Below are 71912 nucleotides of genomic sequence, written 5' to 3' on the forward strand. Positions count from 1 at the left end.
GATTACAACGAAAATATCTCTAGCAATTGGTAAAAATGGAAGTGTTTATTAGATACCATTTATCGATGTTAAATTTCCTAAACTTGATAGCAACACGGTTGCTATGATGCTTAGATGATAAACATAAAAGTACTGTGGGGTGCTAGATGGGAGTGAGCATGTTACTAATGTGTAAACACTAGGTGATGGGTGTTCAAGGGCGTATTGGTGTTCACTGAAGTATTATTATGACATTTCTAGACGTCTGAAACTTTTCTAGAAGAAAATATAAGAACAGGGGTGCCTTGGTGGCTCAGTTGGTTAAGTGTCCAACTCTTGATTTCAGCTCAGGTAATGATCTCACAGTTCATGAGATCAAGCCCCACATTGGGCTCTGACAGCATGGAGCCTGCTTGTCTCAAAATAAATAAACATTAAAAAGTATATAAGAACAATGTTTCCTGCAAGAAAGTATTAAAATGCTTTAATCTTCTGCTTCTATTATCACTAGTTTCTTCAAGTATCTCAGTTTACTCCTCAGGATATTCTGGTATAAGTTCAATATGTTCCCTCATCTCTATGTAGGAATAAAGGAGTTTTTAGATTGGTGGGGAGATGGGAAGGGGTAGGGGTACATTTAGTAGGACCCAAGAATCTGTTCTGCCTTAATGGATATAAATATAATATCCTGTCATAATAACAAACCACAGAAAATACATGATTAGCCCTCGTTACATGTCTTGACTATTCTTGGCCATATGCTTATTTTTAATACTAGTTTCCAAGTAAGCTTTTCAACTCCCCTGGGGAAAAAAAAAATTTAAGAATTTTAACTGTAATTTCATTAACTCTATAGAGATTATTAAAATACCTATTGAAAGTAGTTCTGTGCCAGGTATAAAAGCATAATGTATAAGTGATGACATGAGAGGTCAATGCCACCGAAAGAAAACGTTCATGTCCCTCACAACTCCCCTAGAAGTGGGAGGCAGGGCATGCATTCACAGAAGGAACACCAGATTTGGGTCATAAAACAGAAGTAGGAGCACAGGGAGAGCCTAGGCCAGAAGACTCTACGGGGGGTTTCTGAAAAAAACATAAGGCACGGCAGGGTGAACACCTTAGGAATGACTAGTCTGCATAATTTTGGCGGGTTCTGAATCATAAGGGTGGTCTTTGAGTTGCCAGGCGGACTGGCCCTGGGATGACCGAGGCTGAGGAACATGGCCTCCTGGTGTTGACATACAAACAGAGGAGCCTGTGGGGTGGTGTTTCAATGACTCAAAACGCAACGGGCAACTGGGTGTGGAGGGTCACAAGCTCAGGGTCTATGTGAGCCTCCACTTCCAGAACGGCCCGGCACATAGTCAGTCACTTGTGGCTTCCCCCACCACCCCCGTTGTGGTTTTAATGGTGTACGGCACAAGGTGGAGAGGGGGTTTCTTGTGTCAGAAGCCCTCGAACAACTAATGCCCATCCAAAGTATTAGACCCCAGGAGGCGCGAGGCTGCCAAAGCCTCTAAGGAAACGAGTTTACGAGGGCGGCAGCAGGAATGCCTGCTGATCTGAATTTGGAAGTGAGATCTGTAACGAGGAGTATGTCAGCACTAGAACCCAAAGGACTAAACAACGCTGGACTTCCACGTCCTCAATAAGTGTGTCAAGTGAGTCTCCTTGGAGGACAGCATCAATGTAGTGTCACACCTGTGCTTTTGGAGAAAGGTGGATGTGTGCAGACTGATGGCAAAGCTGTCATTGTAGCCCGTGTGTGAACTGGGAAAAGAGTCTTGTGTCCCACTGCAAGTGGAAACAAACTGCGTTTGAGAGGCTTGGTTAAAATAGGCTGAAATAAACAGAACACGTCAGCTAAATCGACAAGCACAAAATACTGATCAGTTACTGATTGAACTGAATCAGTAATTTTAATAATATTGGGCGTGGGGCCTTCATGGATGGGACCACAGCATCCCGGCCGTAGAAATTAATCACGAGGAATCCGGTTATTTCCAGAATCCAGAAAAAGCAAAATTGGGCTGTCAAGTGGTGGAACAGTGGGGAAACCACGCCCTTATCAACTAGTCTTCACACAGTAAGTTTTAACCCTTGAAGGTCTTATTTTAACTTACATTGGGCCATGTTAATATTTCAAATAGGCATTACGGTGTCTCCTTTCATCAAGTCAATTTGGAACTGTTAAAGGCTTTAATTCATTATTTTGTCAGAGCGTCCATACCCGATTTTAAAGCAATGGGTCCTATGACTATGAGAAATTGAGGCAAGGCTACCAAGGCATACTCGCTTTTCCTCCAATTTTATGTTTATTTACTTTTTGTTTGTTTATTTACTTTCTAAGGCGACAAAGGGCACAATGTTTAAATTTAGTGGGATCCTCAGATGTAACCAGAATATTCTTAAGTAACAGTATCAATTAAGTCCATGAAGTTGTCATCTGGTGCATTTTAGCAAATGTTAAAGTACCTTCAGAACCTAGGTTTTATGGGGCGCCTGGGTGGTTCAGTGGGTTAAACGTCCGACTTCGGCTCAGGTCATGATCTCACGGTTCGTGGGTTTGAGCCCCGCATCGGGCTCTGTGCTGACAGCTTAGAGCCTGGAGCCTGCTTCGGATTCTGTGTCTCCCTCTCTCTCTGCCCTTCCCCTGTTCACACTCTTTTTGTCTCTCTCAAAAATAAAAAGCATTAAAAAAAAAAAAAAAAGAATCTAGGTTTTATAGGCACAAAACCCAATCAGTCTCTTTTTTTACCTTTTTGTTACAGAAATTTGTTGGTGTATACATTCTGGATTTTTAATTTTTTTTGAGGTTTTTAATTCTTAAATGGGGTCACATTGCAGCACTTTGCTATAACATATATGAACACACAACTTATTATATATGAATGTTAGAGTATTAAATGTATGTATACATTATTACTCTCTTTCCCCGTTATCTCGGGGTGTGTTTCTAAATTTTTTTTTTTTTAACGTTTATTTATTTTTGGGACAGAGAGAGACACAGCATGAACGGGGGAGGGGCAGAGAGAGAGGGAGACACAGAATCGGAAACAGGCTCCAGGCTCTGAGCCATCAGCCCAGAGCCTGACGCGGGGCTCGAACTCACGGAGCGCGAGATCGTGACCTGGCTGAAGTCGGACGCTTAACCGACTGAGCCACCCAGGCGCCCCGAGGGTGTGTTTCTTAAACAAGTCACTGAGGGCCGGCACCGTTTGCTACTAGTCCTGGCATCTGCTCAGCACGTAGGGTTGAGCCCCCCGAACTCGGGCTTGCAGCTGCCTCAGGAGCAATCTTTACTCCTCTTTCCTTTGTCTCTACCTCTGATTCACGCTTTGAGCTGCCTGAAGGTGACTTCTTTACTTTGTGTCTCGGGCTTACAAGAAAAAAGGGGGCATGGGGGTAAGCTAAGGGGCCTGGTGCTCCCAGGCCAACTCTCCCCTGGACAGCTCATCTCCCCATTTTCTTTTTAAGTAGGCTTCACACCCAGCACAGAACAAACACAAGGCGGGGCTTGAACTCACAACCCTGAGATCAAGCCCTGAGCTGAGAACAAGAGTCAGATGCTTAACGGACTGAGCCATCCTGTGCCCCCTCATTTTTTTCTCCTTAGGCAAAATCTTTTAGAATGACTTTGTCTCTAGGCAGCTGTCTATACTCCCCACCCCATTTCCCCTTTTGTCTCCTGTATGTCCCCCAGTGTTTTCCTTTTTTCCCTTTTGGGTGTCTATCGGCCCAGCTCCTGGTGGTCCCAGTCGCCCTCAGAGGGGCCGGGGGTCTACATGCAAAAGAGCAATGTGGGCAGCATCCTGACTCGGGGACCTCTGGCTTACGGAGACTCCTAGCTTGTTACCAGGCAGCGGCACCTACAAGGGCCCCAGTAGTGACAGGGACATCTGTCATCTCTAACGAGCAGAGAAGCCTCAGGTGCTTAAGGGGGAGTGCCGGTTTTTCTTTTTACCTTTTGAAAATTTAACAGGAGTCACAAGTGTCCAAGGATGGGATCCCTTATATCCTACTTGGTTGGGGGACGGATCGTGACAACAGTAAAGCAAGCAACAAGGGATGTGCCTTTGAAACATTTACTTCTGGCTTCCCATGAGGAGGACAGCCCTCGGTGCTAGGCAGCCCCAGCAGACCCCTGCAAATCCCAGGGACCCACGCCTGGTTGAAAGCAGATCTATAGCTCATGGGGACCAATACCCAGACTCCCCGCAAGGAATGCCCTTGAGAAGGGCAAGCCCAGGAGCCCTCTGCGGCCTCAGCACCGGTGGGCAGGCTGACCAGACTCAACCCCAACACAGCCCCATTGGAGGAGGCCTGTCCTCGCTTCCTTGTGGGAGCCTTTGCCAGACACCCAAATACCCCAGGTCACTGCCAGGAACTCAGGGTCAAATGAGGTTTGGCCCAGCGGACCATGATGTTCAAGGTAAGGCGCCAACCTAGGGAACTACAGCCACCGCCAACCTGGACCCAGCACCTAGGACACGAGCGGACCCCAGAGCCGCGCGCCTCCAAGGTTCTCTTACGGTTCAGGTTGGAACGTCACGGCGGCACACGGCAGGCACAGAAAACAGCAGTGGCGGCGGCTAGCTGCGCCCCCCCCCGAGGGAAGCATCTGCAGCCTGGGATGTCCGGGCGGGCAGCCACGGCCCTCACTGCACCTGTTCCGTGTACAAAGGTGCCCGAGTAGTGACAGAGGTCAGCACCACTGAAGGAAGAGCCAGGCAGAGCCACAGAAGGAAGACCAGGTTTGGGTCAAGAAGCACGAGCCAGGGGAGAACCTGGGCCAGAAGACTTTCCCGGGGTTTCCGAGAAGGCGAGGCAGGGCCAGGGGAGCAGGTTAGGACAGGCTGGCTGGAGTTACCTCAGCAGGCTTCAGGCCCAGGGATGGTCCCTACTTGCCTGGCACCTGGTCCTGGAGTGACCCAGGCCGAGGAATACTGCCTGGTGGGGTGCGTGGGCCACACGGAGGAGGCGTGGCTCTAGACTGGTCCGTTTGCACGGCAGAGACACGCTCCCGGCTGGGCCCTCTGGTATCACCAAGAGTTGGCCAGCCCCAGCCAAAAGGTTATTTAAGACATAAAAATATCAAAATGTACAGAAAATAATGATTAATACAACAGCGTCACTCCTCTTGGATAAACTTTATCACCGAAATTCACTCCTTTAGCCTTCACAGTGATGCTGAGTATGCATATCTCCAGAGAAACTTGGAAAACTCGGGTACAGAATGCTATCTGAGGGGAAGGAGAACAGTCCGCGTTAGTGAAATGCTCCTACACATTCCACTGCAAACCACACACGCAAAATACCACAAAACATGCACACAGAAACACAAGCTATAGGGACACTTAGTGCCCGCTGGGAAGCTGTGAGTACAAATCTCTGCACCCTTCACAGGGAGCAAAGCTCGAGTGGACATTGTCAAGTTCAGTGTGTTTGGTCAGCAAAGAGGGAGGACAATCCACCCAGCCTGCAGAGGGAACATGAGGAGACATCAAAGGTCCGCCGAATGCTGTGGCCCAAGCGGCAGGAATGGGCACTCTAGGATCCCAATGCTGGCCACCTCTCGTGGCCCCAGTGGGTGAGGAGTCCTCCTTCCTGGTGGAGGAAAAGTTCTCTCTCAAAATCAAAGAAGCCTAACAAGCCCTGGGCTTCTCTCCCCCTCTCCCCTTTTACAAGGATTCAAGAAACGTTAGAATGGCTAACGTTGTTAAAAAGACTAATTATACCAAATATTGATGAGGTTGTAGGGAAAAGACACTCACGCTACTGGTGGGGGCATGAAATTACATACCCGCTTTAGAACACAGTCGGCAGCTTCCTAAAAAAACCCCCAAATATCCAACTACCCTCTGACTTAGGCACGATACTCCTAGGTATGAACTCAAAAGAAATGAGACATATTTCCATGAAGACTTCACATAAATGTCTGTGGCAGCTTTATCTTAAGAGCCAGGGACTGAAAACAATCCAAATGCTAATGAACAGACGAATGCACAAATGGCGTGATATCCGCAGAGTACAAAATATCGACCTATACGCTACACGACTCAAAAGAAAAGCAATACCGGAGCGCCTGGGCGGCTCAGTCGATTGAGCATCCAACTTCGGCTCATGGCATGATCTCGCGGTTCGTGGGTTCGAGCCCTGCGTCGGGCTCTGTGCTGACAGCCGAGCCTGGAGCCTGCTTCAGATTGTGTCTCCCTCTCTCTCTGCCCCTCGCCCACTCACACTCTCCCTCCCTCTCGAAAATAAACATTAAAAATTTTTTTAAAAGAAAAGCAAAATCTGACTATTCTTGACACAGCAGAGATAAACATCAAAAAACAATTGTGCCGTATAAAAGAAACCACCTAAGAAAGGACTCGATTTATATGAAATTCTGAAAAAGGTAAACTCCTCTATACTGAATAAAATAAGCACATTTACCCAGACGCCAAGTATCGTCCACTCCCCAACATTTCCAAAAACATTTCCAACAGTCCTAAAGAATCCTGACCATCAAAGCCAGAGGACAGCTGCCACCAAGTAGGCAGGTCACCTACTGTGAGTGAGCTCAGCTTTGTGAGGCACTCCCTGCAGCGGGCACATTTTGCTTACTTTGTTGAGCAGCAGATATGGGGAGAAAAAACTGAGTGAGACATCCCAGGGCCTGGTACAGGACAGGCACATGGTCAGTGTTTAGGACATGTTAGCTCTGGCTGTTGTTTTATTTTGTTTTGTGTTTACTAATTTATCTCTTTAAAGTGACACATATTTTATTTTTCCTAAATTATTATATTCTTTCCAAAGCTCTGGTAAGTGGGAAAAAATTTTCCTTGCCATAAAGAATAAGTTGCCATGAAAACACAACAATAAAATCAAAATAATGCTACTACGTCCCAGCAAGCTCATGGGGCCTCCCCGGGACTGCTCCCGGCTTGCAGAAAGGGAAATTAGTAATGTGTAGAGGGGTACGCAGACTCAGCACTAAACCCAGACTTTCTCCTGAGGCCAATCGGGGGAACGAGAACGGAGAGGGCTGGCTGCAGGAGTGCCCACCCATGCCACGTGAAGACATGTCCGTGTGCCCTCTAAAATCACCCCCCGTACCCGTGGAGGACTGTGGCCCGGGCCTTAAGGAAACAGGGATGACTGTACAGGCACCTGCTGTGCTCCCATCAGCGCACTGTCAGACCTGCAGTGACAGAGGAGGGAGCTGTTCCTTCCAAACCGGGCTGCCGACTTCGGCTCAGGTCATGATCTCGCGGTCCGTGAGTTCGAGCCCTGCGTCGGGCTCTGTGCTGACCGCTCAGAGCCTGGAGCCTGTTTCAGATTCTGTGTCTCCCTCTCTCTCTGACCCCTCCCCCATTCATGCTCTCTCTCTGTCTCAAAAATAAATAAACGTTAAAAAAAAAAAATTAAAAAAAAAAAAAAGAGTCCAACTTCAGCTCAGGTCATGATGTCACGGTTTGTGAGTTTGAGCCCCATGTGGGGCTCTGTGCTGACAGCTCGGAGCCTGGAGCCCGCTTCGGATTCTGTGTCTCTCTCTCTGTCCCTCCCCTGCCCACAGTCTGCCCCTCTCTCTCTCGGAAATAAACAAACATTAAAAACAAACAAAACAAAAAACCCCACCATGATGTCTGGGTTTAGTGGGTAAAATAACTCACTGATATACATGAAGGGAGATGAAACAAGAATGACCCTAAATAATGACGGAAGACTAAGGGTCCATAATCTTTTCCATTCTGTGTATATTTGAAAGTAGCCATTAAAAAGCGTTGAATATGTCCTTGTATTAGTAATTCTATGTTGGGAAGATTATCTTTAATTAATTTATTTTATTTTAGAGAGAGAGGGAGAGAGAAAGAGCATGCACATGTGAGTTGGGGAGAGGGGCGGGGGGGCGGTGCGGAGAGAGAGAATCTTAAGCAGGCTTCAAGCTCAGCACAGAGCCCAATGAGGGGCTCGATCCCATGACCCTGGGATCACGACCTGAGCTGAAATCAAGAGTTGGCCACTCAACCAACTGAGCCACCCAGGTACCCCTGGTTTATCTTTTTTTTTCCTTTTTTTAGAGAGAGAGGAGGAGAATGAATTTTAAAAGCGCACAAGGAAGCTTTTGTTTTTATGAATCAAAACGTCCAAATACACATTTTAAACATGCGCATTTTAGTCAATTATACATCAGCCAAACTTGAAGTCACAAATACTCAAATAGTGTCACTCCCTGATCACTTTACTGTTTTCGTATCACATACGGTGTGGAGGCCATCTGTGGGTACTCTATCAATAGGGCAGAAATAGAATGGCGTGCTACTGCCAACTTTTCCCAACCCCGTTTGGGGACATCATGTCGGCAGTTTGAAATTGGTCATCATGGGAGAACTTATACCAATAAAGTCAGCAAATGCTAGAAACTAAGGCTTAATTTATCATATTATTGAATACAATATATGGAATGTCTACGCCTAGAAAAGTGATGGAAGGGCGCCTGGGTGGCTCAGTCAGTTAGGCATCCCACTTCGGCCCAGGTCATGATCTCGCGGTCCGTGAGTTTGAGCCTCCCACGGAGCGCTCTGCTGTCAGCCGGCCGTCAGCAGAGAGCCCGCTTCAGATCCTCTGTCCCCACTCTCTCTCTGCCCCTCCCCTGTACATGTGCATGAGCTCTCTCTCGAGAATATATAAAAATATAAAAATAAAATAAATATTTTAAAAAGTGATGGAAAGTATGCTAATAAATCATATAGGTGGCCACTACCTTGTGCATATCCCCCCAAAGAGAATACCCATAAAGAAAAAATGACAGAATATTCTTCGAGTACTCAAAAACAACTATTCCATGCAGCAAAGAAGTTGCCCACATTACTAAAGAACAAAGAATATTCCAACCTAAGTCTGTTTTGTTTCATCTTATTTGTTACTAAACGGAAAATAACCAAATTTCATAAGAGAGAAAATAGTCCACAGGTAAGAAGAGGCAGTTTACTAAAAAAGATAAACAGCAAACACATGAAATAATGCTCAACACCATAAATCCTTAGGGAAATACAATGAAAACAAATGAGATAACAGTACTTATTTTAAAAAGGTGAAATTAAAAAGTCATCTTACCAGGCACTGGCAAGGGTGTGAAGGAGTTGGAAGTCTCACACGCTGCTGGTGGAAATGCAAAAAGACACAACCATTTTAGATCACTGCTTGGCAATTTTTAAAAAGGAGTTAAGTATTTACCTACCCCATGACTCAGGCAGTGCACTAGGAGTCATTAAAATAGGAGAAATGAAACACATATCCATATAAAGAATTATAAACAAATGTTTACACCAGCTTTATCTGCAAAAACTCAACACTGGAAATAATCCAAATATCCATCAACAGATGAATGGATAAATGCAGCTGATGACACATCAAAGAGAAAGCTACTCAGAAATTAGAATAAATGATTCATACAGGAGCCATTTAGGATTCTCAACGCCGCATCAAGAAAACAGAAAAAAAGAGCAAACACTTTATGGTTAATCATAAAATTCTAGAAAATGCAATCAATTTTATTTTATTTTTTTAAACATTTATTTATTTTTGAGACAGAGAGAGACAGAGCATGAACAGGGGAGGGGCAGAGAGAGAGGGAGACACAGACTCCAAAGCAGGCTCCAGGCTCTGAGCGGTCAGCACAGAGCCCGACACGGGGCTCGAGCTCATGGAGCGTGAGATCATAACCTGAGCCGAAGTCGGACGCTTAACCGACCGAGCCACCCAGGCGCCCCCAAAAATGCAATCAATTTTAAAAGAACGCAAATCAATGGTTGCCTGGAGGGCCAGAGAGAGATTATAAAAGGGAGAAAGGAAAACATGCAGGTGACCGGCATGCTCATTATCACTGCTAACAGGGACAGTTTCCTAAGTGTACACAGGTCAAAACTTACCATGTTGTAATGCTTTAAATACGTTCAATTTAGTCTATGTTTATTATGCCTTAACTTAATACAGCTGTCAGAAGTGGTTCACAATAAAAATCCAAATCTCCCACTCTTCGGAACATCAGGTCTGGGAACTCTGTATTGACTCCACTGTCTCACTCATGCCTGACGGTCAGCCTTTCCTCAGTGGCAGTTAATACTGGCCAACAGTGAAAGCCATTTCCACCAGAGTAAGGGCATTGCTAGCTGGGTCACAATAGCCATATCCCCAGAGTACAGGATCTCCCTTCTCCCCTGCCTTCTTCTGTTGCCTGTACAGCAACGGCCTTGAGGTTAACAGCTCAGATTGGCTACAGGAACCCATGAAACCCCTGTCTGCCAGTGACTTCAGCTACACAAGATAAACCCACCTGGAGATCCTGAGATTTCTGTACACTCGCAGCCTGCAGTCGGTCACCCAAACGCCTGTGGGTGCACACCCGGGAGAGGCGCACTCCATGTACCCTGCGGCAGTCTCCCCCACGCTCTGTTGATGGTGTTTCTGTGCCAATTATGGGTTCCCTTGCCCCTGCAGTCTTACAGCCGGCGACACTGGCCTACTGAGCTCTGGGTATCAGGGTGCACAGCTCCTCTCCAGGACCTGGGGCTGATTTTCCTCAGCACTGCTGGGCACTGAGGTATCCCGTGAACAAGGAAAAATTCACGTTGTCTCCAAAAGCACGGGTGTTGTCACAACTGCCCCTTTCTCAGGGTGACCTCTGGCATCCAGGCAAAAACTCAGGACCACAGAGCAGTCTTTCCCAGGACTATCTGGCAGCAACGCAGACTATGATACAACTGGAGAGCACTACACTCCACCATCACACTGTCCCCTCTGAGGCACCCAACGTTTGCATCCCCTCACAACTTTCCACTTCAAGTTGGCAGTCCTTCAAGCTACCCTACACTGTGGACAGAGTTTCTAAGATTAAAGGTGCTTAAACAGAAAGGCCTTTATTATTGCACAAACCAGCCAAAGCTGTGCGAGTTTCCGGTTCAATGACTTGGAAGCTGGAAAACCTCATCAAGAGCACTCCCTGAGACCAGTTAGATCTCTCAAAAAGCTAGTTCTTCTGCGCAGGCCATCAGCAGAACCCAGATAGTGTTCTAGAGGCCAACAGAGGGTCAAGTCCATGTGCTAACTTGTCAAGAGAGAAGGGAATGAAGATCCCATAAGGCTCAGGATACTCTTGATTTCCTCTAGCACACGGGAGAGCAGAGGTCAGCTTTGACAAGCAGACCAAGGTGACTGACGCACACTGTGGGGACTGGTCACGTGGTAGAGCTGAAGTGGCTGCTGCCACCGAAACTGGCAGGGACATCAACCTGGCAAGGAGCCTGGACAGGTTGTACATGCTTCCCGCATAACTGAAACTTACAGGGAAATCTCCAGTCTGTAGATGTTTTCAGATCTATAAATTCAGTTCAGGCAGATGACTCAAGAGGCTTTCCTCCACCACAATTAAACTAAGTAAGGAAAGGGCACATTCTCTGCATCTGTTTCACTTTGTGTGAACTCTTTGGTGTTGACTGAGCTCAGTTTGCAGCTAAAGGATTTCTCATTCACTGCAGGTGAGCTCTCCTATGTCGAAGGAGGCCAGAGCTCTGGCTAAAGGATTTCCCACACTCATTGCACTCATAAGGCTTTGCTCCAGAGTGAACTGTCTGGTGTCGAACGAGGTGGGTTTTACGGCTGAAGGACTTCCCACATTCACTGCATTCATACGGCTTTTCTCCAGTGTGAACTCTTTGGTGTTGAATGAGGACAGATTTCTGGCTAAAGGATTTCCCACATTCATTGCACTCATAAGGCCTTTCTCCAGTGTGAACTCTTTGGTGTTGAATGAGGACAGATTTCTCACTAAAAGATTTCCCACATTCAATGCAATCATAAGGCCTTACTCCAGTGTGAACTCTCCAGTGTCTCATGAGGTGGGTTTTACAACTAAATGATTTCCCACATTCAGTGCATTCATAAGGCCTTGCTCTAGCGTGAGCTCTCTTGTGGCGAAGAAGGCCAGAACTTTGGGTAAATGATTTCCCACATTCAATGCATTTGTAAGGCCTTTCATTAGTATGAACTCTCAGGTGTTTAATAAGGATAGATTTTTGGATAAAGGACTTCCCACATTCACTGCACTCGTACGGCCTCTCTCCAGTATGAACTCTTTGGTGTTGAATGAGGTCAGATTTCTGGCTGAAAGATCTGCCACATTCTATGCACTCATAAGGCTTTGCTCCAGTGTGAACTCTCCAGTGTCGAATGAGATGGGTTTTGCGACTAAAGAACCTCCCACATTCACTACACTTGTAAGATCTTTCTTCGGTGTGAATTTTCTGGTGCTGAAAAGGTCTGTATTTACAGCGGACATCTTTTCCACATTTGCTACATTCGTCAAGACCTTCTCCATCGTGGAATCTCTGGTGGTCAAGAGTGTGAGTGTTGCTGAAAGCTCTCCTGCATTTGATCCACTTGTGACTTATTCCGCTGGTAAAGGGCTCCCCACACTCAATGCTGCTCTGGGGCTTCTCGCTGTTGGGCATATCCAGGTGCTGGAGAAGGCCTGAGGGAGCTAGAAAGTCCTTTCCACCTTCCCCACTGGCAAAGGGCCTCGCTGACACGTGGAATCTGCAGCTCGTCACTAACAAGGCACTGTCCATATCCATTTTGAACATTTTCTCTCCACTGTCATGCTTTTGATACTGGTGAAGGTTTGCACCAAACCAGAAGCCTCTGGTCGCCCCACCCAAGTATGATTTCTGCCCAGAATATGCCGCTCGGAGCTCAGAAGGTTGCAAATTATCTTTCAAGACTGGGACACAATTCTCACAGAGGTGAGTCTTCTGGATTGACGAACCTGTCTTAGAAGTCCTGACCTGTGACACTCTTTCTACAGAAACACTCTGCTCAGAAGGTACTTCCTCATTCTCTGCTCCACACCAACAATCTGAAAGCAGAGAAATGCTGATAAAGTATACTTTACCTCTGAGGAAGAGAGGGAAGTCCCATCAAAAATGTGCGTCAAAAATATACATTCAAACCAAAGACAGAATCCACGGGTATAATTTCAGAATGGGGCACCAATTTGAAGGGAGGGCTGCTTTGCAGTACTGGGCCTCTAAAGATGACAGAATGAGGGAGACCTTTTGGGACAAAGGGCACAAGTAGGGGGTGCCACACAGGGAGGGGAGGCAGCATCACTAATTCACTCCTATGCCAACAGCCTTCAGCAGGAACTTGTTGTCTGGGGACAAGTCCATGCTACTGAGAACGATGGTTCTGCCCAGGCCCAGGGAAATACCAGTGGAACTGAGTATCTGGTGTTCAAGGACAATTTAAGGATATGTGCACACGTCACAACACATTACGTACAGGAGAACTGCAGACCGCGTGGTGGAGAGGAACAAGTGATGGAGGTCAGAAAGCCGGGGACAGCCAGGAATGGAAGTCACAGATGAAATGTGACTCAGAGTCAGAAAAGCGTAGAGTATGCAGAAAAAAGGTGTAGAAATGATGTGTCCGGTGGCACCTGCACCGAAACGCTGGTGAACACAGGGCAGGTTCCTGGTATACTTTAAACACAGCCCTGATGTCAGGCCCCTTCCAGCTGCTGCCACTCACCAGGCCAGGCCTTCTCTGAGACCGCCGGGCCAAGTCCACCCTGCGAAGCAGCCAGCACCCTCCTCAGACTCCCAGTTGGAGAACTACGTAGGACCTGAGTGAGGCAAGTCCTTAGGGAAAGACAGGACAGGTGAGGGGTCAGCACCAGCCCAGAGCAACTAGGAAATATCGGACCACAGAAAGGAACACTGCAATTAAAATCTCAAAGGACGGTCTTTCAAGAAAGGTCTAAGGACCACATAAGTAGGGACCATGACGATGTTTACAATTCCTGATATAGGCAATCATAAGGAAATCTTTAAAAGTTCTCATCACAAGGAAAAAATATCTGCAACTCTGTATGGTGATGAACGTTCATTACACGTAATGTAGTAAGCATTCTACAACATATACAAGTATCAAATCATTACACTGTATGCCTAAAACCAATATGTCGCATGTCAATTATATCTCAATTAAAAAAAAAAAAAAAAAAGGAGGAGGCAGAACCTGGGGCACAAGATGCCACGAATCTGGACACAGTCATCCCACCAGGGAGAGGGTGAGCAATGTGAGATCCATTCGGGTGACTGTGGGACTCCCAGATTCCCAGACCCTTCCCTGCACACGGTGGGGTAGCAGGTATTAGGGCGGCTTGCTGAGGGCACCGCTTGGGGCAGTGAACATAGCTTAGCACTGGCACCCACAGCACACATGCCGAGGAAGTGGGGAAGTTAGCAGAGGCCAAGGTTTAGCTCTGGGAGAGGGAGAAAGAGCAGCTCACAACACTGAGAGGAAGATGAAGGCCTTACCCAGGGATGTTGTAAGTGCAAAGGTCTCCAGCATCACGTCGTGGTACAGGAACCTCTGAGCCTCATCAAGGAGCCCCCACTCCTCCTGGGAGAAGTACACAGCCACGTCCTCGAAAGTCACACAACTCTGCCAGAGTGGGGACAGTTCATTCCACAATCAGCTTCTCCCCTAGGATTCCCAAGTTCATCCACCCACTCATCCTTCCCCTGCTCACCCACCTCCCCACGTCCCCATCTCAGAGAAGATACCAGGCCCTGGGGCATCTGATGCACACTGTCTCCTTCTGGTCCCTTTGATCACCATGTCCACCCACAGCAACGACAGGCAGGTGGGCAGGTAGACCATACCAAAACTCTGATGTCAGGCCCCTTCCAGCAGCTGCCACTCACCAGGCCAGGCCTTCTCTGAGACCGCCCTGCCAAGTTCCCCAAGAGGGACACACTCTCTCGTTAAGCAATTCTCCAGATCAGATGTCCCAGACGTAACCAAGGGTGTGGGCTCCCATTTCTCTCTTATGTCCTCAAGGCCAGGGCCCTCGGGCCTTCACTTCCCACTCTCTCCTAGTTCTCCCTGCTCTGTACCACAGGCACTCCCCATCCTTCTTCCATGGCATAGAGTCTGGCAAATTCAAACACGTTCCAGAACTACAGCAGCACACCTCCAATGGCCCCCACAGCCAGAGGCAGCCCAGAGTCCTGCTCCGTAGGTCTCCCTGCCTGACGGCTCCTCGCTTCAACCGCAGCCACACGGAACCTCTTGTGGATCTCAGCACTCATGACCCTCCTCCACTCATGCTGCACTTGATCGGCTCTCACCGGTCAAGCCTTCTTCTCTCTGTCCAACCCTCATCCAGAGCCAGTCCCAGAGCCTTTCCACCCCAGGTCCAGAGATTCTCCTACATGAGCACTTGGCCCCCGAGCTAATCCAGCCGCCCGACCGAAAGTCCCCAGGCACACCAAGGTCACAACAAAGTCCTGGGGACCCCAGAGCAGTGAGTAAGCAGCAGTCCTGGCCTCACCACCATGTTGCCTCCATTACTCCCACACTCCTGCATCATCTCATGTGCACCCACCTCTCAGAAGCCTTGCTCCCATCAGGTCATCCACTCTCCCGCACTGTTCCCACCACTCCTCTCTTTCGCTGACCCACACGCAGACACTGGTCTGCACCCCCCCAACTAGGTGAGCAAGCACGAGACCCAGCCTCTGACCTCACTCACCCCTTCCGAGGCTACTATTAACATCGTCATGACTGGGGTTACCCCTCCTCAACGTGACCCACTGTGTTACGGACCGAATGTACACATTCTCCCAAAAGTGGTATGTTTGGAGCCCTAACCCCCAGTGTGATGGAATTTGGAGATTTGGAGGTGGGGCCTTTTGGGGTGGTGATCAGATTCTGATTAGGTCAGGAGGGTGAGACCCTCTTAAGAAACCCTTCTACTTTCTTCTCTCTCACCTTCAAAATCAGAAAATCACAGGTCTACTGAAAAAACCTGATTCAGAATCCAGCCATCTCTACCCCCTCCAAGGCCACCGCACTGGTCCACATCATCAGCGCTCACTGGACTACTGCAGTGCCCTCCTCCCTGGTCTTCCTGCCACTTCGCTCACTCGCCCAGTCTGTTCTCTGTGCTGCAGCGGCAGGAAGCATGAGAGCTTGAACAGATCCCTCCTCTGCTCCAAAGCTCCCACTGTTCCCACCATCTCCAGAGTAGACACCCAACTTCTCAGGGGGCCATCCCAGGTCTGACTCCTGCCCCTGTGCTCTCTGTTCCCATGAGAAAGGACACTGAGCTACACTTGTTCAGCTCAGTCTCCCCTCCAAAGGCCTGCAGACACTGGTACTATACTGGGGCAACCGTCCTCCACACCTCATTCTATTGGCTGCCAGCAACAGGAACCACTCCACAGAACCCCCAGCCTGGTCTGAGGACCCTGGGCTTGGAACCTGTTCCCAGTCCCCAGGCCTGGAAGAATGATAAATGAGTGTCAGGACACCACAATCACAGAGATAAAGAGAGGAATCAGGACCAGTGAGGTTCTGGAACACCATCCACTCACTCACCTCTGCAGGGTTCATAAGTGCTTCTGTACTGATAACGGTCTGTGTGAAGAGGAAAGTTCGGAGAGGCAGGTGACCATGGCAGGGCTCCATGGGCTCCGGGCTACCCTGCACCCCTGCCCTGCCCTGGAGCCAGGTGACCTGGGATAACTACAGTCTCTCTGATCCTCAGTCCCCAGAGCTGAGTCTTACAACTGTATGACCTTGGACAGGGACCAAATCCTCCCTGTGCTTCCTATTATCATCCTTCCTCCGGTCTGGTCCCCTTAGCACCTTGTAAAAACTTTTTAAAAAGGCTAATTCAGGTGAGGCCTTTCCTGTTCACAATTCTCAATGGCTCCCAGCCTCTGATGGCCACCTGCCAGTCCCCCGTGACCCCGCCGCACACCCTCTGTTCCCCTGAGGGCAGAGGGAGGACCCCACACCCTCCAATTCCTCCCCCTCGGCGCCCCCTGCAGCCCTGCACCAGCCGGCCCCTCCCCTGCAGCCCGCTCCCGCACCCTGTCGTGCCAGCGCTCAGACACAGGGTCCCCACACGCGAGCGCCTCCCCGGCCCGGACACCGGTACCTGGGCCGCAGGGACGCGAGCAGGCGCCCCGCGCTCGGGACTGGAGGGTCTGGGGCGGGGGGGAGGGCCCGGGGGGGCGCGCGTTTACCTGAGCCGGGTCCCTGCGCGCGGTCGCCGCCATCTGACTCTGGGCGGAGCAGACACCCGGGCCAGCGGTCCCCGTCCCGGCGCCGGCGCGGGGCAGCCCGGGCGGCGTTGAGGAGTCGCGGACGCCAGTCTGCGCGGCGGGGACAGCGCCTCCCCTCGCGCCTTCTCGGTCCCCTCAGTCTCCACCCGACCTCAGGAGTCCGTGACCCAGCACATACAGCTCAGAGCAGCCAAAACTACCGCCACGAGGAGGACGCCGGAAGTCCCGCCCCGACACGATGGGAACACACGGAATTGCCCTTCTCGTGAGCCTCTATTGGCTAAACGACGACGACGCCCGGCGCAGCGTCCTCTGGGTAGTGTAGTTCTCACAGCACGAAAAGCCCTGGCGCGGGGCGCCCCTCACTCGCAGACTAGGAGGGAGAGGTGCTGAGAGGTGGTGTCTCCGTCTCCCAAGGGCGGGGGAGGGGCCTCGCTCCTTTAAGGGGCTGCTCTTAGATTTCTGAGGAGTGTCGTGTGCAACTGATCACCTAGGTGTTTAGAGAAGTTATTTCGGACTCCTTGAAGCTTAGTATTTTCTCGGATTCTAGAAGTATTATTTCAGATGCTCGCAGTGACTCAGTCCATTCCACAGAGTCGTGCAGACACAAAACGTGGAGCCTAATAGTTTATCTTCTTTCTTTTCAAATGCCTCTAGCCCCAAACGTTAGAGTCAGCTTTGTGAGTTTCAGTACGCTGGGTCAGGAACAAAAGAAAAAGACTCCGCACAGGAACAGGACAGAGAGGAAACAAAGTGTTAGACTGCCGTAGAGCAGGAGGACAAAGGTGAACTCTGTTGTTGGTTCCCACAGAAAATCTCTCTGCTGGCCGTATAGGTAGTGATTGTGTCCAACTCACTGAGGAACACGGGTTTGTATCCATAATATCTGTTACTCCCTATCCTTAGCCACATTTAATTCCTTTTAGGAATCTGGCGAGTATTTAAAAGAAGAGACAACCGTGCTGACAGGGCGAAGCCTGCTTGGGATTCTCTCTCTCTCTCTCTCTCTCTCTCTCTCTCTCTCTCTCCCTTTCTCTGCGTCTCCCCTTCTCATGCTCTATCTCTCTCAAAATAAATAAACTTAAAAACAATAATAAAAGGAGAGCCACTTACCAAATGTCATTTTGGAAAAGGACAGTGTCTATAGTGTTCGCCAATATAGGAGCACGTGGGCAAAGAGGATACCAGACTATGAAGTAAAGGTTTGGGACACTAAGATCTCATCCATTTGACGGGAAGTTATTATCGTTCCTGCTGCTACTGCAGGGATGGTGTCTGTATGGGGAGTTGAGATGACCTCAGAAACAGTTGTGAAATGAAAATCACTGAAACCCATTAATAATGGTTATGTAGTCATTCAGGGATAGTGGTAGGATAGCGCTGGGAAAATATCAGTAAAAGGTAAAAAAAGAAAAAAAAAGTTAATACTCCTACCAACTTCTGTTAGCAAATTATGCCCGGAAAAGAAAAACATGTATATGCCAACAATGGCTATAGAGCAGCTGTGAGTTAAACACATTTTCTTACTGATCCTCACTTCATGCATAATGAAGGCTTCAGAGTGGATATTGTGAGGATCAGTCAGTTTGGACAGAGACAAAAGATGAACTCAGGCTATCAGAGAGAACGCAGAAAAGTAGGTAGCCCTAAAGCAAGTAGAAGAGGATGACATCTCTCTGGGTCCCTCAGACACCATCCACGTGCCTCTCCTTGTATTTATGTCCCAACTCAAGCAAGAAGTATTGATTTTCAAGACAGTATTTCTTTATTATTTTCATAATATGTTCTTTCTTAAATTTGACACTTATCTGGAAATCGTATTTACCACATCACCATTTGCTGCCAGGATGGTGGTGGTCATGGTGGTATCCACATACATGTAAAAATAAGTATATGAGCCTTGAAATAAAGGCCTGTGTATCTGTCATCTCATCTCTTTCTGGGAAGTTATTATCATTTCACCTCTAACTGATGTGACTGCATATCTCAATAATTAAAGATATGTATTCTCCCCGGTATTGAGATAAATATCAATAGCAGGTGACCAAAGGACCTTCCATTCTATGAAACAAGGTAAAATAGTGAGCAGATTGCATTCTGGGTTCCTGCCATCCTGAGGGCTTCTCCAAATGTGATGTTTCAAAATTCCCATGGACACTTAAAAATAGCAGATTTCAGGGGTGCCTGGGTGGCTCAGTCAGTTAAGCGTCCGACTTCAGCTCAGGTCATGATCTCATGGTTTGTGAGTTCAAGACCACATCAGGATCTGTGCTGACAACTCAGAGCCTGGAGCCTGCTTTGAATTCTGTGTCTCCCTGTCTCTCTCTGCTCCTCCCCTGCTTGTGCATTCTCTCTCTCTCTCTCTCTCTCTCTCTCTCTCTCTCTCTCTCTCTCTCTCTCATAAATAAACATTAAAAAAATACCAGATTTGAGGGATACACAGAGAAAGAGAATTAAGAAAACTTTTCCAGGGTAATAAAGATGAACAAGGAGACAGTGGTGTCTCATTTTGTTATTTCAATAAACATTTATTGTGGTGCGCCTGGGTGCCTCAGTCGGTTAAGCGTCCCACTCTTGATTTTGACTCAGGTCATGGTCTCATGCTTCGTGAGTTCAAGCCCTGCATCAGGCTCTGTGCTGACAGCACGGAGCCTGCTTGGGATTCTCTCTCTCCCTCAAAATAAATAAGTAAACATTAAAGAAACATTTACTGAGTATATGTGGTACATTAATCTTTTTATTGGGTGTGCATAATGTGTCAGGAAACAAATGAGATAACAAACCATATTTCATGTTGCTTATAATCATATTAAGGATATTAATAAAAATAAATATAAACAACATACTATCTTTTAAGTGAACAGGTGCTTTGAAACAGAAAAAAAAAGATAACAATGATGAGAAGTGCAAGAGAGTGACTGCAGATGGGTTGTGATATCGAAGAGGGTTTGTCAACTATTCCTCAATAAAGCTGGAGAAAAAGAGAATTGAGTGGGATATTCCACTAATAAAACCATATTTAAGGAATGCCTTGAAGACCGTGGAGTGAACTCTGTGTATAGCCTTGTGTTCCATAGAAGAAACAGCTAGAACAGATGCCTTGGGCCAGTGCTAACCTTTCATGTTCCAGCCAGAGTAAGAAAGATAATGCAACTGAAAGCATGTGAGTGAGGAACGGCTTGGTAAAAGCTACAGTTGGATCATGAAAGGCACTGTAGATCACTGGAAGAACTTTCCATTTTATCCTGGTTGATAGAGGAATCATGACAGGGACTGGAACATCATGCTAAGTGTCTGAATGAGAAATGAGGAGAAGGCAGGCTGAGAACCTAAAAAGAGGTAAGGTTAGCAGCAGATAGATGACTAGCCGGGTGACTTATCACAGACATCTAGGTGAGAGGTAATGAGGTCTGCAATCAAAGTTGGGGCAGTACTGGACACAGTATCGTTAGGTACTCGATGTGTTTTGAAGTTATTTCTTTTCATCCCTAAGGGATTTTCAATTGGGTTGCTCAATTGGCATGAGCAAAGGAAAGGTACAGAATATGACTCCCAAACTTCATACATGAACAGTAGTAGAATGAGGGAATTGCCATCAGCTGAGATCGTGGGAAAGCAGTAGAAACAGGTTAGGAGGGAAGATCGGGAATTCAGACACCAACATAGTAAGTACAAGATGCCTGTTGAGCATGTGAATATAGCTGTCAAGTCGGCAGGCAAATCTTGAGAATTTTCGAGAGCAGTGTTGTCAGGATTAACTCTGAACACTGTTACTTTGCAAGCTTCTAAGTATCGAAAAGACGAGACTGGATGAGATGACCAAGGGGGTAACTTCAGGTGGAGTAGGTGAAAGGAAAATAGACCGGTGTGCAGGGAAATCCCAACACTAATTTTGGGTGGAAAGGAGAAACAGAGAAAGAGATTTGAAAATTACCAACTATTTCTCAGTTGGACAGTCACAAGTCTCTTATGTCTGTCTCAGCCTATCAAAAGTGACTCTACTGCTATTAATGCCCGAGGTCCTTGCTTGGGCCATCGTACTGGTGGTGAGCCCCATGGAGCCAATGTTGGTAGGTGGACTGGCTGTTACAGTTCTTATTATGACTGCAAGTTGCGCTTCAGCAAAAACCATGAGGGAACTTCACAGGACAAGATTTCTTCCTCACAGGTCCCAGAGGGTACAAGTCATGCCAAGGGCCACACAGCGGGTCAAGGGTAGAGAGGGAGAGAGGAAGCTCCGACCCGGGGCTCTGCCTTTATTGGTGCCCAAGGGCGGGGTGCCCAGGTTTTGCAGGTGGATTTAAAGAAGAAGAATGGGCTGGACACTAGGGTTTCAAGAGAGAAAAGCGAGGTCCCAAAGGCAATCAGTTCTCCAGGTTATTCATGGCTTTCTAAAGGAGGAACTTAGTTGTTTTGTTAGTAGCTGTGTTGTACGGTCGGCAATATGTGTATTTCAGATGGATGTCTTTGCAATGGATGCCTTGGCAATCAAAAGCCTAACCTGCTTTATAATCCTCATGCTTACTGTCAGGCACTTATGCCACACAAGTCTTAAGACACGAGGGGATTTAGAAACCTGTTTGTGCCTTCGGTGCGCCTCGGTGGTTCAGTCAGTTAAGTCCGACTCGGGTCTTCCGGCCTCATCACCTTGGGCGGGACCCCACACTCCGCAGGCCGTGTGCGGGCGGACACCACGGTAGCGACGCCGGAAGCCCCGCCCCCAGCCTACGTCTAACACAGAAGCACTCCATCCGGAACGCTCATTGGCTTAGCGTCTCCGCTGGGCGGAAGGCTTTTTCGGATGGTGTAGGGCCACTGCTGGTCTCCGCGAGGGGCGCTCCGCACTTGTCACTGCGGAGCAAAGGTCACCGGCCCCGCGAGGGTCTCTGGGAAGTAGCGCTGCTTTGTCCGAGGGCAGAGGCTGAGCTCCGCTCCCCAAGTGGGCTGAAACCCAGTTTCTGCGAGTCTTGTGGGCAGGTGATCACCGAAGTGTTTAGACGTGTATTTCTCCAGACTCCACCGGGCTCGGATGCTCCCCGGGACTGCAGGTGCACACGGACCCAACGGCAAGCGACTGTCGTGTGATTGCGCGTCATGTGGCCGTAGTCCTATGCATCAGAGTCAGTCCCGGGCGCTTAGGGGCTGGGGTCAGGACGGGAGAGAACAGCCTCCAGGCCGGAAACGACCCCTGTGAGTCGAGCACGAAGGCTCGAAGAAGCCTGAGGCAAAGTGTACAGTCCCTTCCCGCCGACAGGGGCCGAGAACTCGCCGGATCCCAGCCAACAGGGCGCCTCCCGCGGGTCGCCCGCAAAGATCGGGATTTGGCCTCCGCGCACACAGGCCAGGTATGCGGCCCGAAGTGGGAGGGGCCTTCGCCCCTGGGATCCGCGGCGGAAACCCGGCGCCTGGATCCTGAGAGATCCGGGGGAGCCCTGCCGGGAGGACCCCGCAGCTCCCTGCTGTCCTTCGGGGCGCCCTCGGGGCAGCTCGCGGCCTGCGCCGCTCCCGGAACCCGGGCGGGCGCCCCCTGGAGGCCCCTTGGGTGGAAAGGGGGAACTCTGGCGGAGGGTGGGGGGGGGGGTGGGAGCCGGCGCTGTGGGGTCTGAAGTTCCACCCCCTCTGTGCCCAGCCCACGCTGTCCCCGGTCAGATGCGACCTCAGATCACACCTGATCCACTGACCGATGAGAATATCTGTCCGCGGAGGGAAAGAATAAATCAGGTTCCCTCAGGAAAGGGGGATCAGTGAGAGCCCAGCACTTTCTTCAGATTAAGGGATGATACATATTATATATGATAGATGATATGACATATATGATATAAATAAATAAATAAATAAATAAATAAATAAATAAATAAATAAATATTAGGGCACCCTGTTACACCTAAAGTGCGGCCTTTCTAGGGTCTCCACTGACCATCTAGAGTGTTTCAGGGGGGTGTCTCCCCTCTGGCTGGTCAGGATTCTAATATTACCCGCACTGTGAGGCCTGTGCATCCTCCAGCCTGTTCTCAGCACCCTGCCAGCTGTTTTCTATCCTTTCCCAGCCTTGCGCTGCACCTTAGTCTTCTGCCAAATTCTCTGTGACCTCATGCAGGTTTCTAAGGCTTCTTCTCTGCCCATACGCCACTTTGTCAGGACCACACAGGAATTCCAAAGTGTACTTAACTCTTGAATGAGGAGGGGTTAGCGCTGACACCCCCAACTCCCATTTCCCCAGCCCCTCAACTTTCTCCACCTCTCCAATCACGGCAGTTGAAATCCCTATAACTTTTGATTCCCTCAAAACTTAACTACTAATAGCCTACTGTTGACCAGAATCCTTACCAATAACATAAACAGTTGATTACATTTTTTGTTTGTATTATATAGTGTATTCTTCCAATTAAGTAAGGTAGAGAAAAAAATGTTAGTAATAAACAAGAAACAAATATACATATACACTTACAGCACTGTACTGTATGTATTGAAAAAAATTCACATAGGGGCGCCTGGGTGGCGCAGTCGGTTAAGCGTCCGACTTCAGCCAGGTCACGATCTCGCGGTCCGTGAGTTCGAGCCCCGCGTCGGGCTCTGGGCTGATGGCTCGGAGCCTGGAGCCTGTTTCCGATTCTGTGTCTCCCTCTCTCTCTGCCCCTCGCCCATTCATGCTCTGTCTCTCTCTGTCCCAAAAATAAATAAACGTTGAAAAAAAAAATTTAAAAAAAAAAAAAAAAAAAAGAAAAAAATTCACATATAACTGGACCCATGCAATTCAAACCTGTGTTGTTCAAGGGTCAACCATATAGCATGAAATCTCAGTCCTGATTTAAACCAGAAGGAAAATCCTATGTAAAGCAGGAGGAACCCCTTCTATAACAGGACTCACTTGAGTTAGGGAAGTTATTTTGTGAGCTGAAAGCGAGGGAAGAAAAATCCCCAAATGACAGCCTCCACTCATTTTATAGATTACCTCTATTTCCAATAGAGGGCGTCAGCTTTCTGCTGGATATCTGTTTTACCGCGTGGAGTTTACTCACTGGAAGAAAGATGGGTTTCCCTGACTTCATTTGGAGAACAGAAGAGAGAGTGGGGAAAGGAATTTAACGTGTGTGCTGCAAACCTGACTGGGAGGGACATTTTGAGAAATGGGATAGAGCTTTCAGGAAGTGAAAGGAGGCAGAGTTTCATCTGAGCGGAGTAGGTATCAGTACATGTTTATACAGTTTATACAGTTACACAGAAGAGAGGGAAAACAAATGAGGAAAAGGACAATGGAAACAGCAGGATTAAATTACTTCAGATGTCAACACCATAGGTCATTAAGGAAATACAAATGAAACCACCATGAGATACCAATCTACATCTACCAAGATGACTATTTTCAAAAGCGTAAAATAACAAGTTGTTGCCCAGGCTGTGGAGAAACGTGAACCCTTGTACACTTCTTATGAGAATATAAAATGTTGCAAAGTGAGAAGGCAGAATACGGCTTCTCATTAAGCTTAATAGAGATAGGTCATCTGACCAAAAAAAATTCCATTCCTGGGCATCTACTGCAACAAGTGGAAAGCAGGGACTCAAATCTATACTTGTACACCCATGTTCATAGCAGCATTAATCACAACAGCCAGAAAGTGGAAACAACCCAGCGTCCGTCAATAGATGAATGGATAAAATGTGGCATGCCCAAACAATGGAATATTTTTCAGTGGTAAGAAGCAATAAAATGCTGAAACATGCCATAAGATGAATGAACCTTGAAAACATTATGCTAAGTGATATAAGCCAGGCACAGAAGGATAAAGATATGGTTCCATGAATACTAATATCTAGAATAAACAAGCTTATAAAAACAGAATGATGAGAGATTCCTAGGGGCTGGAGTGAGGGGTGAATGGGGAGTTATTGCCTAATGGATACACAATTTATGTTTGAAATTATAAAAAAAACTTTGGAAATAGTGGCAGTAGATACACAGCATTACAAATTTACCTGATGCTACTGAATTATATACTTGAAAATTATTTACATGGCAAAGTTAATATTACATAAAATTTACGACTCTCCCACCCCTCTCAAAAATACCCAAACTGAGTGATTTTATCCACTTCCCAAGTTCAAAATTTTACTTCTGTTATACTATTTCAGAATGTCATCAACTTTTCCACTGATGAAGCTAAAACAGTATACTCTTTGTGTAAGCACATAAATAACGTTCGTGTTAGGACTCATATAGGATTGTGGTTTCCAGGATTTAACTGCCCCACTCTACACAGAATAATAAATTTATATCAAGAATCTGAAAATTTTTAGTCCCTTAAATACTAACAGCTGGTGGAAGAAATGATTAACTTCATGTAGAGAACAGAGTCATACAGTCACAATCAGATTAGAAAATATGTTTTCCTTGCCAAGAAATGAAACAAAACCGAGAGATGCGAGTATCGCTGAAAATGAGCACAAAAGGGCTGAATGTTGGGAAACATGAAGACAAAAACATAGAGGCATCCACCAGCCACTGGCCTGGAATACCAAATAGAGTCATCCAAACAAACAAAAGAGAAGACAGTGAGTAAAAGAAGAAAAAAGCACTCACAAGGATCAAGATGGTACAAGAGGCCCTGGCCTCGGGAGAAGGTCTGGGAGCAAGGCTGTGGCTGTGAATGTGTTGGACTCGCTGTTTGTGCCTGAACAGGAAAAGGACCACTGAGCCACTGGCCCAGGCCATGAGACTCAAACACATAAAATCAGTTATGAAGAATATTGCTACAACCACAAATTGGAGAAATCTGTCTGGATTGAGTGAGGAACAGTATCCATAACTTACTCTCACACTAAAATTTTTGCCACTCATAGGACTAATCATTTTGGTAGGAACAAAAATATTTACCAACAGATGCAGGATCCAGCAAAGGAGACAGCAGAAACCAATGAACATTGGGGATCTTATTCTGAGCTCCATCCACCTAGAGAAATTGGAACATAGTTTAATGGTCTGAAAGACACCGAGAAGTGTGGTAGTGCTGAGGGAAACCCCTCTGGCCACTCTATGGAAATAGAAAAGAAGTTTACATACGGTCTCATTCAGGAAATATTTTGATCTAAAGGCTGCCATGGCCTGAGGGATCCCTCTCAATAAAAGCACCAAGGAGTTGGCTAAGACCAGTTGATTGAGAATCAAGTCTGTGGGTCTCACCTTGTGTCCAGTGAGAAGTGTGAAGTTATAAAGACACAGGAGAGAGGCGTTTGCAAGGATTCCCACTCCCAGCTGAGTGAGGAAGAGGATTCCTATTTCCCACTTGGTGGCAGCCATCGCATCAATATCTACGAGACATTGATTTTAGTTGAAGCCAGATGAATGGCAGTACAAGAAAAACAAAAAAAAATTGTGATAAACTGTGGTGCATCTAGACAATGGAACATTATTCAGTACTAAAATGAATTGAACTATCAAGCCATGAAAAGACATGCAGAAAACTCAAATGCATATTACTAAGTGAAAGAAGCCATTCCGAAAAAAAACTACACACTGTAGGATTCCAACTATGTGACACTCTGGAAAAGCAAAACTATGCAGACAATTAAAAGATCCGTGGTCGACCAGGATTGGAGAGGAAGGGGAGGGGATAATAAATAGGCATGCATAGAGGATTTGGGGGGCAGTGAAAATATGCTGTGTGATATTATAATAATAGATATTACTGTAGGATATTATAGTAATGGATCATCCACCCACAGAATTTACAAAACTAAGAATGAATTCTAAAGTAAACTCTGGACTTTGGGTGATTATAATGTATCAAGGTAGTGTCATCCTTGGTAAAAAAAAAAAAGTACCATCCTGGTAAGTGATGCTAATAATGGAAGAGGCTATACATGTAGGGAGGCAGGAGATACAAAGGAAATATCTGTGCTTTCCTCAATTTTGTTGTGAACCTAAAACTCCTAAAAAAAAAAAAGAAAGAAAAAAAAAGAAAGAAAGTCTTAAAACAATGAAGTATGTGACCGTCACCATCACTTGAAAACACTTTGGAGGTCTACCTACAGGAGCCAAGTAAACACATCAAGGCTCACCTGCACAATAGAGTTTTCTATGCCTGCAAATTGAGTGAGGAGGATCTCTACAGTCTGACCTACGGTTATAAACTGTATGTATTCTGAAATGAAAAGCTAGATGGAGAGCTCTGTGTAGAGAATGCTAAAGGTTTTTTTCCCATGTATATGGAGGAATGAAAATGTAGCCACAGAACATACATAGGAATGGGGCAGATTTTAAAGCTAGTTTTTAGAGAAAAATCTTGTTATACTGTTTTATTTGTACAAATGTACACATATCATATAATTATTAAACAATTTTAAGGCAAACTAATGTTTTAAAATGCAAAATTTAAAGGTTAAGAAGTAACTGAATACCCCATTGGCTTTCTTTCTATGTCAAAGAGACATTTTGAGTGACTCGAAAATATGGGATTGGCTTTGTTTTCCTAGGAAGTTCTATTAAGGTAAAACTACCTGCAAGGAAATCTTAAAGTCTGTGTATGTATTTTACTAAAAAGTATTGGGATGCTATTTTGGAAACAAATATATTACTATGAATGGAAAATAAAGCTTTCTATGTCAGGAAAAAATAAATATATAACCTAAGAACTTGAACAAAACTAAAACACGTATTTGGTAGGAACAATTGATATTAACTCATATAGTATTTGATTTTAAACATATATGCATTTTTTCCGCAAACTGAAAAAAAATTAGAAATTACGGACAATGCTGTAACAATGCCTACTTCTAGCACCCAGTTTATGGTCTCTTAATCCATTTTCTCGTGTACGTAAAGAGTGTCTTGAGGGAAGTGGGGGGCTTATTTGCGGACTAGGGCAGGAACTTTCCAAGATACAACTGAAACTTCTTGTCATAAAAGGGAAGCAAGGAAAGAACACTGAGGTCACTTTTTAGAGGTCACAGGATTCCACCTGACGAAGGTGCCCTTGCAAAGTTTTGGTACAACAGTGTAACTCCAAATGATTGATTTATGTAAACCAAATCCATATAAATGACATAAAAATAAGTGCAAAACTGCTGGAAGATGTTGAGGAAGCAGTTAATTCCTGGAAAATGGATAAAGGGGAATATCAACTATTTCTCCTGCAATAGCAGTACGGACTATGTTTCACAGTAAGAAATCTCTGGGCAGTCCCCCCAAACTTGTCTGTTTTAAATGATACTTATTAATGTCAATGAAAACATTTTCCATCATGGTAAAAATAGATACAAAACAAAATAATAGAAAACTCAACAATAGTTTAGGGGAAACTTCCTCACAAGAACAATTCCTTCTTCCAGATGCAATGTTTCAATATTGGATGACAAAGTAGAAGAATGTGTCCATGTTCATGAAAATATGTTCATGATGTAGAGCACCTTACTGAGTCACCATCTTCCTGGCATGGTTGTTTCAACAAGGCAGGAATAACAGCTGTGAGATGTATTTCAGTTTCCATGATCGAGAACTGAAATGGTTACACACTTGAGAAACACTCTGGAAACACAGAAATTGTTATTAGGATCAATAATATAATTTAGAATAGTCACACATCAAGACAGCCATTTTTTCCCCTTAAGATAGGCAACGGTCTTCTTAAATGTATAAGCAAAAATGCATTAGTGAAAGACAAATGGAATTTTGAAAACAATATTAAAAACTAAGTATCTGAGGAAAACACTGAATGAAAACCAGACACTGTATTTTAAATCAATCATAGTATTCATTTAGTATCAGAAGACTGTTGTCCTAGATGAAAATTTTTCCAGTCTTACTAATTCAATTCATACTATTAAGTATGTTGTCTCATAAGATTCCAAAGAAATATTAACATTTCTAAATTTCCTCCACAAATGTCAAAAATACACACAATTTAATGACACAACTTGCCTTAGTATATAAAGTATAACCAGAGGTTTCTATTGATGAAAACCAAACATGGCATAGAACAAGGAACCTGCAAATTATGTTTGCAAATATTTTTATAGGATAAGTTTATAGGGGCTTATGTATGATAACACTAAATGATGAATTAGCTGGGAGAAGTGGTATTTTATATGCAGTATTAAAATATTTGGAGATTTGGTGAAGTCTTAAAAGATATTTCTAGCTTTCAATCTTAGAGAAAATAAATACTACATCTAAACATAAAGAATGTAAATCTCTTAGAAAAAATATAGTATGTTTGCATTAATTTTGCCTGAATAAATTACCAAGCATGTATCCAAACTTAAGAACTGAAAACATTTTTATCACACTTTTTTTAAGTTTATTTATTTTGAGAGAGAGCAAGCCGGGGAGGGGCAGAGAGAGAGGGAAAGAGAGAGAATCCCAAGCAGTCTCAAACTCACAAACTGTAAGATCATGACCTGAGCCGAAGTCAAGAATCAGATGCTTAACTGACTGAGCCACCCAGGAGCCCCTTATCACGCTTCTTAATAAAAAATGGAAGCCTTTTCATTTTTGTAGTATCTTTTGCTGAAAGACTCCTAAAACCAATAGAAAATAAAACTTAAAAAATTAAACATGTAGAACATAAAAAAGGGAATTATAATAATCTCCGTGCTTCTTTTGGCAACGTAAAAGAACAGGCAACTCTGAGAAAAGAACACATATATTAAAAAATGTATTTTTCTCATAAGTATCAGAAAAGGCCAAATTACAGTGCAGATGACACTGACATTTTCAAATATACATATACTCTTGCTGAAATCTCATTTTAAGTTTCCTCTGATAGAAAAATTGCATCATTTTTCATATCAAAAAAGATTCACAAATGGATCTTTTAAAATCGGTCTGCTATACTGTAAATTTTAAAAGTTAATATTTTGCTGCTGCTTCAACATCTCCACAACCAGGGTCCGAACACCCCACCCAGGTGACTGGGTGCATCAGTTGAAGGCTGGGCCCTGCCACAACTTCCTCGTCTTGCCTTTCCTGACTGTGACCTCGGGATATTCAGATGCGCCAGTGGAATCCCCTTTCACTGTCTCCTGTGTACTCCACCCTGACCCTCAATAAAGGCGCTTGCCTAGAGGTCCTCCTCCATTTCCTCTTCCATCCCCCACCTTCTCCACCTGCTTGGTTGAGTCAACCCCCTTGGCTCTTCCACCAATGACCCCCTGGTGGTGTGCCCGGACTCTGTCTCTGTAGGACCCGTGACTATAATAAACGGTTTTTCTGGCCCTCTCTTGTGTCTGGCTGAACCTGACACACCATGTCATGACAGATACAAAACAGCTGCAAATTTAAAATGTTCTGAAAATCATTTAGAATACTGAATACATAAAATTTTACCTGATATATTTTTTTCTCTTGTTTTCTGGAATGATTGTGCAATTTGAGATTAAAGTAAATGCTGTGTAAACTTTTAATTCTATTTTAGTAACTGAAATAGAGCAGTTTGTATTTAAGTGTGGGGGAGACACCTCACGCTTGGTAAACAACTTAATGGACTAGTGATAAGAGAGTCCGTGGGGTGAATAGGAGGAAAACACCTCACTAGTAAGTATCAATCATATTCCTTGGACATTGATTAATATGTTTCATAAAAGAATGCAGAAGGTGAATTCACTCAGCCGTAAATCAGCAGATGTGACTTAAGAGAGATCTTCGTGACTGAATATAAATTGGTCTAGAAGGATCCTCCACAAGTGAAGCAGGGTTAACTGTCTGGGCTGGGAAGGAGGAAGGGGGCAGGGGAGGGGGTGTCAGAGTGGAAATCCACCTGAAATTTATGCGTGAATTGATTTCCTAAAAATTTCATGGTGAAATTCGTAGTTTTTAAATTTAAAATTTTATAATTAAAAAAAGTTTGTTTATTTTAAGAGAGAGAGAGAGAGAGAGAGAGAACAAGGCAAGGGAGAGAGAGAATTCCAAGCAGGCTTGGTGCTGTTAGTGCAGAGCCTGACATGGGGCTCGATCTCATGAACCATGAGCTCATGACCTGAGCCCAAATCAAGACTTGGGGGCAGGGGAGGGGGGGATGCCTGGGCGGCTCAGTCTGTTAAGCATCCGACTCTTGATGTTCCCTCTCTCTCTCTGAGTCTCAAAATAAATAAACATTTTTTTAAAAGCCCACATGAGAGTCCTAAAATCTGAAATTGCCGTGGTTACTGATCATTCCAGCCCTTAAAGACTTCAGAAGTACAAAGGCAATAAAGGATCGTGACATTCCCATAATCACAGGGTGTTGGGCAACAAAGGGAGGATCCAAATTAAGTGACTCCTGGTCTTAGCGAGGGGGCGTGAACTTCCCCGTCAAACAAGTTCTCCAGTCAGAATTTTATTTTATTGTTTTATTCTTATCTTTTTAGTTTGATAAACACACATCTTGGAGGGTAGAGAGAGCAATAGGTTAACAGCAGAAGGATGGGTTAACAGCAAGAAGCAATACGTTAACTAGCAAGGCACTTTTACCATCCGCTGGATTACACAGCAGGTTAATACTACTATCGGAAGACTACTGAAGTCTCTGATTATTCCTCCCTCCCTGCTCCAGCCCCAAATCCTACAACCATTAGGCACAGTGTTCTTCAAATAATAATTTAATTTCTTATTTTATTTTTTATTTTTTAAATTTAAATTCTAGTTAGTTAACATACAGTGTAGTCTTGACTTCAGGAGTAGAACCCAGTGATTCACCTCTTACGTTTGACACCCAGTGCTCATCCCGAAAAGTGCCCTCCTTAATGCCCATCACCCTTGTTTGTTTGTTTTAATGTTTTATTTTATTCTTGAGAGACAGAGCATGAACAGGGGAGGGGCAGAGAGAGAGGGAGACACAGAATCCGAAGCAGGATCCAGGCTCTGAGCTGTCAGCACAGAGCCCGGACATGTGGCTGGAACCCATGAACCTCGAGATCATGACCTGAGCCGAAGTCAGATGCCCAACGGACTGAACCACCCAAGTGTCCCTGCCCATCACCCTTTTAACCCATCCCCCACCTAGCTCCCCTCCAGAAATCTTCAGTTTCTTTTAGTTCTGTAAATGGAAGATAAATGTGGGGCACTTGCGTAGCTCAGTCGGTTAAGCATCAGACCAGCTCAGGTCATGATCCCATGGTTCATGAGTTAGAGCCCTACATCGGGCTCTGTTCTTGGCAGCTCAGAGCCTGGAGCCTACTTCAGATGCTGTCTTTCTCTCTCTCTGCCCCTTCCCTGCTCACACTCTGTCTCTCAAGAATAAAAATAAACATTAAAAAAATAACTTGAATTTAAAAAAAAGAAGATAAATGTTTACTCTCTTTTACCGATGTCAGAAAGTTTAGACCTATGTTACTATGCATCCACTTAGCACAACAGGCTCACAACAAAATATAACAAAATTAAATGTGCTAGCTCCTGGCACACAGACTGCAGTTAACAACTCAGGGCAGGGAGCTCAGCCTTATCATCTCTTCTCTGGTCATAGGTCTGCACTGGGAAATAGTAGAGTGAACACAGTGAGGTTTAGTCTCTTTGGGCAGGGACGAACAAAAGATTTCACAAAAGCTGTAACTGTGAGGAGAGAGGAAAGATGCCAGGCAGCCCTACGGAAGGCGAGCAAAAGGATGGTGTGTAGATGTTCTCAGAAAGAATCATTGCTCGCTCTATACAAAACTGTTTCAATCCCAGAAAACATACATACATGTACACATACACATTATTCTCTGGTTTTCCCTCTACTTTGTAGAATTCTCCTATGAATCTGACATTCTTCTAAAAAAGAAAAAAATAGACACTTACCAGATGACATTTGCAATTAGGACGATGGGTGCTGCAGCAAGATGCGTGCCAGTGTGGAGAGCAGCGTCTGAACCTGATCTAAATGCTTGAGGTGCCGTGATCTCATCTCCTTGACCTCCTTGGTGGATAATTATTATCCTTTCACCTGTAATTTCAGTGACAACACCTACACAGGGAGTTGAGATTATCTTTCAAAAACATCTGCGGATTGTACAAATTATCGAAGGAGATCATGTTTAATTAGAAGGTTTTCTATTGAAGGTTGCAGAGATATCTAAGGAACAATTTGCCTCTGAAATGTTAAAAAAAAATCTTAAGGAACACTGAGAATGCCAGAAAACATTAGGATCTGACAAGTTAGAGAATGAAACTGAGCACGTTCTTATCCAGGATTATTCTACATTTTGAAAATTTATCTCAAAATATAATTCCCTTCCATTCTTGAGCTCACTGCAGGTACTGAAATTGAAGGGAGAGCAGCAAATGAGTAGAGAGAAAAAGGATAGCTGGGTGCTTCAAATTAGCAGAAACCTGTGATGTTCTATCCATTAAGCATTCTCCAAGATATTTACTGAGGTTCTTATGTCTGTTGGGCACTTTGGTGGCTACGCTGGAGCGTCAGTGCACAAACATGGAACCCATCTTCTAGTGGAGGGAAAGAAAGCATTAAAAAAATTAAGCTGTTAAATTCTTTAGTTTATTAGAAGGTGTTATGTTCTACAGAAATGAAAACAATAACGCAGAGCCTGAATGATGAAAACTTTGGTGGTCGAGGAAGGGTTGCAACATTAAATCTGATGTTCATAGAAGAATCGTAGGGAAGACGATACTGAAGCAAATATTTTAAAGAGGTGAGGGGCCACCCTCTTGAACCTTTATGTGTTCATTTTTAAATTCCATTAGTTCAGTAGATGTCACCACAACTGATAGGAATACTATGGTGGTTCTCTAGACACGAAGGGGGTGGGGAGGTGGGCGGAAAGCACTTGTACGCTTTCTGGTATCATTTCCTATAAGGACAGGAATCTTATCATACCAGTGTCCCACCCTTATGACCTCACTTAACGTTTATGAAGAGGCCCTCTCTCTGTACAGCCACATTGGTGGTTAGATATTAAACTATTAAATTACTAATTCGGGGGCAGGAACAATCAGTCCGGAGCAGATTACCACAAGTGTGTGCTCCATATGGGAATCACTTCAATAGGATATGTTTCCATTGCCCTTCTGCCTGGTCAGGCCAGGCCAGCGGATCATGCCATTGGTCACACCCATGAATTGGTAAAAACCCAAGTATAGAAGCACAAAGCATGCAATTTAGCCTAGTGCACCGATTTTTCTGTCTTTGATCAGAGCGGCCACCTTCTAAGAAGGATGCTGTTTACTTTGGAACTGCCATCCATAGACCAAGCAGCTAGTTTGGGTTAATCAAGAGCAGTTGATAAGGCACAACAGGCCATTGGATCTGGCACCTCCTTAGGAAGTTACTTTGCTGGCTGACAATTCTCTGACACCAGCTGGGTGTCCTACAAGTCGATCCTATTCTGATACTACTTGGAGTCAGCGTGACTTCCCAGGTTTAAAGACTCAGTCTCACAAAACTGTTCTCACCGTGGACGCTAGTCAAGAGGCCTGAGTCCCCAGGCTGCCCACACATTTTTCCAACCCAGCTACAAATTTGAGGGTTCTTATGACCTGCCTCTCAATTTTGGTAATTTTTGAGACTGGGTCATGGAACTCAGGAAAACATTTTTCTTATATTTACTGGCTTATTGTAAAGGCTACAACTCAACAACAGCCAGATGGAAGCAATGCATTAGGCAAATTATGGGGGGATGGCCCTCCCTGGGCACACCACCCTCCCAGAAAGTCAATCGTGTTCACCAGCTCAGGTCTCTAAATCTTGTTATTCAAGAGTTTTCAGAGATACGTCTTTAGATTCTCCCTCACCACCCAGTCCTCTGTTCTTTTCTGAGAACAGCCCATCACTCGCAGCCTTGCTAACTGGGTCCTGGGACGCCTGCCCCAACCAGGCTGGGCCAGTCAGCTTCCCTCCCGTGTAATCTAGAATATGGACTGTAGACTGAGGCCTGAGCATGCTGGGCACTGGGGTGAGGGTTGGTGTTTAGAAGGACATTGTTTCTATCCCAATGATCCCTGATGAAGATACAGGAAGACCAGGTAGGAAGAGAAGGAGCCAGAAAACTGCAGGGTCTTTGGAGAGGAGGGAGGGTGGCTCCTGTGACATTTATCAGCCAGGAATCAAGAAGGCTGGGGTCCCCCCACCCAGGGGTAGAGAGGTGAGCCCTTCCCCAGTGAGACCAGAAACCCGCAGGTATTCAACATCACTTCCTGGTACAGGGCCCTTTGGTCCAGGTCCAGCTGTCCCCACTCTTCCTGGGTGAAGGTTATGGCCACATATTTGGAGGTATCCAAAACCTGGGAAGTCAAACAGATGTAGTGGCATTGGCCTTGTGCTGTTGGATGGGGATCAGAGCCTGTCAGTCTCGGGTGAAGGGGTAGAGAGACCCAGCCTCAGATCACCAAGGCCTATGCTGGGCTCAAGAGTTGGGGAAGGACACAGACTTCAGACCTAATGCAGTTGTGGCTGAGAGAAAACCCTCCCCCGGGGAATCCACTGGAGAGGACAGTGGCATTCCTATGAGGATTGTGGGGGCAGACAATAAGTGATCTGGGACATCAGAGGAACAGGGAATATGATTATGATAATTCCAACAAGGAGAACCACAGCAATGGTAGCTGAGCCTCCCTGGTCCTCACCAAGCCTCACAGACTAAAGACTTCACATGCTGTAGTAAAGGGATCAGATGTGTTCAGCTCTGGAGCCTGACTCCTGCAGTTTGAATCTGTTCTAAACACTCAGCTACTGTGTCACCTTAAGTCACTTGATTTTCTTGAGCCATGATTCCTCATGAATATAACAATAGTTCTCACTTTATCAGGGTGTTATGAGAATTTTTAAATGTTGAAAATTCAGGGGCGCCTGGGTGGCATAGTTCATTAGGCATCTGACTTCAGCTCACGTCGTCATCTCACGGTTCATGAGTTCTACACCCACGTCTGGCTCTGCGCCAACAACTCAGAGCCTGGAGCCTGCCTTGGATTCTGTGTCTTCCTCTCTCTCTCTCTGCCCCTCCCCTGCTTGCACTCTGTGTGTGTGTCTCTCTCTCAAAAAGTAAATAAGCATTTAAAAAAATTTAAATGTTGAAAAAGCAAATGCTGGAGTGCCTGGCCAAGACAAATGCTCAGTGTGATAATCTTTATTAATCCACCCACAGCCCCCACAGTAAACACCAATGTAATTTCCATGTCACAGTCATGCGAGGCCAGAGGCTCAGGCAGACTATCAAGTCACACAGAGTGCCCAGTCTAAGAAGCGGATGTGGGATTTAAACTCAGATCCCTCTGGTTAAATCCGGCTTCCCCTGGCTGTGGACAGGGAGGGCTGCAGTGGTGCACAAGTATCTCATCTCATGGTCCTCCATCATCCCAGTGAATCCCCAGAAACCAGGATGTGAAGTATATCTGATAATCGTCACTGCTAGCTCCATTTTAGCAACTGCAGACTATAGTTCTGGGAACACGGGCAGAGGATTGGAACTGTCCTCACCCACCTCACAAGAGAGGCACTGAGATGCTTGTCACTGGGGATACACATCGTAACTGAGCTCTCTCCAATTCCCTCAGTACAGGGGAGATAATGATAATGTTCCCACTTCAGACTGGAGGTAGTGGAAGCCAAGGGCAGTGAGGAGACTTCCTCAAGCCATGGAAGAGGTCCAGTTGGAATCCACAGAGGCCTCTGCAGCCCTGCCCCATCATTCAGAGATATCCCTATTGTGTGCGATGCAGTCAGTATCCATGTTTACTTTATTCACAAGCCAAAACGACACACGTAGCGACAGAGTCAGGGCTTCCTTTTCTTTCTTCGGGCTGTCCAGGACATCCAGGAGAGGCAACTGCATGTGTTATCACTGATGCGGTGGATTACAGCAAGTCTTAAGTACCTGATCGTGCAGCCTGCTGTGTCTTCTGAAGCTCATCTGGCTCAATCCCACCTGTACATTTTTTTTTAATTTAACGTTTATTTATTTTTGAGACAGAGAAGGACAGAGCATCAACGGGGGAGGGTCAGAGAGAGGGAGACACAGAATCCGAAACAGGCTCCAGGCTCCGAGCTGTCAGCACAGAGCCCGACGCGGGGCTCGAACTCACGGACCGCGAGATCATGCCCTGAGCCGAAGTCGGCCGCCCAACTGACCGAGCCACCCAGGCGCCCCCGACCTGTACATTTTAAATTTACAGTGGAATACAGCAAGGGCCTTTGGGCTTTATGATTTTGTTGAAGAGAATCCTGTTTGCAACGGGCAATTCCATGTGCATGATGACCGGATGCACCATAGTGAAGCATTCATTCCCTTCCGTGGCACAGGGGCACAATAGGAGTTGTTTCAAAATGACTTACAAATCTATACTACAGATGGATTGGACTTCCTGTAGACCCCCAGGAACCCACACTCACACAAATGACAAGAATGAATCTCAAATAATTATGTGGTATGAAATAAACCACAAAAGAGAAGTAATTATGATTTGTAAAAAAAAATCTACAAAAGGCAAACTAATTTATACTGAAATAAAGCAAATGATTGTCCAGGGAAAGGTGGTCATGGAAGGCACGGTGAGACGGATTATCTAGGAGCCAGGTGAAACTCTGGGAGTGACAGATGTTCATAATGATCATGGGGATAGTTTCACCATTGTATGTATATAAAATTGCACAATAAAATATATGAAGTTTATTGCCTGTCGATCTCACCTCAATAAACCTCTGAAATAATTAGTTGCACATAAAATTCTGGATTTCCCATACCTCTTAGGAACCCAGAAGATCTGAAAGTGCTACATTTTTTTAAATTTAATTTATTTTTGAGAGACAGAGACAGAGTGTGAGCAGGGCAGGGGCAGAGAGAGAGAGAGAGTCTGAAGCAGGCTCCAGGCTCTGAGCTGTCAGCACAGAGCCCGACGCCAGGCTTGAACTCATGAACTGTGAGATAATGACCTGAGCTGAAGTCAGATGCTTAATCGACTGAGCCACCCAGGCGCCCCTGAAATTGCTACAGTTATTTCACCATCCCTCTCTTCAGGTCTTGGAAGAAGCCCTGGCTTAGTGGCAATAACATAACATAACATAACATAACATAACATAACATAACATAATAAAATAAATAAAATAATAAAACAAATAAAATTTAATTTAAATAAATAAATAAATAAATAAATAAATAAATAAATAAAAGATCATATTCTCCAGTCACCAGGAAGGAAAGCTGGGTCATAAAGGGCATATCCCTGAAATACTTGATCTCTCTCCTCTCAATCCGTTTGCTTGTACCAGCATCAAGGGTCTTCAGATAAGTGTATAGGCATTCCGAAAATCTCGACAGTATTTGCTCTGGCGGTGGGCGGAGTCATAAGGGACACAAAGCTGGACCTTCTGAAACTCTGTCCCCTGTCAAGGTGCACACCCATATACTTGGGAATACTTATGGATGCAAACTTTAGAAGAGCTATGTCCTCGGTCATTGGCTGCCGTCTTCCCCACTCACTCTGAATTACCTCTTCGGGGACTGGCAGGGAGTGAGCCTCCCGGGCCGTTGTTAGGAGCTCCGCGCTGCGTACCAACACCATCCAAGCTTCTCCTCCGGTCTGTGTATCTCCCCTGGTTGCTTGTTGCGGTCCGTGCTGTGGCACCTGGCCTCTGGAATCCCTGCTGTGGTGGTCCGTACTCCCAAACTCTCCTCATGCCGCCGACCTGACTCTGCCCCTTCCTCTGCGGTCGCCTCCAACGTGCAACCTCGGATCCCACGTGGCTGCGGGGACCTGAAGCAGAGGCCGTCTGTGCAGAAGACCTCACGAGCTTCTCTCTAGGAGGGCCCACACGGACCGCGGCTCCTGGGCCCCGACCTGGGGAGCGAGGCCCTCCCGGGGACGTGGACCTGTGCCCTGTGAGTCTTCCTGGAGTCAGGGCTTCCTCCAGGGAAGGAGCGTGAGGGTGGGGGGCACCGGGTCACTCTCAAGGAGTGGGACCTCTGGCCTTGCAAAGAGTTGAGGACCTGCGGACGGGCGCACTGCACATCCTAATTTTACCTTGCCGCCAAACACCCAGGGGACTTTCTCTGAACACAGAAATTCCAGACACAGGCTAACCCGGAGCTCAGACCGGGACGCCCCACCCTCGGGGCGGAGATTCCCAGCCACAGCCACCACGTGCCTGCGCCTGCGCAGAGCTCACCGGAGACCACAGTACCTAATGCGCAGCGCGCGGCTGGACGTCAGGACTACAAGTCCCAGAAGTCTTCGGAGAACCTGGTGCTGCCTCGGCTTTCACTGGCCAGTTCTTCCCCCAGATTCCACGGGGCCTCCAGCCGCCGCCTCCAACCCCGCCCCTGCTCGCTGCCACCTGGGGAATCACTTTGAGTGCCCTTTCCTCCGCAACCCAAAGAGGTCCCATCCCTGCGCAGGTTTTGCTACCGAGGAGGGAGCTTCCCAGAGAGCACCGTGGGCCGCAGGCTAGACAACTCCCATAATTCTTCGTTTTGACCTTTTCACGCTGGGAATTTAACCTTCGGTGCCAAATTTACAAAGACTTGGGTAGAAACAGATTCCCTGAAAGCCTTAACCGCGAGCTCTGGCTAGAAACGCTGGGTGGACACCTGAGGATCATTGTCGATCTGTCCGTGTTTGTACAAATAAAGTTGACCGTGTGTGGCAACTCCACCGTGTGTACTCTCTAAGTCACCATGGAGTGGACCCACTTTGGGTACCAAACTCCCAATTTCCAGGAGGACGATAGCTCACAAAAGTATCCTAAATAACGTGGCACCATGTGCACTTTTGCTTCAGTGTTGCACAAAAAGCTTTCTTATTACCCAAACCACACTTTCAAACCTGTTCTGAAAATAACTCCCACCCTATCCCCCCATACCTGCTATCTTTGGAAGAAATGAAGGGGAAAACATTCTACCTTTCTGGTTTCTATCACTAAAATAGCATTCTGCAACTTTTAGTCTTATGCAGGTCCATTTAGCCATTAACATTTCCAGTAAATTAACTGATTATATAACTTAAATATAAAAGTTCACTTTCACACTGGAAAGTGTCTTTAGGTGCATGCAGCCCACAAGAGATAAAGAGTGTGGACAGAGGACGGGAGCAGGAGGGAAAGCCTCACTTGCCCAATGGGACCCGCCGGGGCTGAACATTCTTGGATTTTAAGGAATAAACACCAATATTGCACATTCATTCAATAGATGGTCATTGGTCATTTGAAATTTGGCAGCCATTTTTCTAGGTACCAGAAATACTTCAGTGAACAAACAAATTCCCTGACCTCCTTAAAGTTATATTTTAATGGAGTAAGACAGGAAATGGAGAATACGATCAGGAAATTAGAAATTATCTTCCAAACAGAGAAGTACGATGGAAATATACATACTTGCATATACATTTGTGTACATTACATTGGGGCTGCAGCTGAGGAAGCTTCTGGTGTGGAAGGAGCACTTCTGAAGGCCATTTTCTGGTGAGTCCTCAGGTGGCGGTGATAGGTGGATGACTGGCGGTAGCTTCTCCGGCAAAGGGAACACGCGTAGGGCTTCTCTCCCGTGTGGATTCTCTCATGAGCCTGGAGGTTGGTTTTGTGGCTGAAGGACTTTTCACATATGCTGCACATGAAAGGCTTCTTTTTTACATGAATCATCTGGTGCACGTGTAGGTCTGATGCTTGGAAGAAGCCTTTGTTACACTCAGCACAAATAAATGTCCTCTCATTATTGTGTCTTCTCTGATGGGCTTTTAGCTGAGAGAAATACCTAAAGATCTTGGGACACTTTTCACATCTATGTGGTTTGGGGGCTTCATGGGATCTTTCTTGGAGTCCCTCACATGTGGAGATTCTCTCATTCTGGTGGGTAGGAACAGGCTCAGGGGTGACCTTGACTGGCTGAGAGAGAAACCCTGGTCCCACCTCCATAAGGATATCTTGATAAGGGGGTCCTTTTGGGCACCCCTCCTGGGACCCGGAGATAGCTAGACCTGCTCTTCCAGAGCTGACTGGATTCTTCAAAGAAACACTGTCGTCTTCAGGCCTAGGACAGCCCTCTTCCTGGATAATGAGTAGGGAAGGGATTTCATTGCCTTGACTAGTAATACCGTCATTTACTTGGTCAATGTTGCCACCATTTTCTTTATTTTCATCTCCTGTGAGGGGAAAAATGTGACTCAGTGAAGTTGTAGCCAGGAGGAAGTCCACATAGAATATCCCTCCGGTACCTTGGCCTGCCCCACTCACCTCGTCCCGTTGCCAGGGAAGTATCCTGGGGAGTACAGGACGGTGTCCCCATGTTCTCTCCTGTTGGGGTTCCTGCTGACAACTGTTTGGCGAGATGAACAATGACTTCTCTTAAGGGCATATTCTCAGAAAAGAGGGCTTCCTGTCCCTGCATGTGGACGTGGACCTGTTACAAAAACAAAAACAAAAACAAAACAATGATCACTGTTATATATTCTTCATTAGCATGTCTTCCCTAATGAAAAAGATGAATACTAAGGCTTTCTGTGGGAAGAGGCAGCTCTTGTCAAGGCATTTCTCCTCACTTTTGAGGTTTTTTCCCAACTGATAACTTCTCAGTGAGTTCCTACCACCTCATCAATAAAATGCAATTAAATAAATTAATATAATGGTTCCTCTATGTCCCATAAGGAATGACTGTAACACTTTTTATTTTTGCTCACATAGGTTGGTAAAGATTCCCCTTGGTGAGGAAGAGTGTGATCTGACTAATAACTGGGTCTACAATAACTTCCTTCCCTACTTCCAGCTGTCGCCTACCACTTATTCCTTACTCTTTTTGGACCCTCACTCCACGGGGAAGAACTTTGTACTCACTAAGCCAGGTGGCTTCATGCAACCATCACTCAGACCTTCCATGAATTTCTCCAGGTTTCTGCCACCTGATTCCCACTTCTCCTTCAATGTAGACCGATCACTGCAGTGTCGATTGATCATAAACTGTTCCAGGACCACTTGAAAAATAATTTCATCTTTGCTGTGTTTTTCTGGCTGCAGCCACAAGTAAAATGATTTATAGAGTCTTTGCAGTTCCTGCTTTGCAAACGAGTTGTTGCCATTTTGAAGTAAGTTGTGCTGGGTGTCCTGGAGCTCAGAGATCTCCTCTGCCTTTTGGAGAGCAGGTCCTTGGCTGGGTTTAAAGTCTTTATTTCCTGATCCAAGGTTATCCATGGATGGGTCACACAGAAATGAGGTTCTGAAATCTAAATCCATTCTTAGTAATATTTATCAGAGACTCAACTTTCTGGATTCAGTTTGTGAAGTCCTGTGTTTCTGGAGATCTGTTTCAAGACAAAATCGGGACATCTATAATATTTGATACATTTTCTCATCTTATTTTGCTAGTTAGCTAACAGCCAAATGTTACATAGTGGCGGATGTTTAAAAACCGCAAGCTACAAATACAAGAGATATATATTTAATCATATCACTGGCATAATTTTAACAAAAAAAGTATAAATTTCAGGCCCATATTACTTCATAGGTGAATTTTGAGACATTTAAGAAAGAAATAATGTTAGTCTTACCAAAATCATAGAAAAAGACACTTCTCTTTTAGTTAATGAAGTTAATTAACCTTGCTGATAATAAAACCTTACAAGTACATTAAAGAAAGAAACACTACCGGCCAATAATTCTCTTGAGCATAGATGCAAAAATCCTTAATATCTGCAAATCAAACTCAGTCATATATAAGGAAAATAATATATCACGAATTGGTGGATTTTAGCTTCTATGTACAATTTGGGTTAAATCTCAAAAAGGAATGTAATTTATCACACTATTGAATTTACAGAATATGCTATCATCTTAGCAGTAGATACATTAAACAAGTAATAAAAGTCAGCACTCAATCCTGAGAAAGATATTTAGTACACTAGGAGTAGAAGAGAACTTCCATTGTGTGATAAACCATTTACAACATAACTGCAGCAAAAATTATTCTTAAAAGTTTTGCCTTTGAGATTGAGAAATAGAAGCCCATTATTAACTCTTTGTAACATTTGACTGGTACCTAATCAGTGAAATAAGATCAGAAACAACATCAACTATTATAGATGGCCTGATTTTATTTGAAGAAAAATCCAAAATATTCTAGGAATATTAGACTAGGTGAATTTAGCAAGGTTCCCAATACAAGGCCGATATTCCAAAAATAAATTTCTATTAATAAGACAGCAGATAAAATTAAAGTAAAAATTTTATCACTTCAATGACCAACATCAAACACCTATGAACATATGTAATGAAAGATATTTAAAACCTCTACACACATACTACAAAATAATATGGATTGGTTGAAGGACTCATTATAAAAAATGTCAGTTCTCTCCAAATTGATTCATATATTCAATACAATTTCAAGGAAAATCCAAAATGTGTGTGTGTGTGCATGTGAAAGAGAGAGAGAGAGAGAGAGAGAGAGAGAGAGAGAGAGAGAAATTGACAAAGCAATTCTAAAATGACATGGACACCAACAGGCAAAAATTTAATATATCAGCAACTTATTCCTGAAGGATAAATTTGGAGGATTTACACAACCAAATAACATTTTATTATGAGACTATAATAGTTAAGATGGTGGCATAGTGGCACAAAGATAGACAGATAAAAAGTAACAGAACAGGGGCGCCTGGGTGGCTCAGTTGGTTAAGCTTCTGACTTCGGCTCAGGTCATGATCTCACAGTTCGTGGGTTTGAGCCCCGCATTGGGTTCTGGGCTGACAGCTCAGAGCCTGGAGCCCGATTCAGATTCTGTGTCTCCCTCTCTCTCTGTCCCTTCCCCTGCTCGCACTCTGTCTCTTTCAAAAAAAATGAAAAAAATGCTAAAAAAAAATTTTTTTTTTAATTTTTTTTTTCAACGTTTATTTTTTATTTTTGGGACAGAGAGAGACAGAGCATGAACGGGGGAGGGGCAGAGAGAGAGGGAGACACAGCATCGGAAACAGGCTCCAGGCTCTGAGCCATCAGCCCAGAGCCCGACGCGGGGCTCGAACTCACGGACCGCGAGATCGTGACCTGGCTGAAGTCGGACGCTTAACCGACTGCGCCACCCAGGCGCCCCCAAAAAAAATTTTTTTTTAAAGTAACAGAATAGTGTCCAATACTGAGATGTATTCAGTTACTTGATTTGTGAAAAATGACACTGACGTGATAATAATTACGTGAGGGCCATGATCTAGTATAAAGCATGTTCTTTCAATTATTGTTAGACAATAAGGTATGAGAAAAAGTAAAGAAGGTGAATAAAATGAGATGGGTTGAGGAGTGGGGGAGCCAAGATGGCAAGGTAGGAGGAGGATCTTACGAAATCATTCTGAATACCCAAGAGGTTGACCTGAGGACTGCAAGAACAAACTGCACAACTAGAGGGAGAGAGGAGGCCACATCAGGAAGTAGGAAGTACAGAGAGGTGGTTTCCCCGGTCACGGAGAGAGAGGAGAAGAAAGAGTGGAGCGCACATGCACAAGGACAACACTTCCCCAAAGCTGTTTTGGCTGGGAAAGTGGGAGGGGCTGATTTTTGTGTTTTTGCAACCAGCGGGGCTCGAAGGCTGGAGTTTTAGAGGTCTGTGGGCTTGGCTGGGATAGAGATCTGAGGGCGCTGCCCTACTCCTGGAGAGAAGGCAGGCATCCTGGGGCCCATCCATGAGAGATGGCATTCCCAGAGATGCCTCTCTGGGGACAAAAGAGCTGGCAGGCACCATTTCCCTCCCCTGCCCCTCAGCATAGGCGCAGAGACACCTGCTGAGGGTGACTAACCCGGACACTGGCTGTCTAGCCTGCTTTGCTCCAAATTCTACATAGCAGCACTCTGCTGTGCCTGTCCTCCATCAAGCCTCCCTCAGTCCCCACATGGCAAGACCCTCCCCTCAAAGACCAGCACAGGACCCCGCCATACCAGGTCGCTAAAGTCTGGAGTTTTAAAAGTCAGCAGGCTTGGCTGGGATAGAGCCCGAAGTGCACCGCGCGGCCCCAGGCAGGCGAGCAACCCTGAGACTGACGGTATGAAAACAGCAATCTGAAAAATGACTGGGATGCATGAAGGGAAATTATTCACCCTTCTGGGAGTGCTTCCTAAAAAGAGCAGCAAACGCGGAGACCCCTCTCCAGGGACAAAGGAACTGGCCCATTTCCCTCCCCTGCCCCTCAGCATAAGCCAACTTCAGTAACCCAGACAATGCTGACACTGGCTGCCTAACATACTTCCATCACGTCCTGCCCCACTGTGCTCTGCCTGCATTGGCCTTCTCAGGCAAGTGGGCCTCAGGGCCAGCCAAGTGGGCCCCTTCCCCAGAAGACCAGCAGAAACCCCTGCCCACACCATGATTCCCAACCAGAAAGTTCTGCAAGGCTTCAGTTCTAGTGGAAGTAGCCTCAGGTCTCATTTAACAATCAGACCAGAACACACCTAGTTAAAACTCCCCCACACTCTGGCCAAGGCCCAAACACTGCCCGCCGCAGGCAAGGAGAGCATCTGCAGATGACTGGACTGAAGGACGGAGCAGCCAAAACACAGCAGCAGAGTGCACACACACACCAGGGACACTCTTTGAAGCGTCAGCCCCTGGACACCAAACAGCCTCTTTATCATAAAGCTATTACTCTCAGGACCAGAAAACAAAACAGGCTTTTCTAACACACAGAGACAGAGACATAGACAAAATGTCCAACATGAAGTAATTCATCCCAAATGAAATAAGAAAAGTTCATGGCCAGACATCTAATTGAAACAGATATAAGTAATATGCCTGATGGAGAATTTAAAGCAGCAAACACAAGGATACTTGCTAGGCATGAGAAAAGAATAGAAGACTTCAGGGAAGCCCTTACCACAGTGATAAAAGTTAAAAACCAGAAATTAAAGGGGTGCCTGGGTGGCTCAGTCGGTTAAGCGTCCGACTTCGGCTCAGGTCATGATCTCACAGTTTGTGGTTCAAGCCCCAAGTCAGGCTGTGTGCTGACAGCTCAGAGCCTGGAGCCTGCTTCAGATTCTGTGTCTCTCCATCTCTTGGCCGGTCCCCTGCTCATGCTCTGTGTCTGTCTCTCAATAATAAATAAACGTTTTAAAAAAACAAAAACAAATGAAAAACACAGTAACAGATTTGAAACAATCTAGATGTAATGACCACAAGAATGGAAGAACCAGAGGGAAAAGTAATATAGAAGATAGAATAATGAAAAATAATGAAACAGTACAAAAGAGAAGAACCACAGATCACTAGAGTAGACTTAGGGAACTCAGTGATTCCATCAAACGTAATAACATTCATATCATAGGAGTCCCAAAGAAGAGAGAGAAAAGGAGGCAAGAGGTTTGTGTGAGGAAATAATAGCTTAAAAATTCCCTAATCTGGGAAAGGAAACAGACATCCAGATCCATGAGGCGCAGAGAACTTGCATCAAAATCAACAAAAGCAGGCCAACAGCAACACATGTTGTAATTAAATTTGCAAAATACGGCGATAAAGAAAAAAATCCTTAAAGCAGCAAGACAAAAGGAGTCTAACTCACAAGGGAAGACCTATAAGGCCACCTGCAGATCTCTCCATAGAAACTTGGCAAACCAGAAGGCAGTGGTAGTGTATATTCAATGTACTGAATGGGAAAATTATGCAGCCAAGAATACTCCATTCAGCAAGGCTATCATTCAAAATAGAAGGAGAGATAAACAGTTTCCCAGACAAACAAAAACTAAAGGAGTTCATGACCACTAAACCAGTCCTGCAAGAAATATTAAAGGGGACTCCTTGAGTGGGAAAGATCAAAAGTGACAAAGACTAGAAAGGAACAGGGAAAATCTCCAGAAACTGAGAAAAAGTAATAAAATGGCACTAAATACATATCAACAATTATTTGGAATGTAAATGGACTAAATGCTTCAAATCAAATGACAAAAGGTATCAGAATGGATTAAAATATGAGACCCATTGATATGCTGCCTACAAGAGACTCACTTTCAACCTAAAGATACCTCCACATTGAAAGTGAGGGGATGAAGAAACATTTATCATGCAAACGGATATCAAAAGAAACCTAGAGTAACAATATATCCTCAACATGAAAGCCCCCAAATATATAAAACAACTAAAAACAAACATAAAGGAATGAAATAATAAAATAGTAAGGGACTTTAATATCCCATTTAGACCACTTAAGCTAAAAATCAGCAAGGAAACAATGGCTTTGAATTACACATTGGACCAGATGTACTTAACAGATATATTCAGAACATTCCATCCTAAAGCAGTAGAATATACATTCTTTTTTTTTTTTTTTTTAAAGATTATTTGACCATGGGAGGGGCAGAGAGAGAGAGAGAGAGAGAGAGAATTCCAAGCAGGCTCTGCACTTTCAGTGCAGGAGCCTGACACAGAGCTCAAACCCATGAACCATGAGATCATGACCCAAGCTAAAATCAAGAGTTGGATGCTTAACTGACTGAGCCACCCAGGTGCCCCTACACATTCCTTTCAAGTGCACATGGGACCTTCTCCAGAATAGGTCACATATTAGGTCACTAATCAGGCTTAAGAAGTACAAAACAATTGAGATCATACCATGCATGTTTTCCCACCACAAAACTATGAAACTTTAAGTCAACCACAAGAAAAAGTGGAAAAACCACAAATATATGGAGGTTAAACAACATGCTACCAAACAACGAATGGATCAACCAGGAAATCAAAGAAGAAATTAAAAAATACATGGAAACAAATGAAAATGAAATACAATGGTCCAAAACCTTTGGGATGCATTAAAAGTGGTATTAAGAGGGAAGTATATAGCCATACACTCCTACCTCAAGAAGCAAGAAAAACCTCAAATAAACAACCTAACCTTACACCTAAGGGAATTAGAAAAAGAACAAACGAAGCCTAAAGCCAGCAGAAGGAAAATAATAAAGGTTAGATCAAAAATAAATGATATAGAAACTAAAAAAAAAAAATCAGAACAGATCAATGAAACTAGGAACTGATTTCTTTGAAAAAATTAATAAAATTGATAAACTCCTACCCAGATTTATCAAAAAAAGAGGAAGGGCCCCAATAAATAAAATCACAAATGATAGGAGAAATAACAACCAACATCACAGAAATACAAGCAATTATAAGAGAATATTGTGAAAAATTATATGCCTACAAATTGGACAACTTGGAAGAAATAGATAAATTCCTAGAAATGTACAAACTACCAAAACTGAAACAGGAAGAAATAGAAAACTTGAACAGACCAATAACACAAAGCAATTGAAACAGTAATCAAAAATCTCCCAACAAACAGAAGTCAGGGTCAGACGGCTTCCCAGGGGAATTCTACTGAACATTTAAAGAGTTAACACCCATTCCTTTCAATCTATTCCAAAAAATAGAAATGGAAGGAAAAAATTCAAACTCTTCTATGAGGCAAGCATTACTGATTCTAAATCCAGATAAAAACTCCACTAAAACAGAGAACTATAGGCCAATATCCCTAATGAACATGGATGCAAAAATTTTCAAATAGCAAATTGAATCCAACAACACATTAAAAGAATCGTTCACCATGATCAAGTGGGATTTATTCCTGGGTTGCAAGGTGTTTTAATATTCACAAATCAACATGATACACCACATTAATAAAAGAAAGGATAAGAACCATAGAGATAACAGACCTGTACTCTGAAAACTATAAAACTCTGGTGAAAGAAATGGAAGAAGACACATAGAAATGGAAAAATATTCCATGCTCATGGATTGGAAGAACAAATATTGTGAAAATGTCTTTCCCACCCAAAGTAACCTATACATTTAATGCAATCCCTATCAAAATAGCACCAGCACTTTTCATAGAGCTAGGAAAACAATCCTAAAATTTTTACAGAACCACAAAAGACCCTGAATAGCCAAAGCAATCTTGAAAAAGAAAAGCAAAGTTGGAAGCATCACAATTCCAGACTTCAAGTTCCATTACAAAGCTGTAGTAATCAAGACAGTACGGTACTGACACAAAAACAGATACATAGATCAATAGAACAGAAAGGCCAGAAATGAACTCACAACTAAATGGTTAATTAATCTTCAACAAAGCAGGAAAGAATATCTAGTGGATAAAAGACAGTCTCTTCAATAAATGGTGTTGGGAAAACTAGACAGCAACATGTCAAAGAATAAAACTGGACTACTTTCTTACACCACACACAAAAATAAATTCAAACTGGATGAAAGACCTAAATGTGAGACAGGAAACCATCAAAATCCTAGAGGAGAACACAGGCAGTAAAGTCTTTGACATCAGCCATAGCAATTTCTTACTAGATATGTCTCCTGAGGCCAGGGAAACAGAAGCAAAAATAAACTATTGGGACTTCATCAAAATAAAAAGCTTCTGCACAGCATAGGAAACAATCAACAAAACTAAAAGGCAACCTACAGAATGGGTGAAGATATTTGTAAATAGACATATCTGACAGTATCCAAAATATATTTAAAAAACATGTAAAAGTGACACCCAAAAAACCATATAATCCAGTTAAAAAATGGGCAGAAGACACAGACATTTTTCAAAGAAGACATAGAGGGCTAAGAGACACATGAAAAGACACTCAACATCATGACAAATCAAAACTACAATGACATATCACCTCATGCCTGTCAGAATGGCTAAAATTAACAGCACAGGCAAGGATGTGGAGAAAGGGGGAACCCTCTAACTGTGGTTGGTGGCAGTACAAACTGGTGCAGCCACTCTGAAAAACAGTATGGAGTTTCCTCAAAAAAAGTTAAAATAGAACTACCTTCAATACAACAATTGCACTACTAGGTATTTATCCAAAGGCCCAAAGGATACAAAAATGCTAATTCAAAGGGTTACATGCAGGGGCGCCTGGGTGGCGCAGTCGGTTAAGCGTCCGGCTTCAGCCAGGTCACGATCTCGCGGTCCGTGAGTTCGAGCCCCGCGTCGGGCTCTGGGCTGATGGCTCAGAGCCTGGAGCCTGTTTCCGATTCTGTGTCTCCCTCTCTCTCTGCCCCTCCCCCGTTCATGCTCTGTCTCTCTCTGTCCCAAAAATAAATAAAGGTTGAAAAAAAAATTAAAAAAAAAAAAAGGGTTACATGCACCCCGGTGTTTATAGCAGCACTATCTACAATAGCCAAAATATGAAAAGAGCCCAAATGTCCACTGACTGATGAATGGATAAAGAAGATGTGGTGTGTGTGTGTGTGTGTGTGTGTGTGTGTGTGTGTGTATGTATGTATATATATATATATATATATATAATGGAATGCTACTCAGCCATAAAGAACGAAACCTTGCCATTTGCAATGATGTGGATGGAGCTAGAGAGTTCTATGCTAAGTGAAATAAGTCAGTCAGGGAAAGCCAAATACCATATGATTTCACTCCTATGTGGAATTTCAGAAACAAAACAGATGAACACAGAGGTGGGGGGAGAGAGGCAAACCAGGAAACAGACTCTTAACTGTAGAGAACAAACTGATGGTTACCAGAGGGGAGGTGGGTGGGGGAGATGGGTTATATAGGTGATGGGTGTTAAGGAGGGCACTTGTGATGAGCACTGGGTGTTATATGAGTCACTACATTCTACACCTGAAACTAACTAACTGTATGTTAAATAACTGGAATTTAAAATTTTGAAAGAGGGGCACCTGGGTGACTTAGTCAGTTGGGCCGCCGACTTTGGCTCAGGTCATGATCTCACGGTCTGTGAGTTCGAGCCCCACAGAGGGCTCTGTGCTGATAGCTCGGAGCCTGAAGCCTATTTCGGAGTCCGTGTCTCCCTCTCTCTCTGCTCCTCCCCCACTCGTGCTCTGTCTCTCTCCCTCTCAAAAATAAACAAACATAAAATTTAAAAAATTTTAAATAAAATTTTGAAGAAAAAAAAGAGATAGGCTAAAATTCATAGAAATGACTCCTCCCGTGCTGAAAATTCCTACATCATGCACAGACGGTCTGTCTGGCCACCCCTAGCTACACCATCATGTCAGTCCAATGATACATCCCTTAGGAAACTTTCCCTTATTACATTTGCTGGGGTTTTTTTCTTTATAAAGTTACTGTTCCTTGTGAACATTTATCTCTGCTTCACCGCTTTTTACCAAAGCTACAAATTTATGTTTATCTGTGTTTCTAATCCCTGCCCTTTCCCAATGGAATGTGGAAGCCAGTACAGATGAAATTGAGTTTGCCATCACTTGACATTTATTTCTATTTGCAAACCACATTTTATGGGCAACTATAGGCACGATGCTTGGAAGATCGAGTCAAGAAGACGAGGAAAAAAGGTGCACTGTTGGTAGGAATGTAAAGTGGTGCAGCCGCTGCAGAAAACAGTATAGAGGTCCCTAAAAAAATTAAACAGAACTACTATATGATCCTGCAATTCCGCTTCCGGGTATTTACACCAAGAAAACGAAGACACTAACTCAAAAGGGTATCTGCACTGCCAGGTTCATTGCAGCACTGTTTACAACAGCCACGATGTGAAAGCAACCTACGTGTCAAAGGAGGGGTGGACAAACATGTGATACATACATTTATATTTTTATTTTACATTTACTTATAACATTTATATATAAATATACATAATCAGAATACTATTCAACCATAACAAAGAATGAAATCTTGTGATTTGCGACAAAACGCATGGGACTTGGGGAATTATGCTAAATGAAACATGTCAGACTGAGACAGAAAGACAAATAACCATGCGATCTCACTGTATGTGGCATTTTAAAACAAAAACCCAAGCTCATAAAGATCAGATGGGTAATTGCCAGAAGGAAGGGGTGAGGGGTGGCAAAATGGATGAAAGGGATCAAAAAGTACAAGCTGCCTCAGGGCGCCTGGGTGGCTCACTTGTCTGAGGTCATGATCTCACAGTCTGTGAGTTCCAGCCCCTCATCGGGCTCTGTGCTGACAGCTCAGAGCCTGGAGCCTGCTTCAGATTCTGTGTCTCCCTCTCTCTCTAAAATAAATAAACGTAAAAAAAAAAATAAAAAAAAAAAGTACAAGCTGCCAGCTATAAATAAGTCATGGGGATATAACATACAGCACGGTGACTATAGTTAATAATATAGGGCACATTTTGAAGTTGCTGAGAGAGTAAATCTTCAATTATACCCCATTAAAAAAAATAAACCTATTTTCCATGTAATTTGTTTATTTTTCTGTCCTTTTCAATTTTATGTATAGTAAGTAATTCAAAGATCTGTATCTTAAAAAAAAATTCATACTGCGGCGCCTGGGTGGTTCAGTCAGTTAAGCCTTCAACTCCTGATTTAGGCTCAAGTCATGATCTCATGGTCGTGAGACGGAACCACTGGGTGTAGAGCCTGCTGAGAACTCTCTCTTTCCCTCCCTCTCTCTCTGCCCCTCCGTGACTCGGGGGTGGGGGGGGCATGCACACATGCACTCTCTGAAAATAAATAAACATTAAACAAATTCTCTTAGCGTTGTCACTGGAGCTCAATGAGTCGATATATGGAGAACACGTGAACAGCCCCCGGCAAGAGGGAAGTACTCGGTAAGGTAAGCTAAACAGCTGACAGCGGCCCTTCACATTTTAGCCCCACCCCCATGTGCTGCAGACCAACACTTTGACAAGATGCCATGAAAACGACTTACTAGACACAAAATTAACAAGACAACAGCCATACAAAAAGACTTTCTCGAGGAAGACCTCTCTTTCAGTCACACCAGGCTTTCATAGACTCACAATAGCAAGCCCTTATTGAGCCAGAGCAACTGTCAAAACAGACCATGCCCAATGCCTGAAGAAGCCCTGCATTTTTGTACCTAGGAATTTTTCCCCAGTGATTATGCCCACACACACATGCACGAAACAAAAGCACACAACTGGAAATTTCCCTTTCATTCTGGAAACTCACCTCCTGAGGAAGACTGAACTTCAAATCGGGCGAGCCTGGGCTAAATGCCAAGGACGGTGTGACTCACACTCCGCACAGGGCTCTTCTGACGGGCCTTCCGGAGGCTCCTCCCTCTTATAGGGTCTGGGGTCAGTGATGCATTTACAGATGTGATTGGATAAAATCCGTCCGGTTGAGGGGATTTTCATTCGACCTAAGCTCCACCTCTCCAATACCTTATTACACAACACCCCTGGGGGTGGGGCAATTGGCCACCACCAAACACACTAATATTTCTGCAGTGAAATGTAACAATACTCACAATTGAGTGGGCGCACAAAGATGAGCATTCACAGGGCGCCCGGGTGGCTCAGTCCCTTAATCTGACTCAGCTCAGGCCGCGGTCTTGAGGCAGGGGCATGGGGCAAGCTGAGGGCAAATTTCAGGCTACCAGCAAACCCCGCCCCCACCAGGTGGGACATGTATGATATTCCCCGGACACTCCCGGCTATGCCAAAACAGGTAAGGACAAAAAACAAACAAAAATAAGAGTCTCCACCAGTTCACAAGAAAAAGGCAATCCCATCAATTGGCCTTAAAGTCCAGGAACTCCCTACTGTCTTAATGTTAATGCTTTGCTAGAGGGAAAAACAACCTTAGCTTGACAACAGCTAGGCCTCCAGTAAGTCTGTAGCCTGAGAAAGTCTCTTCGGAAACTCCCTTTGACTGTATCTCCCCGATTCCATAAAACGGTCACCCCCCCACACTTGCTGCCCATGGGCCCTGTCCCCGTGATTTAATAAAATCACATTAAAAAAATTTGGGGGGAGAGGGCACGTGGGTGGCGCAGTCGGTTAAGTGGCCAACTTCCGCTCAGGTCATGATCTCACGGTTTGTGAGTCCGAACCCCGCGTCGGGCTCTGTGCTGACAGCTCAGAGCCTGGAGCCTGCTTCAGATTCTGTGTCTCTCCATCTCTCGGCTCCTCTCCTGTTCATACTCTGTGTCTCTCTGCTTCTCAATAATAAATAAATGTTAAAAAAAATTAAAAAAAAATCTTTCTTGGGTGTCAGCCCCGGACCCCACAAACCCATCACCCCAAAACTTCATCAATCTCACGTTCCAGTCCATGAGTTTGATGGGCCCTGCTTCAGGCTCTCTGCTGTCATCGTGGAGCCCACTTTGGATTCTCTGTTCCCCTCTCTCTCTCTGCCCCTCCCTCCTCTTGCACTCTCTCTCTCTCTCTCTCAAAAGTAAATAAACATTAAAAAAAATTAACATTAATCTCACATAAATTCTGGCCAAGTTTAGTCTTAAGTGAGTCTCTTACAAACTTGCTAATACTTTCTAATTTTTAAAAAAATTTTTAATGTTTATTTTTGAGAGAGACAGAAAGAGACACAGAGAAAGAGAGGCAGAGACAGAACCTGAAGCACGCTCCGAACTCTGAGCTATCAGCGCAGAGCTCAACGTGGGGCTCGAACTCAGGAGTCGTGAGGTCATGACCTGAGCCGAGGCCGCGGACACTTAACCGACGAGCCACCCAGGTGCCCCTACTACTCCTAATTTTATGAGATTTGTGGATAGCAAGTAGGGCGGAGAACAAGGTTAATATTCTCCCTCCCTATGTCAATCCCAGGCTAGTGAATCAGAGGGTGCTCTGGGACCCCAGAAGTGGGGTTCCTAGTGGAGCAGAGAGACCACAGGACTAAAACAAAAATCACCTCAGTGGAAAGGGAGAGACAGGTGCTTATTTTCTGCTGAGAAAGTACACCATATTTGAGAGACTTCATGTCAGGACAGTGTGAAGGGGAAGTTACATTGGTGTGAGGCTCCTGGTTGGAAAATCTGGCTGGTGGGGTCTGTCCTGCACTGAGTAGGAAGAAAGGCGACAGAAGAGATTCTATGAAACTCGGCACTTCCTGACTCAATGGAACGAGACCATCTCGTAGATGAGGGAGAGTTTGGGTAGCAAAAGGGATTGTGTTCAACAAGGGACTGGGGCGGCAACGTAATCATTGCCATCTTCTCTCTGCTTTCAAGTTGTATCCAGAATCAAGCGACTTTTAACCCCTTCACAGCCAGGACCTTCAGCCCAGCCCCTACGCTTTTCTCTCGGATTATTGAGGTCAGCTCCCCACCGGCCTCTCCTCCAGCCCGTCTTCAGCCCATTCTCCAAACAGCCACCAGAGAGACCCCGTTATAACCAAGTCTGACTGGCTCCTCCTATCGTTGTGGAACTTCCCAGCCGCCTGCAGTGAAGGACTTGCCCCCCTCCTTCACCAGGGACTCCTGGTGGGACTCCTTCCCATCTGTCATGGACTCACTTTCACAAGATGCAGTTAAATAACTTACTAGAAATATAAAATTAACAAGAAAGCCATTACCCACAATGGAAGGCCTTTGATGCCCTTAGATGTAACACACGGTCAACTTGCTCTAACGGTGTCTAAATGATTGGTCACCATTTCTGCACCAGCCTTGCTGCAGACAGAAGACAGTGGAGATGGGCTCTGTCCTCTGACCACATTCTGAGGAGTACTGACTTAGAGCAGAAGCCAGATTCCTAACAGTAGCCTGGAGACCCTGGTGACCTGGCCCCACGCCCTGTCCAACTCAGCCCCTCCTCTGGCCCCCTTGCTCTGCTTGAGCCTCACCGGGTACACACGGGGTCCAGCAGCTCCGCTCCCATCGCTGGCCTCTATTAGCTCTTCCTTCTGCTGGGTGCACCGTCCCCACCCAGCCCTCCTGCATTCCTGCCAGGTCTTTGTTCACGGGCTGGACATGCTTTCTAAAACTTGCAGCTGGGGCGCCTGGGTGGCTCAGTCGGTTAAGAGTCCGACTTCGGCTCAGGTCACGATCTCACGGTCCGTGAGTTCGAGCCCCGCGTCGGGCTCTGGGCTGATGGCTCAGAGCCTGGAGCCTGCTTCCGATTCTGTGTCTCCCTCTCTCTCTGCCCCTCCCCGTTCATGCTCTGTCTCTCTCTGTCTCAAAAATAAATAAAAAACATTAAAAAAAAATTAAAAAACTTGCAGCTAAGCCCTGAAAGTCCCCTTTCCCCCATCCACTGATTTTTCTCCTTATCCCTTACCTCCGCTGGGCAAGCTCAACATTCTACCCATTTCTCTTATTTTTTGTTTATCACTCCCCTACCTCCACCATGGGATTTAGTCAAACAGAGGGCGGGGATTTTCATCTGTTATGTTGCCCACTATTTCTATCAGCAGTCTACACGGAACTGGCACTTGGGAGGTCTTATTCGGTATGTGTCCAATTTAAATGCATATTCCAGCAAGAGAAGGTGAAAAGCCTCCCCCAAATGGTATGGCAGCAATAGGGAGGGGAGAATCAGACTGGACCAGAGGGAATTATGGAGTAGGTATTTCGAGAGAGCTGCAGGGAAGTGACACATGGGCGACTGGCTATGTCCCCAAATCACCACAGAGAAATGAGAAGCTAGTGGACACTCAGATTCTAGAAACTAGAGAAGCCCTGTGAGAAAGCCCTGGGGGAAATCAAAGCCTATCTAGAAATCAAAGTCAAAGGACCAAAGTCAAAGGCTTCAGGGAAGGGAGGAATTGAGAAAATCACTTTAATTCAATTTAATTGCTCACCTAAATCACTTTGGGGCAGCAGCTACCTCTTTTACTGCTGGACTAGATGGTGATGTCGAGGGGGTTTGAGGATATCGGCAAGTCAAAGTGATCAGTGGCCCCCGGGCTACCATACTATCCCTACTCAGCTTGCTGACTTGGGCGACTATGACCGTGGGTTGGACACACCTGCACCCAGTGCTGCTTCCCTGGGGCCACGTAAAGATGAAAACTGAGCAGCCGGGCCACCCAGTGTGGAGGGAGCTGGATTGTCTTCCCTGATCCCCTTGTCACTACACATTAGCCAGATCTAACAGAGCACACACTGAACTGTATTCCTTCCTGTGTACACACACAGGAGACAGGATTTCATATAACCAGGGTAAGTAACTAGAGACGGAGGAAGTGCACAATCCAAAAAAAAGTCCATATTAAACAACACATCCTACTTGGAACAAAGGGAGGAAAAGAATAATGAAGAAATTAAAATAAGCATATAAAAATAATTAAGGAGATAAGGAAAGGGAAAAGTCACCAGAAATAAGAAGATATGTTTTTTTAAAAATGCAGAAAATGTTACTGAGAATAATATGATATGTCTAAAGACAATAAAAAAAGAGAAGGAAAAATTTTTTTTTAATTTTTTTTTTCAACGTTTATTTATTTTTGGGACAGAGAGAGACAGAGCATGAACGGGCGAGGGGCAGAGAGAGAGGGAGACACAGAATCGGAAACAGGCTCCAGGCTCTGAGCCATCAGCCCAGAGCCCGACGCGGGGCTCGAACTCACAGACCGCGAGATAGTGACCTGGCTGAAGTCGGACGCTTAACCGACTGCGCCACCCAGGCGCCCCGAAAAATTTTTTTTTAATTTTAATTTTTATTTAGTTGCGGCGGGGAGGGGCAGAGAGAGGGAGAGAGAGAGAGTCCCAAACAGAGATGCCGGGCTAGATCTCTCATGAACCATGAGATCATGACCTTAGCCCAAATCAAGACTCGGGAGCTTAACCTACTGAGCCACCTAGGTACACCTTAATTATTTTTTTGAAGTAGGCTTCACACCCAGTGTGGAGCCCAATGAAGGGCTTGAACTCACAACCCTGAGATCAAGACCTGAGCTGAGATCAAGAGTCAGATGTTTAACTGACTCAGGTGTCCCTATTTCTAAGGTTAGTAGCAAGATAGATGATCAGATTGAGGAGAACACCTAAAAATCAAAGGAAACAAAAAAGAAACAGCACAAAACAGCCAAAAGTATAACCTGTCATAGGAAGACATATTTTTAAATGTTTATATCCCTAAAAGTAGCACCACAACTGTAACTGGTGCTCAATAATGATTGTGTAATAAGAAAGAAGACAGAAACAGAGGGAGCACAATATGGTCAAAAGGAGTCCCAAAAGGAAGGCAGGCAAATTGGGATGACCTGGGAGGGGGGTGCATCCGTGAAGGGAGCAGCCAGCCTATGAAGGAAAGGCGATGATATTCTCAGGCGTTCAAGCCCTCAAGTGTGTGGTAGGAGGTGAAGAAGTTCAGGGACCAGGCAGGAAGACCCAATGGTGGTGAGACAGGGGGATGAGGTGGGTGAGGACGAGGCAGGCAGAGTGTCTGGTATCTGGCTGGGAAAATGTTTGCATGTCTGAAATCTGAAATGCCTAAATTTCAGGCTCTAGGTTCTTCCTCTCCCTCTGCCCCTCCCCTGCTTGTGCTCTCCCTCCCCCACCCCCTAAAATAAATAAATAAATAAACTAAAAAAAAAAGAACTCGGCTTATTTGTTCACTGTGGAATCTCCAGGGCCGGAATATAGTAATCATTCAATAACTACCTATTCAATAAATGATTAAGCAAATAGAAAAGATTTTTTTTTATTAAATTTTTTTTTCAACATTTATTTATTTTTCGGACAGAGAGAGACAGAGCATGAACGGGGGAGGGGCAGAGAGAGAGGGAGACACAGAATCGGAAACAGGCTCCAGGCTCCGAGCCATCAGCCCAGAGCCTGACGCGGGGCTCGAACTCCCGGACCGCGAGATCGTGACCTGGCTGAAGTCGGACGCTTAACCGACTGCGCCACCCAGGCGCCCCTAGAAAAGATATTTTTTAAAGGCAGAAGATAATTTGTGTAAGATTTTCTTGAACAGGAGGAGTTTGAGTTTAGTTCTAAGGGTAAAGGGCATTCAATTTGTAATATGGTGTCAAGCTTACAAAGAACGTTAATTCTGCTGAAGACCTGTTGAGCAATAAATTGGTGTAACCATAAATTAGGGAATGAGAATATTCACAATAAAGGACATAGACCTCCTTGGAGTGGGTAGTGGAAGAGGAGACAAGAAATGGCCACTCTCCAGTACAATTTTTGCTATGATGAGAAGTAGGGGAAGTACAGTGTCAGCTGGAGGAAGTTAGATATCCATGTAATGTTTTGTATTGGTGATGCAACCGTTTTAACATTGTCAGGAATAATCTGGAAAGAGGAAAAATGGTTAACGGTATAGAGAGAAGGTAATTAGCTGTAGGTGTAAAGTCCTTGAGAAGCCAAGATCTTGATCACAGAAAGATCTATTTTCTGCTGTAACAAAAGGAAAGACAGAGAATGTGGGTAGAGGTAAGTTGTCAATTGGTGGTAGAAACACATGGGAAAATCCTATCTTTCTGCTTTTAAATCCTCAAAGAATTATGAGATCTTGATATCACTACAGCATAAGGGATGTCTGGAATATAAAGGGAGTGGTGAGAGTAGACCTGAGAAGACTTTCTTAGAATATTTGATATCAAACATTTCAGGGAGAACTTTCAGGTGTGCAGCACTTACGATACCACTTGATATCTAGCTCCATAAATTTATATCAAAACCAGGCAGTCTGGTGCCTGTTTATTTACAGCATTATTACAGCATGGCAGTAGAAGAAGCAGAGAGTTTATGTCCAACAGGATTGAGATATGATTAACCAAAACTTTTTTAAGTGGGAGACAAAGGTTCTAGAGTCTCTTTCCAAGGGAATCATTACGGTGATGCAACATGAAATCTCAGCTCTGTGGAGAAGGAATGGTGTCACTACGATGGGATCATCACAGAGTCAATGGAACCAAGATCCATATGTGACAAAATAACTGAGAAGGGAGTAAGGAGAGCATTTGGCCAAGGGGTAAAAAGGTACGAATTTGGTACAATACATATGGTTTTTCATTCTCTGGAAATAAAATAATATTCAAGGTGTCATATGAACTACACAACATTTCCATAAAACTACTGTTGTAGCAAGAAAAATTTAAAATTGTTACAACATCCTTAAAGTAAGAGGAGGATAATAGTTGGATAAATAGAGAGAAATAATGTTTACTATGATAAAAACTGGGGAAAAAAATAAGACCATTCACATTTGCAGTTAAGTGATCTGAGCAAAGACAAAAATATTTTAAATTTAGGTAATAAAAGTTAATCATTATGGAATAAGAATGAGTTCTCTTAGAGGACCATAAGCTATTACATTTTAATAATTAAAGGTAAAACTGGGGTGCCTGGGTGGCTCAGTTGGTTAAGCACCCAACTTCGGCTCAGGTCGTGATCTCGTGGTTTGTGAATTCGAGCCCCACATCAGGCTCTGTTCTGACAGCTCAGAGCCTGGAGCCTGCTTCAGATTCTCTGTCTCCTGCTTTCTCTGCCCCTCTCCTGTTCCTGCTCTGTCTCTGTCTCTCGCTCAAAATGAATAAACATTTTTTAAAAATTAAAAAAATAATTAAAGGTAAAATTAAGTATTGAGAAGTGTAAATTTTATTAAGTTAGATAGTGCATTTTAACTGAACATTTACCAAATTATTTATAATAGGCAGAAGCTGATCATTATACCCATCTGGCTTGGCTTTGTAATGAGCTTTACTTACACTTAGGAAAAAAGTTCACTGTCCTTCCAAATCTTGGGAGAATTGAGGTCATGGAAAGAGGATTCCCTTACAATATAATCCATAAACATGAGCACGATAGTTGTTTACAGAATATATAAAGTTTTTTTAATGATAGCATTGAAAAACCAAGGAAAATATAAGACATCAATAAATTAGAAAAAATATTTAGACATCAATAAATTAATAAGCTCAAACTGTTGGTGAAATGTGGAGAATAAGCTTAGGAATCCCCCGGGCTTACACCAATGGGTTAACAAGGCATAAAGAAGCACAAAGCTGCAGGATGCTCCACCCGAGTTTGGGTAAACAAGATCAGGACCCCAGAATAGGGAGGTGTGAAGGCACCCAGAATAGAGAGGGGGTGCAAAGGCACCCAATACAAAGGTATATGAGGTAAGCAAGATTAGGCGTTCAGGGCAAAAACATCCCCCAATTAAATACTATAGCAGAAACCTGCTTTCACAGGAAGGAAGGACCAAGTTAAGTAAGCAGGCAAATTGGGCTATAGACCACTGCACTGTGCTGCAGGTGAAACTGCCCAGAGCGGAGATGATTAACAAAAGAAAAGGTGCCTTGTCAACCCTGAGGTCACGTGTCCTACCTGTCTCATCCCCTAGGCTGAGATAAACAGAGGTGCTGCCTCACATCCCCTGTAAACAACCTTCCGCCAGGCTGCCCAGGGCCTAGATTTTGTTTTGTATTAACCCAAACCCCTAACCGCAAATATCTTCAAGACCCCCTTTCCCTCACGTCCCCAAGTTAATGTTCACAGATTCATTGTCTCTCTGTGCACGTCTACCGCCATGCTTGTAAGCCTTCTGATCCTAATAAAAATGGGGCAAGGCCCCTTATTCAGGGCTCTTGTCTTTTCCCAGACATTAGCTATCTCTCATTTTTCATCCTGCATCCCGCTCTCTTGCTGGCCAAGAGAGAACTTTAGACTTAGAGTCTACGACAGTTGAAATAAATAAAACACGTACATTATGCAGGAATCCAAAACAGTAGCATAAAATAACGGTGACATTTATGAAAATTATACTCTTAAAAATCCTCCAGAAGGCATGAGGAGCCTTAACTAACTTGAGCAGGAGTTCTCAACTTGGAGAAATTTTGCCCCCACTTGCAGGGGCCACCCAAAGACAACTGTGGTTGTCACAAATGAATGGTGGTGCTACTGGCATCTAGTGCATGGAGGCCGGGGTTGCTGCTCAACGTTCTACAGTGCACAAGAGAGGCTTAAAAAAAAAAAAAAAGATCCAGCCCCAAATGGACACAATGTCTGGGAGAAGTGGTGGCACCATGGCAGCCTGGCAAACTTATACAGATCTGCATAGCCCGTTAGAAAAGACTCAACAGCAGTCTCACCCACATATTGACTAAAAACCTTGTGATCTTTCCAGCACCATGGAAAGACAAACAGTCTTGAAAGGATTTGTCACAAGGCCATTTCTCACCCTGGGACTGGTCATGGAACAGCCCCTCTTCTGCCTGCCTGGTTTCCTTCTTTTATTGTACAGCTGCAGTTGGAAATACTTTAAGTATAGAAAAGGCTCCTCAATGACAGACTGTCCCCATCGCTCATTTGTTCATCAGACCACCATCATCTGGTTCCTTTGATCGGGTGTCATCTTGTGACATAAGGGTCACGGGAAACTGACAACATGCTGGCCTTGCTTATGCTGTCTATGAAAGTAATGAAGTCTAAATTCATGTGCTTTGTTGCTTTTTTACTGGTGACATCTACGGCAGAGTGGCCAAGCTAGCATACTGCTTGGAGACCGCTTGACTGCTTAACTATGTCAAAGTGAAGAAAGCCTGGACTAGAATACAATTAGTAACCAGGCAAAGACCAGCTTTTACTGTGGTTCTACAAATAAAGGATGAAAGGAAAATGAAATTTAAGTGCATTCGATGTTTTGCCCTTCAGTGTATAAGATCAGGAATAAATATATAAAAGTTCACCTAAGCTCACCATCACAAAATGAAAACATAGCATTTTCAAACTGTAATTAATATGAAAGCATTTTACTTTGAATTTGAATGTTTGGAAAATATGAGTTTTTATAAAATAATTTTTTTAAGTTTATTTATTTTGAGACAGAGAGCACGTGGGAGGGACAGAGAGAGAGAGAGAGAGGGAGAGAGAGAAAGAATCCCAAGCAGGTTCCGCACCATCAGCTCAGAGTCTGACACGGGGCTTGAACTCATGAACCATGAGATCATGACCGGAGTTGAAGCCAAGAGTCAGACGCTTAACTGAGTGAGCCACCTAGGCGTCCCATTTTTATAAAAGAATTTAATTTACTCCAGTTGACTGTGTGAGTCACGTACAATAAGCAGAACACACTGTGTCACCTGCTTGACCAAATCCGGACACTGGCCTGTTATTTCTTAGGATGCACTTTCCAGTTCTTCACCCTACCACAGCATCTGATGGAGCTACATGCCCGACTGTGCCCCTGCCTCTTTCCCCTCACTATCAGTACCCCTAAAACATTGGATCTCTAAAGTTCCTTGAGGACTCTACACGACTTCCAAAGCAGGCATCAGTTCAGGCAATCTTCCATCTGCTGGAACAGCTAGATTCCACTTGGGGTAAAAAAAAGTCATAATTTTGGGGCGCCTGGGTGGCGCAGTCGGTTAAGCGTCCGACTTCAGCCAGGTCACGATCTCGCGGTCTGTGAGTTCGAGCCCCGCGTCAGGCTCTGGGCTGATGGCTCAGAGCCTGGAGCCTGTTTCCGATTCTGTGTCTCCCTCTCTCTGCCCCTCCCCTGTTCATGCTCTGTCTCTCTCTGTCCCAAAAATAAATAAACGTTGAAAAAAAAATTAAAAAAAAAAGTCATAATTTTTTCAGGTAACAACATGGAAAAAAAAAGAAAGGAAAACAAATACACAGTGGAACTCAACTCCTTCCACCAAAATTTGCAAGAATTTGCAGTGAAATAAATAAATTTATGTTTATGTGAAATAAATAAATCATACCTTACATGATCTCAAATATATCCAAAGCTCCCATACTGAATACGATAGCACACTGAGACAGGTTAGTTTTATCGACTGGTGTAGATGATTTCATTGATGGCTCTACTCTGAGTTGTAGATGGCATGAATATAACTGCTCTTATATTTTTAGTGTTTATTTATTTATTTATTTTTGAAAGAGAGAGAGTGTAGAAGTGGGGAAGGGCCAGAGAGAGAGGGAGAGAGAGAATTCCAAGCAGGCCCTGCACTGTCAGTGCAGAGCTGGGCGCGGGGCTCAATCCCACAAATTGTGAGATCATGACCTGAGCCAAAATCAAGAGGCAGAGGCTTCACCAACTGAACCACCCAGGCACCCCTAATTGCTTTTTTTTTTTTTTTAGTTTATTTATTTATTTTGGAAGGGGAAGAGACAGAGGGAGAGAGAGAAACCCAAGCAGGCTCTGAGCTGTCATTGCAGAGCTCGATCTCACACGTGTGAGATCACAACCTGGGCCCAAATCAAGAATCAGACGCTTCACCAACTGACCACCCAGGTGCCCCACTAATTCCTCTTATTTGTCACAGAATAACAGACTTGTAGCCTGATTTTAGGTACCTAGGTTTCACTGGAAATATTTTTGTAAATGATTGACAATGGATCCAAATGCGGAGCTTAGAAAACCTATAGGCGTCTAACCAGAACAGTTTTCCTTGCCAAGCAGGCAAAGCAGAACCGAGAGGCACGCGTGTCACTAGTGGTGAGCACAAAGGGGCTGAATGCTGGGGATCTTGGAGACACCAGAACAGAAATGGGCAACAGCCACCGGCTTGGATTTACGATCAGGGCCAATGAATGTGTCAGAAGGGAAGACAGACAGTAAAATGAGACAAAGGTGCTCACCAGGACCAGGATGGGATGTGCGGCTCTAACCTCATGGGAAGTTTTAGAAGAAAGGCTGTGAATGTGTTGGACTCGCTGCTTGTGCCTGTGCAGGACACGGACCATGGGGCTGCTGGTCCACACCATGAGGCCCAAACATAGTACATCCGGAGAATGTAACTGTGGGTAGTGATGCTATAAGCCTCTCTGGAATGGTGACACTCAGTATCCCTAAATATTCTCCATACTCACGTTTTTGTTTTTCTTTGGGACAGTAACATTCATAGCAACAAAAGTATTTAACCTGAGATTCAAGATCTGGTAGAGGAAACAGCAGAAGTCAATGCACTTTGGGGATCTCCTTCTGAGCTCCATCCGTCTAGAGATACTGGGGCACAGCTCAGTGGCCAGGAAACAACTGAGGAGGCAGGCAGTACTGAGGGGAAACCCTGTACCCACTCTGTAGAATAGAAAATAAGTTTACATCCAACATCACTCAGGAAATTTTTCCATCCAAACTCTGCCACTGTCTGAGGGATCCCTTTAGAGAAAAGAACCAAATTTTTGGCTAAGACCAGCTGAATAAGAATCAAGACTGGGGCAGGGCGCTTGGGTGGCTCAGTCGGTTGAGTGTCCAACTTCAGCTCAGGTCATGATCTCATGGTTCGTGAGTTTGTTCCTCACATCAGGCTCGCTGCTGTCAGCGCAGAACTCTCTTCAGATACTCTGCCCCCTCTCTCTCAATTTGCCCCTTCCCCACTCATGCTTCCTCTCTCTCAAAAATGAATAAACATTAAAAAACAATCAAACAAATCAAGTCTGTGGGTCTCAACATGCGCCCGGTGAGCAAAGTAAAGATATAAAGACAAAGGAGTAAAGAATTTCCAAGGATCCCAGCTCCATTCTGAGTGAGGAAAATAAGAGCCAAAGTTATATTACTAGAAACCACTTCATCAATTTAGAGATGTCAGAGGTTGTTCTTATTTGACTCAGAGGAACCTAGAGACTAAAAAAGAAAGCTGGGGAATGCGTTGGCATCGCAGAAGCATTAGCCATTCCCGTGTCTTTCCCCTTTAATTGACAACCAGTTGTTCACCCATAACTCAGGATTCCCCTGCATGGTACAGCAGCATGCCAGAGAGATTCACACACCTGTACCTTTGAAGGTGGGTGGACTGGACTTCATGGAGGCAGCAGAAACGGGGGAGTAGTGTTGCTGGTGCCCGTGATCCAGGCGTGTTCCAGGACCAGTGGCAGTGCCTGTGACCCCTCCGGCACAGTGGGTGGAGGGTGGAAAAGGGCACACTACCAAATACAACTGACCCTTCAACAATACAGGTTTGAAATGCATGGCTCCATTTCTGTGCAGAATTTTTTTGATAACTACCATACAGTATTTCCTTATGATCTTAATAACCTCTTTTCTCTAGCTTACTTTATTATAAGAATAGGGTATATAATACTTAAAACATACAGAATATGTGTTAATCAGCTGTTTGTGTTACCAGTAAGTCTTCTGGCTCACAGTAGGCTATCAGAAAAGTTAAGTTCTGGGGGAGTTCAAAGTTCTAAGTGAATCTTTGAGTGGGGGTCAGGACCCCTAACACCCACCCCCAGAATGGTTCAAGGGTCTACTGTATAGCCCAGTGGCAGCTCAGTTAGGAGAAACCAAAAACTTGTGCTATATCGTCACCTGCTGGAAAACAAAAGAAAGGCCTCTAATTACCAACCTGTTGAACTGTTAAATCAAAGGAAACAAAACTTTACTTGTGACAAACGTGTTTGCTACTTTGAATGCAGTGGCAAAGGCACATTTTATCACACACTATGAAAAATCACAGTAATATGGTATCACAAAAAGAAAATGACAATTCTCCAGTAACCAAAAGTCAAAGTCACAGAAATTGGGATCTGACTGATAGAGAATGCAAAATAGCTGTTATGAAGAAAATTCAGTGAGCTCAGAAAGGAAATTCAATGAACTCTGGAAAAAAAAATTAAACAAAAGGAGTACTTTGCCAAAGATACTGAAATTCTAAAGAAAAAAAAAAGGACCAAAAAATTCTGGAGCTCAAGAACTCAATACATGAGATGAAGAATGTATTTGAAAAGATCCGATCAGCAGGAAGAGAGAATAAGCAATCTATTTTTTAATTTAATTTATTTTTCTAATTTACATCCAAGTTAGTTAGCATATAGTGCAACAATGATTTTAGGAGTAGATTCCTTAATTCCCCTTACCCATTTAGCCCATCCCCCCTCCCACAATCCCTCCAGTAACCTTGTTTGTTCTCCATATTTAAGAGTCTCGTATGTTTTGTCCCCCTTCCTGTTTTTATATTATTTTTGCTTCCCTTCCCTTGGGTTCATCTGTTCTGTGTCTTAAAGTCATCATATGAGTGAAGTCATATGATATTTGTCTTTCTCTGACTAATTTCGCTAAGCGTCATACCCTCCGGTTCCATCCATGTAGTTGCAAATGGCAACACTTCATTCTTTTTGATCGCCGAGTAATAATCCATTGTATATAGACACCACATCTTCTTTATCCATTCATCCATCGATGGACATTGGGGCTCTTTCCATACTTTGGCTATTGTTGATAGTGCTGCTATAAACATTGGGGTGCATGTGTCCCTTCGAAACAGCACACCTGTATCCCTTGGATAAATACCTAGTAGAGCAATTGACGGGTCTAGGGTAGTTCTATTTTTAATTTTTTGAGGAACCTCCATACTGTTTTGCAGAGTGGCTGCACCAATTTGCATTCCCACCAGCAGCTCAAAAGAGATCCGCTCTCTCTGCATCCTTGCCAACATCTGTTGTTTCCTGGATTGTTAATGTTAGCCATTCTGACCGGCGTGAGGTGGTATCTCAGTGTGGTTTTTATTTGTATTTCCCTGATGATGAGTGATGTTGAGCATTTTTTTCATGTGTCGGTTGGCCATCTGGATGTCTTCTTTGGAGAAGTGTCTATTCATGTCTTTAGCCCATTTCTTCACTGGATTACTTGTTTTTTGGGTGTGGAGTTTGATAAGTTCTTTATAGATTTTTGATACTAACGCTTTATCTGATACGTTGTTTGCAAATATCTTCTCCCATTCTGTCGGTTGCCTTTTAGTTTTGCTGATTGTTTCCTTCTCTGTGCAAAAGCTTTTTATTTTGATGAAGTCCCAATAGTTCATTTTAGTGAGAATAAGCAATCTAGAAGATGGAACTGTTGGAATTATTCAAGTTCTAAGATTTTTTAAAAGGCAAAGAAACCATTTGAGAGCTATCAGGCTCCATTAGGAGAGCCAACATAAAAATAATGAGTATACCAGAAGGAGAACAGAAGGAACAGGGGACAGAGAGGTTATTTAAAGAAATAATAGCTAAGAACTTCCCAAACCTCAGGAAAGAACTAGACAGACACATTCACAAAGGTAATAGATCACTTCACCATCTCAACGCAAAAAGAACGTCTCCAAAACACACTATAATGAAGTTGTCAGAAGTCAATGCTGAAAGGCATCCAGGAAGAAAAAGAACCCTAATGTAAGCTGTTGGATTTTGTTAGTAATGATGTGTCAATGTAGGTTTATCTGTTGTAACAAAAGTACCATTCTGGGACAGGATTTTGACTGTGGGGGGTCTGTGCAGATGTGTGGGGGGGGCTGTATAATGGACACATCTGTACCTTCCTGTCAATTTTGCTGTAAATCTAAAACTGCTCTAAAATATAAAGCTTAATGAAACAATAAGCCAACATTCTTTTTTAAATTTTATTTATTTATTTTGAGAGAGACAGAGAGAGCTCAAGTGGGGAAGGGGCAGAGAGAGAGAATCCCAAACAGGGTCTGCAACACCAGTGCAGAGCCTGATGTAGGGCTTGAACTCACGAACTGCGAGATCATGACCCGAGACGAAGTTGGATGCTTAACCCACTGAGCCACGCAGGCGCCCCGAGCCAGCATTCTCTTAGCTTCTCATGGATGAGAATGTCAAATAAGTGTAAGGGAGCAAGTGACGTCAGCAAGATGGCAGAATGAGACATCCCCACCTCATATCTGCCCCCTCAACAACAATTTGGTGGTCATCCATGGAAAAAAAGTGTCTTTGTGGGAACTGTAGGATTCAGACAGGAGACTGAGAAATCCAGTGCAGTCCAGGAATGAGGAGAGCCATTTAGAGGAGACAGCCCCACATGGGCAATTGACTGACCAACGATGGTCCTGGAGACAGACCCAGAAACAGCTTTGTAGCTTTGGAGATGCAGCTACAGTCCTGTTCAGCTTTGAGTCCATCACCAGCACTATACACCAAGGGAACCACAGTCTCGCCCACTGGTGCACTGGGCTTACAGACCTCGGTCTCACTGTGGACCCTGAAGTAGCCCATGAACTGGCTTCATTCCCTCTTGGCTATGGTCTGGGAACCCCTGGAGAACACTGATTTATACAACCACATGTGGAGGAGATAGCTTTTGTAAAAGTCCAGGGGTCCAGTGAAGAAGTTCTAGCACCCTATTGGAGCCAAAAAAAAAAGAAAATCTGGCATTGGAGTCACTGGATAGGGTAAGAGGAACACTGACTGAATCTGTGTCACTCCTCCCCACAGGTGGCACAGCTGAGTGCCAAGAGAGCCCTTCTTGGTCCTTATTTCTCCCGCGGGGGGGGAAGTAAGAGCACATGCGTGAGTGCCTGGCTTCCACAGCTGTGCAGAAAGCTGCCAAAGAGGCCCATCTGTCTCTCACCCCATCCAGAGGACTGAGCTACGAGTCACACTACTGGAGGGTGGTGAGAGGTTAGGAGAAGAGTGGTCACGGGGTCAGGACAGAACGTGTAAGAGGGACAGGGGTCTTACTGAGCCTGGGCTTCGTTAATAGGCCCTCCCGTGAGCTGCTGGGGATGCCTTGTCTGAAGAGCCCTTCAACTGACCCACAGCCACCCCCAGCAATCCACATGTCTCACTCGCACACCTCCACCCTGAAGCCACATCCCTGAGAGCCACACTCTCAACAACCGAAAGAGTGAGCTTTTGCAGATCGCTAGTGAATGCAAGCAGAAAGCCAGTGAATCTGTGGGTCTAGGAGAGACCACAACCTTGAGCATTTAGCACAACTCTTGGAAAAACAAAAACGAAAGGGAGGCTGTGAGCACCTCGGCCTGGCTACGGAGACTGGAGAGGCGGCATACAAGTTTAAGTATTCTGCTACAAGAGGAGGCAAGAAGTGTGGCGGAGTTGGGAGTTGTACCTATAGAAGTTCTGAGAAAACCTCAGAATCCTTAGCAGGGCTGACAGAAGGTATTTATTTCCTGAAGTAGCAAGTAAAGACTGGAAGAGGTAACTCCTACTTCAAATGGGAAGATAACAATGCAGGACTTCAAGGAACATGAAAAATCAAGGAAACATAACATCCCCAAAAGAACACAGTAATTTTCCAATAACTGGCCCCAAAGACATGGAGATCTGTGATTTACCTGATAAAGAATCCAAAACAGGTGTTTTAAGGAAGTTCAATGGTGTATATGATGGCACAGAAAAAACAATTCGATGAAACCAGGAAAACAATATATGAATAAAATGAGGAGTTTAACAAGATGGAAATCCTAAAAAAAGAACCAAAAAGAAACTCAAGAGCTGAAGAATACAATAAATGAAATGAATATGCTCTAGAGACCATCAACAGAATGGATAAAGCAGAAGAAAGAAAAAGAGATACTTGTGCACTGTTGGTGGGGATGGATATTGGTACCATGGAAACCAGTATGGAGGTTCCTCAAAAAATTTAAAATACGTGATTCAGCAATGCTACTTCTGGGTATATATTCAAAGTAAGTGAAATCAGAATCTCAAAGAGATATATATAGTGGAGAACCAGCTGTGAGAAAATTTTGCAATAACATGGATGAAACTTGAGGGCATTATGTTAAGTAAAATAAGTCAGACATAGAAAGACAAATGCCTCATGATCTCACTTATACGTGTAACCTAACAGAGCTGAACTCACAGAAACAATAGAATGGTGGTTGCCACAAACTGAGAGGTGAGGGAAGGGGGTGGGTGTTGATCACAGAAACTTCCAGTTTTAAGGTGAATGAGTTCTGGGGACCCCATGTACAGTATGGTGACTTTAGTTAACAATACTATATTACATACCTGAATGTTGTTAAGAGAGTAGACCTTAAATGTTCTCACCACACATACACCCAAAAAAAAGGTAATTATGTGAGGTAATGGAGGTGTTAATTAATGCTATTTTGTTCATCATGTTGCGATATATAATGTATCAAATCATCACATTGTACGCTTTAAAATTACATGTTATATGTCAATTAAATCTCAATAAAGCTGGAAAAATATGAAGGGAAGTAAGAGAGAAGTGTAGGAGTAGGAGGGTGTGAGTCTTTTTTTTTTTAATATTTATTTATTTATGTATTTTGAGAGAGAGAACATGAACAGGGGAGGGGCAGAGAATGGAGGAGACAGAATCCAAAGCAGGCTCCGTGCTGCTGGCCTGAAGCCCAATGTGGGGGTCAATTTTACAAAACATGAGACTGGGCCGAAATCAAGAGTCAGATGCTCAACCAACTGAGCCATCCAGGTACCCCTAGGATGTGAATCTTTTTTTTTTTTTTTTAACATTTTATTTTTATTTTCTGAGAGACAGAGAGAGACAGAGCACAAGCAGGGGAGGGGCAGGGAGAGAGAGGGAGAGACAGAATCTGAAGCAGGCTCCAGGCTCTGAGCTGTCAGCACAGAGCCAACCTACGGATGTGAGATCATGACCTGAGCCAAAGTCGGTGTTCAACTGACTGAGCCACCCAGGCGCCCCTAGGTACAGTATGAATCTTCTTAAAGAGCACAGAAACTTTCTCTTTCCCTTGCCCACATCTTTTCTGTACGTTTCAAATTGCATCAAAATTAAAAGTTAGAAATGCCAATCCATGCAAATGGTCTTTTCAGCAAGAAAGAGAAGTAGCACACAAAAGTTCAATAGAGGTTTAAATATAATTTAACATAACTGACCTCACCATAAAGAAAATAGCTGGAGGAGCACCTGGGTGGCTACACTAATGCAAGGGAAAACATTGCACTGAAAGATTTAAAAGGAAGAATCAAACCTGCCCCCTTACCTCTTTAAAATATTTTCTTCCCTAAGAGTCTTACTATGAATATCCTACTTAATGTCGCTACCCTTCCTTGACCACTGAACTTTTCATCACCCATGCTCTGCTCTTTTCCATTTTCCATAGAACACAATGACCTATAATAAATTAAAGAATTTAGGGGCGCCTGGATAGCTCAGTCAGTTAAGCATCTGACTTTGGCTCAGGTCATGATCTCATGGTTCGCGGGTTCAAGCCCTGCATGGGGCTCTGTGCTGATGGCTCAGAGCCTGAAGCCTGCTTTGGATTCTATGTCTCCCGCTCACTCTCACTGCCCCTCCCCCAGTTGTATGTTGTCTCTCTCTCAAAAATAAATAAACATTAAAAATTTAAAAGAAAAAGAATTTAAAAGCTTGGTTTATTTAATGTTGTTTCTCTAAAAGAAATTCGTTTCTGGGGTGCCTGGGTGGCTCGGTCGGTTAAGCATCTGACTCTTGGTTTTGGCTCAGGTCATGATCTCATGGTCCGTGAGTTCAAGTCACATGTGGGGTTCCATTCCGTGCTGACAGTGCAAAGCCTGCTTGAGATTCTCTCTCTCCCTCTCTCTGC

At 44.5% G+C, this 71912-nt stretch overlaps 4 protein-coding genes across 4 annotated transcripts in view; 1 reads left to right on the forward strand and 3 right to left on the reverse strand.

Moving 5' to 3' along the window:
• Nucleotides 1-12565, reverse strand: part of LOC124522798 (zinc finger protein 530-like) — a 14497-nt gene extending 1932 nt beyond the window's left edge. Inside the window, exons 1-2 of the mRNA XM_047094438.1 lie at nucleotides 10304-12565; nucleotides 9085-9126 (exon numbers count right to left, since the gene is read on the reverse strand). Of these exons, the coding sequence (XP_046950394.1) occupies nucleotides 11496-12476 (981 nt within the window). The 5' untranslated portion in view covers nucleotides 12477-12565 and the 3' untranslated portion in view covers nucleotides 9085-9126; nucleotides 10304-11495. The remainder of the gene's footprint in view (nucleotides 1-9084; nucleotides 9127-10303) is intronic.
• Nucleotides 12566-25476: 12911 nt separating this feature from the next.
• On the reverse strand, nucleotides 25477-26400 carry LOC124522694 (vomeronasal type-1 receptor 1). The gene has a single exon (XM_047094279.1). The coding sequence runs from the start codon at nucleotides 26398-26400 to the stop codon at nucleotides 25477-25479; it is 924 nt and encodes a 307-aa protein (XP_046950235.1).
• Nucleotides 26401-40396: 13996 nt separating this feature from the next.
• LOC124522793 (zinc finger and SCAN domain-containing protein 4-like) lies at nucleotides 40397-42223 on the reverse strand. The gene is made up of 3 exons (XM_047094424.1): nucleotides 41828-42223; nucleotides 41231-41396; nucleotides 40397-41139 (listed from the first exon to the last, which is right to left on the reverse strand). Exons 1-3 carry the CDS (start codon nucleotides 42221-42223, stop codon nucleotides 40397-40399), a joined length of 1305 nt encoding a protein of 434 aa, XP_046950380.1.
• A 26659-nt stretch (nucleotides 42224-68882) lies between these two features.
• LOC124522695 (vomeronasal type-1 receptor 1) overlaps nucleotides 68883-71912 on the forward strand; it is an 11357-nt gene continuing 8327 nt past the window's right edge. The window contains exon 1 of the mRNA XM_047094280.1: nucleotides 68883-68997. Within this exon, the coding sequence (XP_046950236.1) occupies nucleotides 68883-68997 (115 nt within the window). The remainder of the gene's footprint in view (nucleotides 68998-71912) is intronic.

Source organism: Lynx rufus, unplaced genomic scaffold, assembly GCF_022079265.1.
Source record: "Lynx rufus isolate CCGP_SWC_20201006 ecotype Redwood Valley unplaced genomic scaffold, mLynRuf1.p SCAF_39, whole genome shotgun sequence".
Taxonomy (NCBI): domain Eukaryota; kingdom Metazoa; phylum Chordata; class Mammalia; order Carnivora; family Felidae; genus Lynx; species Lynx rufus.

What these genes read in the sequence shown, in the direction of transcription:
- LOC124522694 (XM_047094279.1), bottom strand. Translation starts at nt 26,400, where the DNA reads ATGGCTGCCACCAAGTGGGAAATAGGAATCCTCTTCCTCACTCAGCTG.
- LOC124522793 (XM_047094424.1), bottom strand. Translation starts at nt 42,223, where the DNA reads ATGGATTTAGATTTCAGAACCTCATTTCTGTGTGACCCATCCATGGAT. An exon ending in GCATGAAGCCACCTGGCTTA is followed by an intron (nt 41,397 to 41,827) that starts GTGAGTACAAAG and finishes TTTTTGTAACAG; the next exon opens with GTCCACGTCCACATGCAGGG. An exon ending in TTCCCTGGCAACGGGACGAG is followed by an intron (nt 41,140 to 41,230) that starts GTGAGTGGGGCA and finishes TTCCCCTCACAG; the next exon opens with GAGATGAAAATAAAGAAAAT.